The following is a 71,094-nucleotide window of genomic DNA, read 5'->3' as shown; positions in this document are numbered from 1 at the left end:
AGGTCCAGTGTGTAACATTTAGGAGGATCTATAGATATAATATGTATGTAAAGTATATTTTTTATTGTATAATCATCTCAATATAAGAATTGTTGTATTTTTGTTATCTGCAGACGCTGCAGGGTCGCCTTCCATGGAGTCGACCATGTTGAACCGCCATGTTTCTACAGTAGCCCAGAACGGACAAACAAAACACTGGCTCTTGACGCCGTTTCACGTTTGTTTTACGAGTTTCACTTCACTATAGTTTCTCCTGCACACTTGGAAGTTGAAGGTGAAGCGAGTGGGTTGCAATCTGCAAATTCACTGCTAGATGCAACTAAATCCTTCACACTGCACCTTTAATGAACATCTGGGTTCATGTATCGCATTATACCTTTGCTTTCCCACCGATACGGTACTATACTATGAAAAATGACCAATCAACTAATTGTTTTAAACGTTCTCACCCTTTGATCTGTTTCGTGCCTCTTCATGTTTCTCTGTACGATTCTTAAAATATGAGTCATGTGCTCCTGAATCAGATCTGAGATCCGCCAGCTGCTGTAGTTTCCCACCTGACTGCAGCCAGGTGTTGCATCATCCAACCGTCTAATGATTAATGCGTCCTCGCCAGGTGGTAACTTATTCCCACGTGTTCAGATAACACACGCTGTTATCTACGACCGTAAATGAAAACATACTGTAAACTGCACTGTGTCCCTCTCACTGGACTTATTAAAGGTGTGTGACACCAGTGTATTATGTTATTATGCATACTGTCAGTAGACTAATTCTTCACTTAAGCGATGTATCATAAAATATGTTAAAGATTTTCATCCATTTTTTAAAGCTGTTCTACGTATTTTCCCTTAAATTTTTATGCTTGTTAGAAGAGCACACTGACACACATGCTGCTGAGCAATTTTGCTTTGTTCTTCCATTTTATAGACAAATTCCCACAGGAATAACATGAGACTGCAATGTTTAACAGGTAGAGAGAGTAGAGAAGACTATCTAAAGTTCATGACAAACTATGCATTTAAACATGCAGCGGTACGTCTTCTGCTCGGTCTAAAATTAGGGTACGTGTGGCGAGAAAGACACTGGGTGATTTAAGACCTGAAACAGATGAGGCTCAGCGGGGAGCAAATGCATTTGTGGTGGTTTAATGTGGTTTCAGTCTGCTGTTGTCTCACGTATTTGCTGCTGTGAAGAGTAAAATGTTTCAATGGTCTGCTGGGAGAGAGGAGCTCCACAGCCGTACTGAACACCAGCAACTTCAACTCACATCAAAATGTTAATCTGTAAATAATTTTAAATAAGTGTATAATAAATGTGAGCACCTTGTAAACAGAGTTGGGATGGACATGAATTTATTGTAATATGTCAGAAGGTAAAATGAGGAGGTTCAGATGAGAAGGCACATTACACAGTAGAAAAAAAAAACAAAAGATTGCAGCAGCGTCTTCGGACTTTACTCCTTGATGATGGTGGGAGTGATCATCTTATTGAAGGAATAGTATTTGCAGTCGCTGGGTGGTGCAATGTCCATGGTGGTGGTGCTAATTTTCTCCTTCTTGAAGCCGGCTTGGAGCAGATGAGGCACCTGGGTCTCCTGGGAATCATTAACAGACAGAGCTGGTCAGTGTGAGGCGGCTCGCGGCTTTATCTGCCCCCACCCTTCAGCTCGTTTATCATTAACCTTGAAATTATACAAGCAATGACACGTATTTCAGGTTGCACTCAGCTCAACTCTGATGGAGGTGTGCACTCAGTGCTACATGGATACATATCAATCAAACCTTGAGGTCTAAACTGTGGAAATACACGTTCCATGTTAAAGAGTAGCAACAGTATTTAGTAACTGAGTGATCATACAGTCAGTATTCAGTAACTTCACCCTTCTTATGTTAAATAAACTGTATTTACTGCAACACATCATTAAAACTTAGGACATTTTTCTGTTAGGAGATCAGACACCTTAAATTCAGTCAGTTTTCATGTTGGTGGTCAACGCTGAGTTGCACAAAAATTAGTATCTTGTTCAGGGTTTTTTTTCTGCATGGCTTGTCGCTGTATATAGGTTAGATTATGATGTTTGCTTTTGTCCAAAATGTGTGCATCTAAAATAAAGCTCCAGATGGTCTTGTGCTGGGGTTAGCAACCTTTACTATTAAAATAAATATATAATAGATGTGCAGCCACATCACATATTCAAGCTTAACAATGCTTATTTCTTGCAGAAGATCAAACATACTGGTGGCGGTACTGGTGGTGAAATCAAACAAATCTCTCCACACATTAAATGCACTATTAAATTCTCCACTTTCCTCCAAGACTTTCCTTTTTTGGGGGGATTTGGAGTCCATAGCTCTTCTAGGGAGACTCAAGACTGGTTGTCACCAATATAAAGAAAATACTGAGGGAAAGCCGCCAGGTCAGGACATAACATATGAGAAGTATTTTAGTTTTTTTCCGACATTTTGATGAAATCTATATAATTTTTCATTAAAGTCACATGGAGCCACTGGAGGGGCTAAAGAGCTGCCCTCTCCAGTACCCCTGGTGCAGCAGCAGCTTTTACAGCTTTTGTAGCTTATATCTGAATTTCTGCTGTTTGGAGTTTGGTTCCTCTGTTTCTGTTCTTAGTTTCATCAACAACATTTTACATCACTGTTCATGACGCAGACTGAAATTTGCCTCCAGACTTCCAGGGCCACCTCTGGCTCAGCATATGCTTAAACTTACTTTCTTCAGCTGATGAAGAAACATTGTGGTTATATGTTATAATAATAGTGATTTATTAGTGATTTACTCTCCTGATTCTACACAACATATCATTTTAAGCAGGTTTTGTAGCGTTAAGTGACATTACTCAAAAAAGTCAGTATGTGTACTAAATAACACAAAATAACCCATAATGCATTGAACAAAATACATTACAGTAAATACTCTACACCATCTCTCGTCTCCCTGAAAACACCAACCATTCAGGGATTCCACAGAATAAAACGAGGTATGGACGGTAACTAAACGTACCTCAAACATCTTCTCAATGTTGTCGAATTTGGTCTTGAGCAGCTCGCCCCAGGAGGTCAGGTTGCAGTAGGTGAGGACGCCGCCGGTCTTCAGCATCCTGTGAGCGTGACCCTGCGGACAAACACAAACACCAAATATATCTATGATGACTGATTTCAACATCTTAACACTAAAGTCATAAATACTGTTTATTAATACATGTTTTGAACTATTATTCAGTATCTTTAATCCACTTTTCATTCAAACGATTCCAAGTATCCAATAATTATCCTCCTTTTAATTTTAATCTATTATTTACTGCAGAGTTTAGCTTCTCACCTTAATGAAGTCAAACTGGTGAGTGTGCCATGTTTCCTCTGACAGAGGGTACGTGTCATACAGGATACCTGAGAGAAGAGGGAACAACAACAAGTAGATCATTCAGTTGTTCCACGTGTTTTTAACGCTTCCTTAGGGACCAGTGTGTTAAAGGATTTAGTCGCATCTAGCTGTGAAGTTGCAGTTTGCAACTAACTGAACATCGCTCGCGTCTGTATTTGACAACCTGGGAATGTGAACAGCCATGTAGGAGAAACTACAGTGGCCATGAAACTCCAAGAACATTAACAGCCTTATCTGCAGCCAGTGTTTGGTTTGTTTGTTCTGGGCTACTGTAGAAACATGGTGGCTGAAAATGGCGGTCGCCAGGGAACGCGACGTCTCATTCTGAAGTAACAAAGACACAACGACTCTTATATTCAGGTGATTATACACTAATGAAAACATAACTATTAATATTATAGTCCATTTCTGCCAATACATCCTCCTAAATGTTACACACTGGACCTTTAATATGTTTTCATCCATCAAGAAGTGAAACAGGCTCAGATCTGAGTTCAAACATCAAACATGAGATCTCAGGCTTCAGTGTGAGGAAGTCCCTTGAATGTAAAACTGTAAACTCAGGATTGTGCATCAAAGTTTCTCCCCTGCCATGTCTGGTTTCACTTCTTACCATCAAAGTGGTTGTCTGGCAGGGTGGGAACAACATTCTCCCAAAGGCCCTTCAGGGGGACGACCTGCAGCAACATACGTGTAAACAAACACTTAAATCATCTGCAGCTATAACAGTTTTACACACAGGTTAACATGTTCCAGGCAAACTTATCTGCGATAAACCAAAAAAAACGAGCAGATGATATCGGCCTGCTGAGGTCTACTGACCTTATGGGGCTGAGACTTGGCCCAGTTCTCCAGTCTGGCGAAGACGCCGTCGTTGCACTCGATGATCCAGTGCTCCTCGATGGGGTAAGACTCGATTTTAGTGGCGGCGATGGCCATGCCGAAACCGATCTCCAGAACCCGACCACCTACCAGACAAAAAAAACAACAACAGAAACAGACATTGTGTTAGTCAGCGGTCTAATTCATTCATTCAATACAACAGTTCAGTTCCAGCTGGGCATATCTGCAATGTTTAATAACTAATAAAACAACAAAAGCAACATCTCTCTCTGTGTATCTCTGTGTGAACGGGGCTGTACAGCAAAGACTACACTCTTCTGGTGTTGGGCGTGGAGGGAGGGAAAGCCAGTTGGTTGTAACATGTGGTTGAACAGAAAGGCCAAAGGGTTTCATTTCCTTACAGAGAAGCATATAAATAGATGAGGGGGTAAAGGCTACTCGTTTTTGCTTGACCCCTTCGTGATGATTTACTGGGCTTTTAATCAGCAGCTCAGTCCAAAATTGAATTTAATTATTTTTTGCATTCAATCTGCAAACTGCATGAAGCTGAAATTAGTTCACATAAAGGCAACATTCACATTTTTACATCCTGTGCATGCAAAATAAAATGTTCACATTCAGAATTGTTGCATGAAAAAATAAATAAATCAAATTTTATATCTGATTTAAATTGTCACTTAAAATGTAAAAAAATGACCCCAAAATCCCAAAACTTGTGCTTCGAATTCACGTCTTTCAGTAAGTTGGTGTTCAGTTTGTGGTAGAGGTATCAGTAAATATTGACACAATCAATACAAACTTGGAATTTAGGAATTACTCCAAACATATTGTGACTTGGCCAGAATGTATCCTTGGATAAACTTGCAGAAATGAAGCAGATTAGTGAACAAAATGTAACCTTGTGATAAGAAAATGCATCTTCAGTGTCCAGAATTTCCCAATGAAAACTACATGTTTAAAGTGCAAGAGAGAAATGTGCATTTGCACAGTGTTGTGTAGACAGTTTCAGTGCACATGCTTGTCTCTTCCCACACGTCTGCGAGGGTGTGTGGATCAGTCTATTTTCACATAAAGCTCAGAGCAGATGAGCTGTTTCCCCCCTGCACACGTCTTGGCCGGTCCCCATGAGTAGAGTAACAGCTGCTGTAGTATTCACAGAGCACAGAGCACCATGCTGCTCACACTGTCACACGTGTCCTCTAGGATCATTTTACCAAAGATGAAGGAAAAGGCAAAAATTTGTGTTAAATAACACATTTTAAAACAGTACTGGAAAAAGCCTCACAAATAAAAACCTTCAGCATTCATATCTTAAACAAAATGATTGTGGGAATTTTTTCCAACTTCCAACTGTTTTTAATTTTTTTTATTGTTAAAGTATATTTGTATAATGCACCTTTTATTAAACACTTTTAACACCTCACTTTATATTTTAGAGAGTTGGGTGCAGTATGCTGATTGAATACAGGCCTTACTAACCTACTTAACAGCAACCAAAAATTAAAAAATGATATAGTAACATATAAATGGCATATTTACGATAATGTATAACACTCAGTGACATTAACTTCATGTTAAACTCCAACAACTGTTATGCGGCGGATTCCATTATCGGACGCAGCCTTTCAGATGAACGCCGTGTCCGAGAATGGATGCACGGCATTCAAACCGCCACCTTTACCTTTGGACGCTGCAACGGTCGAAAGAGAGTGCATGTACGGGGTCTCCCAGCGCTCCATCACGGGCTTGCCCATGATCTCCAGGTGTGTGTCGGTTTCATTGTAGCCGGCACTAGCGTCGTGCCAGGAGGCCTTGCAGTCCTCTCCCTTGGAGAATATGGGCTGAGCGGCGGAGGTCATTTTGTGTTGATGTGGAGGAGAAGGTGGTGGAGGAGGTGGTTGTTGTTTGGTTCTGGTGAAACGGTTTCTGGCAGACTGTGTCTCCGCACAGAAGAGGGTGAAAGGCGGGAGGCAGCGGCTTATATCGGGCCCAGAAGTGCTGACTCGGCTGGAGTTTCACTACAGGTCATCAGACATTCCCAGAGAAGGAGCTGTGGCGCCCAAGATCTTCTGGAGGGAAGATGATTCACTCTGGGGTAAATAACTGGATCACTTTTTTAGGACTGTTGCCCCCTGTGGAAACAAGTTCCACTCCTTTGGATTGGGATGATTTAGTCCCTCTTGTCTAGAAAGGGGACGATAAAGAGCCTGTCCTCACGAATACGCGGCCTCACCCAATACGATGTCGTTTCGGAAAAAATCTCAAATCCACTCTGGGACCCGTTTCCAAAAAATACCATTTTCACACCCCGAAAACGCCGTATCCGTCTGGGCCGATACGATAAAGTATTTATCCTGAATCGAGAAAACCGTATTCGTGAGGACAGGCCCAAAGTGACCTCTAGGGTGCCCGTCTAGTGGAGAAAACACTAAAAAACACCTTCCAGGCAGCTCTTCTAGTGGAGTAAACGTTATGAAGTGCCCTCTAGGGTCCCCTTGCAAACAAAGTGCTCTCGAGGGTGCCTTTAAAGTGGACAAAACATGAAAAAGTACCCGTCTAATAGAGAAAACACAATAAAAGGCCTTCCAGGTAGCTCTTCCAGTGGAGAAAATTTAATTAAGTGCCCTTTAAGGTGCCCTTCCATTGGAATAATACATTGCCCTCCAGGGGGTAAAATCAATCCTAACACTTACGAAGCTGTTTCACCATAAATCCATCACAATTTTCCAGAGTAGTTAATCAGTATAAAACACTACTAATGATAAGAATCAGTGATCTGGTAAACCAGTCTAGCTGTTTCCCCCTTTATTGTTTGTTTTGTTTGGAGCAGACTGCGGGTTGTTTGTTTGGTGCCCAGAAGTAGCAGCAGAGTGAGAGCTCTTTGTGTTTTTTTCTGCTCTGTGAGTCTTGGCACAGACAGCTGAAGTCAACCATTGCACTAGATCTGGTTCACACATGAACATTTGCTCCTATTGCATAACATTATTTAAGCAGCTTGATGAACTGAAAATGTAGGAACCTTTATTAGACGTATTAAAAGCCGCTTTGATTATAAACAACAGTATGTTTTTGTATCACTGCCCTAAAGGTTCTTTATCTTCAGTTTCTGTCTTGTAAATGCTCCTGTTCAAAGTCTGTTACATGCCACTGCTTCAATGTCTGTGCAGAAATATTTAAGAAACAACTGTTTACAAACACAACTGATGCATGTGCTTCTTCCTGAAAAGGAAAAAAGTATTCTTCCTATATTTGTTATTGGATGATGGATGTGCATTTATTATAAGTTCCTGCAGAGATTAAAGTCCCAGTGGCGTTCATTAGGTGTAGTTCTGGTCCAGTGTGCAACTTATACAAGTGTGATGTAGAAACTCGAAGCCACCAGTGCACAAACACTAAGAATGGACTAAATTAGCATATTCACAGTCTGGTCATTTTAATGAGGTAGAAGGAGAATTTGTCTTTTTAAGGATTTTAATGTGGAAATTATACTTTTTTATTTTCAATTCAGCTTTATTTGTATAGCGCCAATTCAGGCCAAAAGTTATCTCAGGACACTTTTCAGATAGAGCAGGTCTAGACTGTACTCCTTATAAATTATTTTCCCAACAGTTCCCACCATGAGCAAGCACTTGGCGACAGCGGCAAGGAAAAACGTCCTTTTAAGAGACAGAAACCTCGGACAGACCCCGGCTCTAAGTGGGTGGTCGTCTGCCACGACCAGTTGGGGTTATTTGTTGCTGAAAACACACATCACACACACATTATTGTTCCATGCAGATTATTTGAATATGTTGTAAAACGTGTCTGGAGAGGATCTTTAATGATTTTGGGGGTTTTAGACTGTTAGACTGGTCAAACAAAGAAAAAAAGACATTTTAAGACGTCACCTCACTGCGATGGACATTTTTTGCTATTTGCTGACGTTTCATAAACTAAACAATGAATCAGTTACTCTAGAAAACAACTGATGGATTAATTGGTAATACAGAGTTGCTCATGAATTCTCTGAGCCACTATAATTAGGAACAGTGTTAGAACCACATTTAAATTAATTTTTCATTAAGGAATATTAATATATTTCAAAATATTTAACTTAAAAATGATCAGAGACCTGAGAACAAGGTCCCCTCTGCCCTCAGACCCCCTAATAAACCACAATTTATCTACTATTCTTTTCTCTGTCATTTAGCCACATGTGTTGTATGACTCACTGCACAAAATGGATCATCTGATCATCTTCACAGCCCCTCTGCCCTGGTTACCCATCATCCTCTTCAGTCCCATTAGGTGAGGCTGAGTGGGACCTGCTCCTCAGTGAGGGTCCTCATCAGATCGCAGGTTTTTATCCATCTACCACTCTTACACGAGGCTCTTCTCTCTGCACTGCCTTTGAAAAATACTTACTTCCACAGAAGCTCACATTCATGCAGCTGCAGCAACCACAGCTCTCTGACACTGGAAACAATAAACCAATGCTCTTTTTTTTTCTTTCTTTCTACAGTTCTCAAACGCTGTCATGTCACAGACCCCAAAAAGCCCATCAGAAACCTTTTGATGAGATTTAACTGCAGGAAATGTCCCACTTTGGGAAATGTTGGTATTGAATTGCAGAGCTACTTGGGCAGACGAGAGCGAAACCTAACTGGGATCACTTCCAGTGATTTCAATTACAGTACTTTCAAGGTTATCAGGATATCAACGTATAATAGGACTTACAAAACATTGCACAGTTGATGACCCTAGACACTCACAGGGGTTATTTACTGGTCCAAGGTCTAAACTAAAACCTAAAGGTGAATTTGCCTTCGCTGTTGTTTCCTTCTCTACTTTGGATTAGCATTTCTCAAAGCCACATGACGACTAAGTGACTGCAAAATATTTTTAAAAGCATCATAAGACCCATATTTTCCATTGTTGTGCATGCATCTGTAGATATTGTCTTTATTCATTCACAAAAACATGGAAATTGCAGTGTTCACATCCCAATCAACCAATGCTGATAATCAAAACACCGAAAATAAATAAAACCACAGATGAAAACAACACAAAGCTACATTTCATATAAAACAAGGATTAAATAACAAATAAAATGCTCTTTCTGTTTCAAACATTGCTAGCTAATATTTATTTAATGATTTACACAGTGTTGGGGAAGCAAATTTACACGAAACTACCATACAGAGAAATATAGCTTGGTTACCTAAAGCTGCTTAGAAACAGTAGTTCAAACTACTTTGTAAAAAATTATGAAATCGACAATGTACATGTGAAACCAAATTATAACAAAATACATAAAAAATGCCATTAACTGAGTCCATGAAAGTGCCCAGTTGTTCTCAGGTCATATATAAACCAAAAAAAAGATTAAATACCCCACCATTCACAGGAAGGTGCAAGGAGTTCATCAGTCAGATACCTGCCCTCCAGAAAACAGGATTACTCGGTTTGCAACATAACTTCTGAAATAGCACGCAACAGCTTCTCTGAATATCTGTTAATAAATATCAATTATCAATACTTATGACTGACTGACGCTTTATATATTCAAGATTCAAAACATTTTACACTACACAAAGGTCACGTGTGTCAGGCTCACAGCAGTCAGGGTGGAAGAAACAGGACTCAATCACAGTAGAGAAGCAATAATAAAAAAAAAAAAAAAATAATAATAATAATAATAATACGGTCGCTTTTATGGCCTAAATGACTCATGATGCAAATGTGGATGCAGTTGACCTACCAGCAAGCTAATTTAAACAGCCTGTTGTGTGAAGAGGCTGCAGAAGCTTCTGCTGCTGTACGACCAGACGTACAGACAGCTTCCTCCCTCAGGCTGTTAAATTCTTCCTCAACAATTTATACATTTTTTTTTCTTCTTTTTTTTTTTTTACCATAAAGGGAACTCTATCTAAATTTCACTCTACTTGAACCTTTCTGTTCTCTACTGATACATTTATGTCATATCACACAGAGTTTTGTTACATTATCATTCTTCAGGAGTGCACTTTATCACAGATTAGTTACCTGACCTGTTTCATCAGGTTTAACTGTTTCCCTCCTCCCATATAACACGCTGCTGTCTTCCAGCATTCCTCTATCCGCCTCATACGAAAGGTAACGTCCAATAATCAGAGTCAAAGGGCAGAATAAGCTTTTTACAGGTCAGCCAGATAATCCCTGTTTTCATTATCAGTCAGTTCAGAGTTCCCTTGTGTTGTTCAATTCACAGTCCAACAGATTTCACCCTGCAGAAGCTGAGGCTAAAGAAACATGAATGTGAATCACATCTTCTAGAACGTAATATGACTTTGGGTCCTAAAATTAGATTGTTTGAAATTAAATGCTTAAAGGGAATAGCCTTAAAGTATAAAGTTACAGAAAACTGAAGGGTAAGTCTTGTATTGATTTATGCTGTTTTGTGTATTTCTGTATTTATTTACCTACTAAATGAAGTCTGATACACACTTACTTACAGAATTAAATGTGGGAATATATTCATAATAGTATTTATGTTTACCTGTTAGGTATTTTACACCATGGACCACAGCCCCCTACTCGTGGTTACTATAAGACGTGTGACACTGATATCTTCCATAAAGCAGTATCTGCATTGATGTGTTTATGGATGTCTTTCAATCCATTCAATTTCAAAACACAAATTATTTTGAATCTACATGTTTGAAGTTAAACATTGCAATTTAAAGTTGTAGCAATGAGATGTCGTAACAGTGTTTTCTTTCTGTAGTATAACAGGACTTGGACCACATCGAGTCTGGACTCTTGATACACAAATCCTCTGTTTAATTAGAGATACTAAAGTAGAGATCTCAAACAGGGTCCAGTTCCAGCCCTCAGCATGGTGTCATATATAAAATATAATATAATTGTTAAATACAATAATTGTTGCTTTGTATCAATTTAAAATATCTCTTCACATACAATTATAATACAAACACAATTCTCTTTTAAAAAGTGTATTTTGTTTGGTGCAAAATAACTGTAATGGTCAAAGGTGTCTACAAATGTGTGCAAACAGCTGATAAGAGAGCAGATTGTGGCCCTTAAAGATGATATAAAAATGTAGAGAAAAAGCTGTTTGCACGATGTAGTGATCGAAATATAATATAATATTTCATTGTAGTATTTGAGACCCCTGTACTGCCAGCTGTAGTATCTCAGTGGTTTACTGTAAAGAACAATGCAAACAAACAAACCTGAGTAAGTATACACAGTCAGCTGTTTGAACCCTTTGGTTTTTATTCCTTTTTACACCGAGGTAAAACCCTTCCTTTCTAAAACAAACACTCTATTTTTGTAAGTATGAGGTTTATCACTGCTCCTCTGCAGAGGGGAAATAGAGAGGGGCTCTCTGTTCTAGCTAATGAACAGTTTGAGGATGTTACACAACGTGCTGCCGTAGTGCAGAAGTAATAAGTCGATGCATCAGTAGTTGATCAGATATCACTTTATATCAATACGTAGTTCAAGATAGACTGGGAGCGAGATATAGGCCGTGCTTATTTACTCTGTAGCTCATGTACAGATTATTTTTAGTATATTTTGGGGGCTTTTTTCCTTTTATTGGATAGGACAGCTGAAGATAGACAGGAAAGGAGGCAGAGAGAGAGGATGAAGGGCCCCAGGTTGGATTCATACCTGTGGCCACTGCAGCAAGGACTCAGCCTTGGTACATGGTGAGCTATCACGGAGCCCAGAGAAGTAAAGATTTTAACCACATGTAATATTAAAGAGATTATAGTTTATATTGTTCTGTAAAATATATGTAGTAAGATATGGGGAGTGTTTGCTCTAGCATGTTAAAGTTAAATCAGCATTTTATAGTATTCACACAGCAAAACAACAAACAGTCTTTCACCTCCGATTTAACAGCTCATCAATATGTGTTATTTATTTCACAATATAACACATTAAGTCTTGTCAACCTATTCTAGATACACTAGGTTTACATTTAGTTTCAGTCTATAGATCATTTTGTCCCAGTAGGTATATTTTTACATCAGTGAATGAATGTGAATGTGAATTATCTCCAAGAATAACACAAATATTGTTCGTTGTTGATTTTTCTTTCAAGGCTGTAAAAACCACAAACAAAATGCTATTTACCTCCAGTGAGTTATGGTGGTGGCATAAATCTCAGAGATGGATATCTTAAAAAACCTGTTAACATAAAAACCTGTCCGCATGGCGAGATACCACCAGTGAGAAACTGCTTTGTTTGTGTGTGTGTGTGTGTTTTATGGTGGTTTCAAATCAAAGTTACCATAGTAACCCCATGGTGACTCAATGCAGTAATACCCATGTTCACCCTGTTTTCACCAGCAGATGTGAGGCAAACTGCTGTCTCGATGGAAACCTGCCGTGCAGCGCTGAACAGGAAGAGGGTGCTGTTGGCAGTGTGGCAGTCTGTGGCTTGATGGTTTCAACTATCTCAGACTGATAGTGCAGTCCACAACGACTGTAGTGCTGCCTGGAGGTTGTGAATGTCTTGTGACTTGAGTTGAACTGTAGCACTTATCAGATTGTAATTATAAACCCACTGATTAGAGCGCATTGTATTTGTGTCACATGTCAGGAAATATCTGAACTATCAGTGGGTTTAAAACCTAACTGAAGAGTCTGCTAACAGTGTCACCACCGACTGCATTTTATTGGTTTCTGCTTTACAGATATCTTTGTTTTAATTTAACACTATTGACAAGGTGTGTAATGTGCTGTTGTGTGTAACTTTTGTATTACGTGTCCTGTGTTTTATGTTTTTTTTATGCTGTCCTTTCATGTTACAGACATAGAAAAAGATCATCATATAGTTTAATGACATATATATACACACAGAGGAAATAATTCTGCAGTGCTGCATCTATAAATGGATACAATATATGAAATGGTCACATTTTATGTTTAAAAATAAAACAAATAAATAAATAATACATGTATCTGCAGATTGATGATTATAAACCAACAGTTATTCTAACATAACCAGTTACTGACAACCCAGAGGACATGAGATAATCACACCATCATCACCATCTCCTCCTCCTGCTCTACTTTGACTCTTTATTAACAATATAGGACCCTTTCCAGGCGAGCCAATCTCCTCTGAGAAACATGATCAAGCTGTTTCCCCGATTGTAATTTGAAAACCCCCTGTTTTGATGGACTCCGGTCCCCAGTGGAGAGTCTGTTATAAATCTTGACATACTGACGCGTGACCTCATTTTGTCCTTCAGAAATTACATTAAAGAGCTAAAGAGAAACAAGAACATCCTTCAGACACAAACATTACTCCGAGTGAGAAGGTGAATCTCATTCTGACATTTATAGCCCCCACTGGGAGCTCTGCGTTTGTTTGGGGAATTCTCCAAAATGTGTACTTCTATTTTTATTGTTAATTAGTTGGACAATTATTGCACGAAGTAAGCGACATGTTTGACTTTGCATATGCTTTAAATGACACACTAGATGGATAGATAGACAACATGTATGCAAATATGTTGGCTTAGTTTTAGATAGATAGATAGATAGATAGATAGACAGATAGATAGATAGATAGATAGACAGACAGATAGAGTTAGACAGACAGATAGATAGATAGATAGATAGATAGATAGATAGATAGATAGATAAACAGGATAAAATACTTCAAATTCACCACTAGTTAGTGAAGGAGCAGTGCAGAGAAGGAGGTATAAACAGAAGAAGATTTCACAATTACGTCTAATTTTTGCAGAAATCTTCTCAAAGACATTACAAGTAAAGGAAGTCAACTATGCCGTAGTTGTAGCTGATATCTACGTCTATAAGAAATGTCCTACTTCTTGGTACTAATAGAAGCTGATATGTTTTTTTTCCTCCATCTGGCAGAACATTTTTTCACTGAATCTGACACTTGAATGCAGGTATTGTTGAACCTTCAGGAAGTGTTGAGGCGTTCATTAAATAAAACAACTATGATAGGATGTTGCTGAAATGTGCAGCTCTCTGTTTTCTGCTGAAAATGAAAGCCTTCCTGTTTACGTGTACATTTTTATACTAAAATAATAATTCCTGTATTTATAGGCTACATTTTTGTAAGAGTAGGCCATTTTGTTTATTGGTGATAAAACTTTAATAACCTCAATGGAACAACTACTGTAAATAGGATTATTCACAACCACATTTCCAGTGGTGGAAGTATTTAAACTGGACCAAAAAAGGTGCCTAATTCAGTACAACCCTAACCCTAAACACAGTTTTTAACTCTGTTTTTTTAAATCTTTGTTAACAGGACATTTTCAGTGCTGTTGTCTTAGCATTAAGCTATCTCTGTGTTTATACAGAGACGCAGTTATACAGGTATTTAGGAGTAGGTCAACAGCCTTCCTGTACGCAGGTATTAGAACATACAGATAGGTCCAAAGAGCTGAACTTGCTGGTTGCATCAAAGCAAAGTTATTTCTAGACTATTACTTTAACAGCTTTCATTGTAAACCCCTCAGAAAATACACAGTGGTCTTAATCTCAGTGGCCTCAGTGACGGGTACGGCCAGAGGTAGAGGTACGCAGTAAGAAGTAAGGGTCCTCATGTGGACCAAAATCAGCAGCAAAAGTAAAAATAGTGATACCACACTATAAAAAATATACTACATTAAAGACCTGCATTAAAAACTTTAAGTAAAATACTAGTAAAATGTACCTAAAGTATCTTTCAGAACGGTTCCTGTTAGTATTATTTTACTGTTGGGTAATAATTATTGTACTTTGTCTCATTTATTTTACAACCGCAGATAATATAGAAATGTGACTGTGTTCAATTTACATATTTATTCACTTTTACTGTTTGTATTATAAGTCTTCAGCTCTGTTTTAATCCACCTGGGAACTAATATCAGTTCACTCATGGACACTAACTGTACATCTGTGGCTTGTTAACGTGAAGACAGTTTTAGACACTTTGTGTTGTGCAGAACGTTTAGACTTCAGTCGCTTATGTTGTTGTTGTTGTGGGATATTTTTAAAAGGGAGTTATTGTGCCTGAAAGGTGTTATTTAATCACACTACACTATGTGTCACCTCTGTCACTTACATTTGCATTTCATGATTTAAATGTCACTGTTTAATGTTTGTTACGTCCCTCCTGTGGTGATTTATTACCTTGTGTGATCGTCTCGGTTCTGTTTCCAGCAGCAGAAAAGTATTTTGAGGATTTGCATGAAATTTATTGAAGTTTATTTATTTAAAAGGGACAATGCACATTAATTACCACAAGGATTTAATTCCACTATGTAAATGTGCCAGATTTAGCCATACAGGCTAATTTTCAGCTGCAGTCCCTGTTGTGCACATTCATGCAAATAGGATCACATCCTTTTTATATTTATAGTTCTGGGATGATCATAAGAACATTTGTTCTACGCTACTGGCCAGACTTTTAATTTTGATGTATAATAAGAAAGCAATTCACTAATTCTCTTGGGAAATTTGGTAATTGGTGTATAATTTTTTAACTTTACCTCATGTTCAAACTGAGCTTTTTAAATACTCCCAATATGCAGAATGAGCTGCACAAGACAATGAAGTTAAAATCTCTCTTATTACATTTGACTCAAGTAGTAATGCCACTTGTTATTGTCGACTAATAATAACAAAATTACAACAATAATAATCGATTATTATTGTTGTAATTTTGTTAATTAAATTGTATTTGTTTATGATTTTATACTATATATGATCCTTGTTATACACAGGTTTCAAAAGAGATCATGTTTTCAATTAGTCTAAATGTTTAAATAAACGATTGTAACACAATCGGGGGCGGATCTAAAGAAATATTCATGGGGTGGCCAGAATATATGCTGATTTAATCAATAATATGTATCAATATTTGCTTGGAAAAGCTCCTAAATGAAGATATTTGAACTCAGAAACATCATTGTGGCACATTACTAAAACATTGAATAGATATATCTATAAATGTGGCATTAGAAATCATTCATCATCAATCAATTCTTCATTGAACTTAAGCCAATCAGTCTGAGATGTGGCCAAGAAGCACTCGTTAGCTCAACTGGTAGAACAAGTGCCTCATGTAGAGTTCTTACTGCAGCGGTCCGGGTTCAATTCCAACTGGCAGCCCTTTGCTGTCAATCTTCACCTGTCCTGTTGAATAAAGGCAGAAAAAGCCTTTAATAAATAAGTAGGCAAAAAAAAAAATCAATAAATTGTGGCCATAAAAGATGATTACATTAAATGTGCCAGGCTTTTATTTGCTTCAATCCCTGAACTCAACCGGCCTTCGTTTGGGACAGAGCTTTAATTCCTTTCGCACAAAACATTCTTACCCAATAAAGATGAGAAATACTATTAAATTGTTTATTCAGACCAGTATGAATATTAAAAATAAGGCTATCAAATTAACATATTAAATATAAATCATTAATTTGATCTACTGATACTCTGGTGCTCATGGTTTCCGTGGGATTGAATTGTGGCGACCAACTGATCTAACAATGTGTACAAGAGATGCCTGGATAGCTCACCTGGTACAGCCCGATGTACCAAGGCTGAGTCCTTGTGTTCAAATCAACCTGCAGCCCCCCCTCTCTTTCTCTCTGCCCCCCCAATCCTCAGCTGTCACTATCAATTAAAGGCAATAATACATTTAGTTTCGAGAGTGACCTGTCAATCAAAAGGAAGCCCCGCCCCAAAAGCATACGCGGCTTTATTGTCCATTTTAAATTAAATTAGACCATAATTTACGAAGTGAACATCACAATATATTGAAGAAGATGTGAAACAAGCAACTGAGACCATAAACTCATCAGAAAACCATTTACTGAGCTCATAAATTACGTGAGAAGTCGGCTCATTTATCCATTAAAGTGAAAGGGATCGCTGTGTTATTGCAGCCAGCGGAGCGCCCCCTGCTGGCCTTTACACAGAATACAACACACCTGGAAGCTCTTATATATACTGTAAATAACACCAACACTGGGATCTCCTTTATTAGGGGCCTCCCTATACCACCCCTCTATATCCGCCCCTGTAAAACACAACTATTGATTCTACTTTTTTTTTTTTTTTTTCCTAACAGGGACCAATTAATGAATGAAGTGTGATCCCCCACCTCCTCCCCACCTCCTCCTCCTCCTCCTCCTCCTGTGGGAGAAGATATAAATAGTAAAAGAGTGTAATGTTCCTTTAAAGGCCGCTGCCCCCTGCAGCGTCGTCACTGCGCAGAGCAGTTTGAACCAAAAAGCGGAGTGACCTTCCTCCGCTCTCAGTCTGAGGAGAGAGGGGCAGCACTGAAGCAATAAGCCGGTCACAGCTCCTACGGTCCCCCCCTGCTTTAGCCTCAGAAAATGAACAACAACTTAGTCGGAGATGAAGTCGGGTAAGATCCATTTAACGAACCTCTTCCGCCGTCGGACGTGTTGTTAGATGTCGCTCGTCTTGCTGGAGTCTGTCATTTGACAGCTAACGTTAGCTAGCGAGCTAAGCTAGCTTTTTTTTTTTTTTTTTCTCAGTAACTTAGCGAGCTCGCTAGCCCCCCCGGAGAAAGAGAAAAACACAAGAAAAAAAGAAGTGAAAGTAGTGATTAAAGTATCTGGACTGTTCGTGTTGGTGGTTACGGTGCAACAGACGGTGTGTGTCGGTGCTGCTGCCCCTCGGCTCCGTAAAGAGACCGACTCAAAGACTCAAAGTGCTCTCACTTTATTCACACTGCTGCTCTGTGCGGTTAGCTCGCAGCTAGCTCAAGCTAACGTTTGCCAGCGAAGCGAAAGTCTCCTCTTCTCGACTTCGCCTGTGTGAGGACATTTAGCGGGCACTGCCGGGGGGGAAAGAGATGGAGCATCCCCCTCCTCTCACTGGCTGCTACCATGCACACTTTGTCGGACATTAATTAACAGGCTGGTTTGATAGTAGTGCTGTTTAAAGTGAGGGGTAAACTTCCAGTTTTTTATTGCAGCCGGCACACAGAGTTCACCGGTGCTCTCCCTCCTCCTCCTCCTCCTCCTCCTCCCTCACAACCGCATGCAGGCAGCCCGAGGAGCAGCTCTCCTCTGGGCTGTAACATCCTCCGGGTCCTCGGCAGTGCCAGGCTGGAGCCGGTGGTTGTCAGTGTGTCAGCTGGGTGGTGTTTTTATTTATTTTTGTTGGTGTGTTAGCTCGCTGAACGCTGCGGTTGTGTTTCCCGGGGTAACTTACGTGGCAGGAGGTTCATTAAAAAAAAAAAAAAAAAAGAAGTAGAAGACTATTATTGTGGAGGCCATGGCGTTAGAAAGCGTTAGATACAACCTAAAAGTGACATCCACTGCAAGGACTGAGTCATATAAAGCAGTGTTATTTTAGCTCTGTGTGTGTGTGTGTGTGTGTGTGTGTGTGTGTGTGTGTGTGTGTGTGTGTGTGTGTCTAAGCTGCAGCTGCTTTGGTAGCAGCGTTGCCTCATGTTGTGTAATATCTGTGTACTTGGCTGTTTAGTCAGCTGTAGCGTTGTTGTGGCTCTGAAACTGCTTTCAGTCTCCTCCAGTCTGTGTTGTTGTTGTTGTTGTTTTTATTTTAGTATTTTAAGGCCTCTGTACAGACTAAATCTCTCCATGGTTGGTTATTATCTTTTGTGATGATGGCTTGTATAACAGTGTATCATTCACTTTGTGGTAACGTGTCTACTCTTTTCAGGAAACTTTTTGTGGGTGGATTGGACTGGAGTACGACACAAGGTAAGTTATACTGTTTAATAAACTTTTTTGTTGTTGTTGTTGTGATTAAGAGGGATTTTGTATAGGTGACACTGATGTGGCTGCATGGATTTGCTGTGGTAGCTTGTTGGGACTCTTGTTTGGAGTTTGAATCAAAGAATGTGAAACAGCTGGGCAATATTATTAAAATATAAATCTTAGTGTTTTTACATCTGCCTTCATATTGATATCAGTATATTTTGCATATAAGTGCATACAAACTACTAATATAGCTACGATGGTCTAACAGAGATTGTCTTGCTTATTTATTATTTGATGAAATGTTGCCTGATTTAAATTATTCTTGTTCACATTATGCAATGTTTCATTAAGATAAAGGGCTCATGTGGCTGTGTTAAGACACCATTAGACACTGATGCGTGTCAGATTGGTTAATTTAGTAAAACATAGAAACAAGCTTAGTGGAATAACATGTCTATATACACTAAGGTCAGTCGAGAGCATCGTTTTGGTATCATATAAAACAAGTAGGCATCATATAGGCACCAAAAGTAGATCAGTATGTAGCTCTAATGTCACACTGTTATAATAACTATATCAGTCCAGTAATTGAAATATTATTTAAATTGTAATATGGTCAAATGCATTATGCAAATCACAGAAGCTGCAGTTCTTTGATAAAGGTAGAACGTAATGAAACAGCTTTATATTGATGCAGAGAATCCCTCGCCTACAAATCCTGTTCTCCCCAATGTAAGAAAACACGTTTGTTTGGTACACACCCCAAAACGTGTCCCATCATCATGATTTAAACAGTGAAAATTAAATGTGCGGTGATCATTCACACACTTATCGTGAGTATATGTCAGAATAACCACAGTGTGATGTTTGTACCGTATCGTGAAGCTCTAGTACTGATATGTCGTGTAGTGAACAATATCACACCACTGGTAGATACTGATGTTTATTAAATATCAAATCACGATACTGATACTGTATGTTCACGCAAATAGTGTCGTCCACACAGTGTTGGTAGAGTCTACTTGTGGCTGCTGTTTCTCTTTATTAATACACTTTGTTACCTTCTCCCTGTTCACATTACTGATGACGAGTTACAAACCGGTAACACTGGTGGTAGAGTTCATGATATACCGTCCACACTGTCCTCTCATTCAGACTTGCCCAGAGATGGTCTAGTTTGTCTAAAGCACTTTACTGGCTCATGCTCGGTTGGTAATTGTGTAACTTTGCACAAGGGCTTGGCTGTGTTAACAGCACTGTTAACATTAATATCTGAACCACAGCGCTGTGTAACTCTCAGCTTGTTTCCCTGGCGATGCCCCAGGGCTTCCCAGCAATGAGAAAAGCAATTACGATAACTCTCTTCCAAAGTGAGTCCTCATTTGTTCAAACTTGCACGCCTTGCTTCTGTGGGCGTGTGCGGGCGTTACAGTCGTTGGGTGTACATTTAGTGCTACGTAACACGTCAGTGGGTCAGTGCTGTGTTTGCTCTGCGTGTCAGTATGTGACTTAAATGTCGACTGTGTTAGGTTTTTAAATAAAAATAAAAAAGAACATTGGTACAATTCCCAATATTCTGATAAGATAAACCAAGGTCACCGAATGACTTATAGTGTTCCCTGTGCAGTTTTATAGAGAGCTGCTTGTGAGGTTTTTTTCTCCCACACCTGTTTTGGTCCCAGTTACACTTTTAGTGCAGGTTGAAGTGCTGAAGATATTTTCTTAGCGTCATTTATCATAATGAAAGCATGAGTTCTATAAATCATGACTGCACTTCTTTGTGTTCAGGAGGAGAGCTGGGCTGATTATATTTTCACATTTGCAGTATGTTTTTGTTTTTTATGAAGCAGCCCTGTTTAATTTTAATTTCTTTCTTTTCTCAGAGACACTGAGAAACTACTTCTCACAGTATGGGGAAGTAGTAGATTGTGTCATCATGAAGGACAAAACTACAAATCAGTCGCGAGGCTTCGGCTTTGTCAAATTCAAAGACCCCAATTGTGTACGGACAGTGCTGGAGACAAAGCCACATAATCTTGATGGAAGAAATGTGAGTATATTTGAATCAAAGGAGCAGATAGTCAAATCAACTTGAGTAATCTGCCCGCGCTTTGTGTGAGCAATGTGCAAAACCTCAGCCCGTATTTCATCATCCAGAGTAGTCAGAAGTTGTTCAAGGAGAAGTGCAGTTTCGCTTTAGGTTGTTCCTGCTCGCAGACATTAGTACATAGGATGCTTTTTTTTGCAAAGACCTGACATTTGTTTGCTTAACAAGACTTACCTGTTTAAAGTCAAATTAGCTAAACTGGCGGTTTAACCCGGGGTTCTCTAAGATGGCTACAGTCAGCTCCCTATGAATGACATATTGCCTCCTTTGTTCTGTTAATGGAGGCGGAGAAGGGAATAACATTTCATTGGCTACATATGTAAATTATGTGTCAGTACATATGTTGCACTGTTGTGTGACGCGAGCCAATACACCGTAATGGATTCAGTGAAGAAGAACATTTGAAGGTGCCTTTTTTAATTGGTGCTAATGTCAAACGTGTTCTCTCTGTCTGCTGTCAGATTGACCCGAAGCCATGCACCCCCCGAGGAATGCAACCTGAAAAGTCTCGAACCAAGGAGGGCTGGGTAAGAGGACTCTGATTTCTGCTGGGGAGGCTAGGCTAGGTGTTTTTAGGCCGTCAGTCTCTCCATACCCTCCTCCTGAGGTTGGACTCTAGTTTCTTTTTCACGGGTTATGACGAGACCTTGAGCTTCATTTATAAAAACACTCTGACTTTGACCTAAATCTCTTTCTTTTCATCAAAGAAATGACCACAGTGTGCAGCCTTCATACATTTGAGAAGGCTAGAAATTACTTTGGGGTTTTGATAAATCACAGAAGCATTAAAGAATCTTAGGCTTGTGTTGACCTTTATTTGTGATCAAGGGGCTGCAGCAATATCAGCAGATATCTGGTGCAGTTTACTGGAATTGACTCATAATAAGGTCACATTTTCCCAAATGTAACAGAAATGACTCACAAAGAGGTCATAAGCCTGTATCACCATGCTAAATATTGTAATTATGATAACACTTTTATGATCCGTTTATGAACAGTTTTCTTTCTTTTTTTGATATTTAGAAATTTGTTGTTTTTAAAATGCTCTTGCTCACTGAATAAGGATGAGAAAACACAAGTAGGTTTAGAGACTAGTAGACTGGTGTGGTGCAGAAAATTGCTTCTTTTCTTTCTTTTTTTGAAAGGCAGGAAACTCTGCACCAACTTGGGTAATTTGTGGGCTGATCAACAATGCTATCTAGCCACTGCAGATCTATTATAGACATGTTGTCCCTTTGGGCAGCAAAGATTTTAGTTATTGCACCTTTGCTGTCAGTAAAACAATTTCATAAGTCACATATTTGGCTACAAGCTTAGGTTGTAAGTCAGAAGCTTTTATAAATGAGGCTCTTTCCCTGGCACTGGAACTCCTTTCACTGAATTTAAGTCTTGTAGCTGCAACTGAATGTTTTACTAACAAAGCAGAAGATGTAATTGTGTAAAATCATTATTGTCGTAAGCAGCCTCCAGCCTTTTACAGCATGAGTGCAGTGCACAGCAATGGTGAAATGCTTAGTGGTTGAGAGTGAGTGGAGGAAGCCGTGCTCTCTGATCTGTGGAGACTAGTGTTTGCATTGACATGACATGTTAAGAATTATACCCCAGGGCAAGAGGAGAACCTAATTTCTTCTGCACTGTCTGAATAGATGATGGCTAGCTGGCCCCATCCCAGAGTGATCCTTTAACAGACATTGAAATCCATACACTCCCTGTTTTCTTTCAGAAGGGCAGCAAAGCCGATAGCAATAAATCAAAGAAGATATTTGTAGGTGGAATCCCCCATAACTGCGGCGAGCCTGAACTCAGGGACTATTTCAATAGATTCGGAGTGGTGAGTATTACCATGTGCATAATGCAAGTCAGTTCATATCGTCATTAAGACTGCTTGAATGGATGTGACATTGAACAGGGTCAATACTACAATAAGAATTTAAATTTACAGGGATGGGATAGGACAATTAATTATTTGTCCAAATTGAGGCAGAATATTTAATTGGACTAAGAACGGACCCTGTCTGGTTTTCTAAATGGAGCCACTGTTTCCCTTTGTCCCATTCAAGGTCACAGAGGTGGTAATGATCTATGATGCGGAGAAGCAGAGGCCCCGAGGTAAAAGCTGATCCCGTTTTTTCTCTCCCCTCTCCATACCTTACCATCTTAAATCTCATGACAAACTATTCTGGCCCAAAGAGAAAAAAAAAAAAAGCCCATTCAGCCCCACATATTCAATTCAATTTAAACACTTGTCACCCAGAACCGGAATTTCGTGTATGATTAAAAACGCACAATAAAACACACAAAAGCACGTTAAATAAAAGCTTAGATACCGACTCACCACAGCGTGTATAACATGGAAAATGTAACTTGACATTTCTAGGGGTGGAATGAAAAGCTTAGTGTGATGTGAAATACACTGGTCTCCTGTGAAATCCATGAAATACTTTAAACACCTTCAGTTTGTGATGGTTATGAATTTGTGCAATGTTGCAAATAATTCTGTCACATAATACAACAGTAGATGGCACCTTTTTAAAACCACGTCTCAGCCTTTGTCACAGGCTAGAAACCTGAAAATTGTTAAATCGCAGGCTCTGATTTGGACTGATGCAGTGTCCTTAATGACCTTGTGCGACAACATGAGTCTGTTAAATACATTGTTTTCAGAAAAGAGCAAAGAGAGAAGCTACGTTAAAAGCCTTTAGTCAAGAATATTGGTTAAAACACGGATTAGTTTCGACCTTACAAGGTCTTCATCGGGGTGGAAATAGTAGAAATGGTCATCTTTAAGAGAACCCTGGACTTTATACATGGGTTATGTTATTGTTGGGGTGGTGTCCCAACTAGCGGTGCACAGAGGGTCCTCATAAATGTTATAAAGCCTCAGAGGAAGATTCAAACAGCTCAGTGAAACATTCAGGTTTTTTTGAGGATGTATGAATTTGTAGATTAAAGTCCACTGATATCTGATGTCTTTAAAACAATAGTCAGTAGTAGTGCCCATATGAACATTGGCGTAAATCATCCCTCCTGTTCATAAGACTTCCCTTCCTAACATGTGTCCAGTGTAAGTTATTTAAATCGGTGGTTCCCTACCCGCATTAGGGGTCACCAAAGCTTCACAGGGGGGGTTGTGAGGCTTTCTTGATTTTAAGGGGTGTAAGAAAACTTAAAGAAAATATATACAGAAGGTTTTTATCTCAGCAGTTCATTCTTTTCTGTGACACTAAAATGAAATGATTTTTAAATTTAAGATTGTTATTCAAGATCAAGGACTTTGAAGACCTGAGACAAGCTATAATTCATCAAGCTTTCACACTCTGCTAAACAGCCTCGTTCTGCATTAGAAAAGTAAGCGGTTAAAATAACCAAAGTGCTACTAGAACAATGGCCAAGTGTCAGGGAGAAGAAAACACTGAATTTGTCAAAAAAGAAGCATATTAATTATGTATGAAAAAACAAAAGAATTGTATAAAAAGGCCCTCTGAATATCAGGAAATTGTCTGCTCACAATGAATCCAAAAGGCTTATTTAACCCAAACTCACTTAAGTTGTTGTTCACTATTATATGTATTGAATATAATATGAAATAGCCATAAAATGTCACTTATTCAGGGATTGTCAGTTTACTACTTTAGGTGTGCTTTAAGGAAAAAGGTTGGGAACCACTGATTTACAACATCAGAGATAAAAAAGAAAAGAAGTAGGGATGCCCGTTTGTCCCCACAGTTGTAAAGTAAAGCAGAATGCAATACAACTACAAGATGTATCATGTTTATTATTTTATTTTTGAGTGTAACGCTTAAACCTTTTCTCTACTAGAAGGTATCTCCATAAAAACGTATTAGATACAAGAGGTTCATGCATCTGATTAGAAAGTTTGTGAAAAACGTGTCGTGGGAGACAAAGGAACTGAAGGAGAGAAGACGGATTGTAGGAAAGTAGGTGCTCCAAAAAGTACAGTGCTTTATCACAACATGCAACTGGCATATTGAGCACAGTTTGAGTGTCTAAGGGAGGATTTGTCCTTCAAAGAAGCTGCTTTCTGCCCAAACACTGAAGGTGAACATTACATTGTTATCACTAGAACAATGGGATCATTTAACAAGGTTTTTATATTTCCTTTTGCGATTTCAAAAAGTCTCTCTAACCTATTTCCTCACAGAAGAAATTGGTGGACCTTTTTAAAAATATAAGAAAGTCAGTTTAATCATGAATGTGTCACGAGTTTATGACATGCCCTGACACTTTTAGCATGGATGGCCTCACTGGGAATCAGACCCCACGCCACCGGCAGTGTTGGTGTCAGACTCTGCCTGCTGAGTTACAGTCACAGCTGTTTCATCTGCATTCGTCCTACATAGCAACGATGCAGCGGCCACTGACCCACAACATGTATTATAACTGCTCCTCCTTCAAAACCCCCATTCATTCTCTATTGGGAGAAACCCAGAATAGTTTGTCATTGGAATTTAACATGATGTATTGTACCAGTAACAACCATTACATAATCTTTAATAGTATAATCAGTTTCTTTTACTAAAACCGTTAGACTTTCAACGTTGGAATAAGTTTTCTTTACCTTGATTTAGACGTAACTGATACATGTATCTTAAATGGCATAGTATGTGTTTTCCCATATGTAGAAAGTTAAGTATTTTTGTAAGTAAGCCCTTTTCTATTTTTCTTTCTTCTGTCCCCCTTCTCCTTGTGAATGGTTTGAATGTGATTAACGGTGTCTCTTAAGATTTGTCTTTTCTCCTTTAGGTTACTGTGCATTGACTGGTAGCACAGAGGTACAGGCCAAATGTAAAAGCACCCAAATTTATTACTTGGTCAGAATGGGGTGTAGACAAAGTTACATTAAATTGTGAAATAGGCTGAAGGTTTACCTGTTCTCGGTTACTGAAGAGAGAGAGTTTGTTTGAGGATTTTATCTCCAGGTTACGCAGCAATTTTAATTTTAGTTCTTGTGTTTGATGGAAAATAGACACCTGATGAGATGATTGTTATTTTTTTTAAAGTAGGAAGTTTAGTTGGAGGATGATGTTGACAGACAATATCAGAATATATCAGACCTTTATCTCAAAAATAGACATCAGTCAGTGCTTGTTTAGTGTCTTACAAGAGTTAAATACTGTAATCAGATAATTTCCAAGAACATCCTTATAGAGAGAATAAATGATTAGAGGTGCAACAAACATTTTCATTATCGATTCAGTGACATTTATTTTATTATCAAAATTGTTGTAGATTAATTTTCCTGTTAATTGACTGATGGGTTATCAAATAGTTGTTGCAGATCTGTGAATGATCCCAGTTTTATGTCCAACATTTTTTAATAATTTGTTTCATCATCAGTTGATTTAAATAAAAAGTCTTTCAGATTTCAACTTGAGTGTAACCACGTCACCGTAACCAGGATATGTCAAACTATTTAATGTGTCAATTTTGGTTGTAAATTTAGATTAAGGACGGGTCATTGACAGATGTTATTATTAGCAATAGATCATGAGGCTTGGGGAACGGTTGGCATGGGTACTAGAGGTCTCTAAAATCTCAGTTGTCTCGTAGGACGTTTAATTGGATTCAGGTTAGGTCCCCAAGTAGAGTTGTGCACACAACCCAATTCTGCCACAGCGGAAAGTTAATCAAATTGAAAGTAGATCACTGCAACGCGGTACGGGCTGCTGACGCTCTCAAAAGTTCTGTTCCAGATAGTCTATAGATGAAAAGGTTTACTGAGCGGTCGGCGTGGCCAAAACGTCGGACCAAAAAGTTCTATAGAGAGTTTTTGCACTCTTGTTGATCAACTTTGTGTATCCCCCATGAAAACTCGATCAAAATCAGCAACTCGCCGCTTTGGGAAACCAGTTCTGGCCTATATCTTTGTGTTACCGTTGTGAGCAATATTTTAATTGTCCATTTTAGGCTTATCCTGGCTGACTCAAAAGTAAAATACTGAATTTGGGAAAGCTTGGAGAAAGCTTTAGGCATTCTACAGTTTGTGTTTCTCCATATTTTTGTGATGCATTAACAATGGCTGCTGCGAGTGTGTGCTCCACAGCAATATACCAAGGGACAGATCAAGGTGGGGTTTGGATGAAACGGCATGAAGTAACAAAATGTAGTATTTGTCCAATTGGCATTTATCAACATTAGTGGGGTTGAAAGATGGACTTAATTGACTTTTCTTCTGTGACATTTCACATTAAAATCAAATGCTGCACTCATCAGTCTTCATGTTTAGCAGTTAAGAAGTCATGTGTTGTTACATTCACAAAATATTTCACTGCACAGTAAAGAGAAAAGTTTCCTTCAATCCCCCAGGCTTTTAGTCTTGGATTTGTGTTGTTCTACGAGTCTGCGACATCATCCGAACCCCAGGAGCCTCTTGCTCAGTCTTGACGGATCCTCACTCTGCTGAAGCCCAATACTGTTCTTCATCTTGTGTTGTCACAACCCCCCTGCTACCTTGATTCACTCTTGGTCGTTGGCTAGGTTTTGGATTTATTACTTTCGAGGCCGAACAATCAGTGGACCAGGCTGTCAACATGCATTTTCACGACATCATGGGCAAAAAAGTGTGTAGTTGTAGTTTTATTTTACCCTTAAGATCAAACAGAGGCTTGGGCGACAGACAGTTAAACTATGATGCTGTGTTATTTCTCAGAGCTCATTTTCCAGTGGCTTCCCATTAGTGCCTGTAGCATCATATAGCACAAAGTTAGCCCTTAACATCTTAAAATGATTAGGCCACTAAATTAATTAACTCATCCTGTTATTATTTATTAATATTGATCCAAACAGAGACTACCCTTGCACTTAAAGCTATGTCTTATAGTTTCCAAAGGCACAATGAGCCTTCACAAACGCTGTTATATTACAGTTTCTATTGTCGCCCAAGGCTTTGTTTAAATTGACCACTCCTTTAGGATGTCTTAACAAATTAGATTGTACTTAAAATATTAAAAAAATACATTATTTTCTGTTTTTCTTGCAGAACCAAAAGAAACTCTAAAGTTAAGACTTCAAAGCTCAAAGAATTTCAGTGACTTTAAATCACCTAAAGGATTGGTCCAATCAGTTCTGTTTCTTTTGTTTTCTGATATTTTGTTGGCAGGTCACTTACACGTCAACATGTTTTCTTTTTTCTTTTTGAAAAGTTAAAGAAAAAGCTCAACTCAGTGACCTCAGTTGAAGAATCTCCATACTGTGTCTGTCAGTTCTCTAAATAACAAATGGCAGCTCTCTCTAAAATGCTGCTTAGGATGAGACACGAGTCTTAACAATAATATTTGCATGTCACTTTTTAGTGTTTGTTTTATCTCAGTGTGTGCACCAGATGGATGGGGTTTACTGCACAAAGACAATTCAGATAGTGTCAGGTAAGCTGTCCATCCGGGAAGAAACAATAAATTCACTGGTGTTTTGTATATTCAAGCACACCTCCTAACCTTCTGGCATTCCTTCTTTTATTCTGTTGCATGTGGCAAACACCACCCACCTGGCACCTCAGCTGAGTGAAACAAACCATTAGAAAATTTGGTAGTCCTGTAGTAAAATAAAGTGCTACTTGGTACTTCTGGTTAGGATTGGGCCTGACACTTGGGTTAAAATGCATTTTTTAAAGCTCTAATTCATTAACTACCTCCCCCCGTTTTCCCCCAAAAGACATTTTGTAATTAGCAGCTTTTAAACCAGAGGACAGACAGTCTCCTTTCTGCCCTCCGTGCTGACAGTAATGATTTGTGGGCATAAGAAAATGATCAAAGTCAAACACTCAGTCTTATCATATCATTACATGTGTCTTCTTTCTAGTCCTGATCTTTACATGGCATTATTTAATCTCTTATTGACATCAAAGCAGCATCCATTTTTACTGAAAAGTGCTAATAATTGTGGCGTTTCTGCACTTGCAAGAATAGTGAGAGCAGAACTTGAGTGTCTTTTGGGGATTTCCGTCTTGATGAAGCCTGAAAAAAGTAATTTTTTCGGGGTCCTTTGTTCCTTTTTATTTGGGAGTGATCTGTAGAGAGATGACAGAGAGAGATGGGGAATGACAAAGGTCCCTGGTTGGAGTTGAACCTGACACGTTGCAGTTCATCACCAGCTCAAACCACCTGACCCCCAGAGGGTTTGTTGTAAGCTATACTATAAACGAAAAGCATTACTTACATGTGTACCAATTAATATTTTTCCCAGAGGAAAGCTACCAGACTGTTGTTTTGTAAAAAGCTTTCCTGAACCAGACCGATTTTTATCACGCTAATCAATAATATTGAGTAACAACAGGAGACATTTTTATTGAAATGTCACCGATTATTGCATTAAAAAGATTATCCGAATCCCATTTCCTTGGTAAATGATTCAGCCCAACCTGTGTGCTCTCCAGAGGTACCCGCCCCCCTTGACTTTGCCCTGGTTTCCAGCAGGAATCAAGGCTCAACTTAATCCATTGTTCTTGACTTGACATTACCTTACGCTGGGACTTGAGGGAGGCTGGGAGATATGAGTTACAAAATTAGAAATTGGAGCACATCAAACTGTGGAACAAATCCCAGTTCTGCTGTTGGGGACTGTACAGAAGTCATGGTATCCATCACTCGTAGCTGTGATGCCCACGGGAGAAAGTGCTCAGGTAGCTGCCGGCGGCGGCGAGGCCACTGCCGGAAACATGTGCATGTAATTAGGTCGACAGAGAAGGAAGAGGGGAGGCTGGGGAAGGTGGCAACACCTTAAAGCTGGGAGGAATTTGTGATTCGTTTTCCTCCTGCAAGGTGACCCCAATAACTCAACCCCTCAGTCTATTTCTGGTTGGCTCCCCCTTAGTCTCAGCCTGTTTCCTTGCTCTGGTTAACTGCTGGTAGCTTTGCCTAGTTACAGGAAGGGAAGTTTTTGTTTTTGGGGCAATAAATGTATTTGACCCAAGGCATTAAACTGGATGATAACTATATGTAAAAGTCAAATTTAAGTAATGTAATGGTTGGATAAAGTTAAATTATTATATTTTAATTGAATCAGCAAAAATAAACTTGAGGTTACTTTGTGTATCAGTCACTTGTGCTCAATTGAAAAAAATCTTTTCTCACGTCTGACACAGTATGAAGATTCAATTTTAGATTGACTGAAAAGACTGTTTATTTGTACTATCTGCATGTTTACCGTTATATATTCTGTTAGAACCGAGATTTCTCTCTACATCCATTTATCCCCCTAAAACTTATTCCAAATAAATTAAAATGAGATTCTTTATAAGCGTTAGATGGAGAAAGGTAAGTCATGACCTTCCATTAGATGTCTTTATCATATATAGGGCAAAAAAAAAAAAAAAAATCTATGTTTCTCAGGTACATTTTTAAGAGGCTGTGATCTGGAGATGATGCGTTTCCAAAAACACTGTATCTATATTCTTTTCATTATGATTTTCTTTCTGCTTATATTTAGTACCTGAGACACATAGCTGTACGGCTCTCCTGTCTACACAGTAATATTAATTAACATAGTTGCCCCTCATTATTCTAATAAACATAAAGTGAAAGATTTTCAAACTGGCCCAAAATGTTGAGATTAAATTATCAGCGGTAGGACAGCTCTGCCTAGGTGAGGGACTTCATGGACCTTATACTGGTGTTGCCAAATGTGCCCTCCTTGTCCCTTTGTCCAGGTGGAAGTGAAGAAGGCTGAACCACGCGACAGCAAAGCTCCTGGCCAGCTTGGCCCTGGCCAGTGGGCACCCAGGGGCATCTTGAGTGCAGCTAATGGTTGGACAACACAGCCTGCCCAGGGCTGGCAACAGCCTTATGGGCCACAGGGTGAGTGGGAAAAGGTCCCGGAGCTGAAGCGAGTGAGGCTTGCTGCTTGGAGGACGGCATAGTAGTAACTGTTTAAATGTGTTAAACCCACTGCTTTAGCAATAACCTTGTGCATGTAGGTCAGCGCTCGCACTCTCAGTTGAACGTTAAACTAGATTCTGTGAACATTTTACATTTCTGGCAACAGTTTTGTCTCCAGTCTAAAGTTTTTTTTATTTTTTCCCTCTTCCTGAAGGAGTGTGGGTGTCGACTACCGGCCAACCCATAGGTAGGTGTTTGACCTCCACTTGACAACACACAGAAAATATCTTTTCTTTCCATTTTAGTGAATTAGTTGGGTTTTTATTTCTGCTTGTTGCATAACTGTGAATTGATAAAACTGCGGATAGATTTTGTGTCTTTGCCATGTGATCGTGTGCTTATCTTAAAGCGTTTGTGTCACAGAAATGGGTTTGCACTCTGTGTGGCCAATAGCCTGATGACAGTTAACAGCACGTGTTATCACTGATTCATAATGGCTGAGGCTGCTGATAATTTGCTGCTTGAGACAGATGGCAGCCTTGAATAGATTCCAGCCTCCCCCTGGTATTGGTCAGGCTCGGTTTCATATCACCACCTCCGGGTCAACCTGCAATGCTAACTGCAGCGTCGGCCCGGCTCACTCAGTTTCATTCAGCCTCAGACTGTGTTCTGCAAAACCATGTTTTTATCAACTTTATATGTGTTATTCTGCTATTCAATAAGAGCATAACAGATTCAAACTGATGCAATTCAGATACAGTACATCATTGTCGTCTTTTTATAATTCGAAATGTAAAACCTGATGAGTTAGTTCAACTTGTTTAATTGTTTGATTCTAGTACAAGTTACTCAAGTATTTATTTTCAAGGTGACTTGGGTAAATTAGGTTTTACCAATTACATTCAGTTAATTAAACTAGTAAGTATATTACACTCATATACAGCATTTTTCCAAACATGTTTCAATTTATTGTAATACAGTAAGACTACTTCTTTGTACAAATTTTAGCACTTATGGATTTACTCAGTTGTCTTTTACTAAAGTTTGAGTTGGGTTTAATTCAAGGAATTCATTTACGTTAACTTACTTCTACTTTTATTAAGATATGTTGTTAGTTTTTACACTGGCCTGTGAACTTAATTCAAGTTTTGTTTGTTTATATAAAAACATGCATATATTTATGTCACAACATTTCTATAAAATAGATCTATTCTGTGTTGGAGCAGGCGGGTATGGACCTCCGTTATCGGCAGGTCGTGGAACCCCCACACAACCTCCGTCACCTTTCAACGCATTCCTGGTCACGACCCCGGCGGGCGGCTTTGCTGCACCTCAGGGCTACCCTCAGCAGGGCTACAGCACAGCACCTCAGTTTGGTCAGTAATACTTAAACACTCACTCATTACACTTTGGTGTTTTGTTTACATCACTACAAAGTGCTTACAGGTAATGAAGCATATGTAAAAGAAGCACTGAATGTCTAATTGTATTTGTAGTTCACATTTTTATCTCTAGAAGTTCCCTTCTTCAGAGCGCCAAATCCTCACAAACTCATCAACACTGTAAACAATTTATAAGAAACATTATTTAAACTTGTGTAAAATGTATTAACTATGTCAGGTTTTCCAGGCAGCTTTGCTGTTACTGTGGTCAGGGAGGAACCTCCACCTTATCAGACATGGACAGCATGACTTATAGATACCCAGCATTTCATGATATGTTGCTAAAAAGCCTGTAGGGGAAATTATTATTACCTTCCACTTATTAAACCTCTTAGTAGATAGCAAAATATGGGGAGTGGGAAAGAAGCCTGAAACATTGGTTGTGTGTTGGCAGAATGGTCACAGTGTGATCTGGCAGCTGATATTTAAAAGACATGGCTCATACAACCTGTGTTTTTACAGCCTAAACCGAGGAAAGACTTGGTGAAGAAATTGATTAATACCTTTTAATAGTGGTGTTTATTTACATTCAAAATGCAACTGAAGACTGAAGTCAAACTTGTGGAAGATATTTTGTGTTTTACTCAGGAACACTAACACTGGCTCAGGCCTTTGTACTCATACACAGTAAACCATCTGTGATAAATCACCACTAGGAAATGATCTTTAGGGGAAAGTCATAGAAATTATCGTATTACTCTCCAACAGGTTACAGTTTCGGCACACCCCAAGCAGACCAGTATGCTCCACAGGTTCCTCCTCCGCCCACAACTCCAGGAACTGCACCTCTGGGCTTTGCCCCCGCCACCACACCAACTCAGGACTTGAGCAAAGCTCCTACTGGGCAGCCTGACTTCCCTTATAGCCAGTATGGTAAGAAAAACATTGTGCATTTAGCAATTTGCTGCCCTTGTCTCTCCCATTTACTTTTTTACTCACCCCTCGGCCCTGCCCATCTCCTTGGATATTTTACTGGATGCAAACTACAGCTCATTTAAGTGCATATCTACAACCCGTAGACAAGCAGGAGCTTGCTCTTGCTACCATTTAGCTTGAACAGCTACACATGCATACATGCTTCTTGCATACATGAACCCCCTCTGGCTCCACTATGAAGATGCTGCTGAAGTTTCACCATATCCAGGAGTCTTCAGCAGTAATTTCTGTCAAGTTTTTCCAGCTGAGCTGTGGATTGGTAAAAAGATTGGTAGGTCTTGGTGGGTTTGAATTAGATCATCCTGCCATGCAATGTTTTTTTTTTTTCTTTGTTTGTTTTGCATTTTATTTGTTTTGATTTTCGAGGGAGTGCAACCTTCTCCTGACAGACTGTACTAGACATTTGACTTCAAATATTCCTCCCTTCTAATTACTCCCTCCTACACCTCCTCCTCTTACTCCCTGTTGATGACTGTGCTGGCTTCTTTTCCTGGTCTTGGCAAGATCGCCATAGAAGAGCACCAGCATGACAATATTATGCCCATGAAAACCCTATTTCTGGAATTAGGCATGTCCAACCTGCCAAGCCACCTATCAGAAATTCTCAACATGTCCATCAGTGTCCAATCAATCTCACTCCGGAGCTTTGCATGCTTGTCCACAAAATGTGAACTTTGCCCCTCTGGCTTGTAAATACATGCAGATAGTAGTTAAGAGTTGTTTTGACTAATGTGTGTGTAGGTTTTACCTCCTGGTGGGTGTCTTTGTGGTCTTTGAGCTGGACTGTTAGTCTAGTCTAACATTACCTTTTGAACTGTGTTTGGCCAGGTTTCAGCCAGTGTGTAGGAACAGTAAGACATTTCATCAAGCCTGCCATGTTAGGGTGTAGCTTCTCCAGTGACGTACTGTATACTCATGCAGGATTACGGGTTTGAGATCATGCTTAGAGCACAAATGGAGGCAGGAGGTTTTTCAGCTCTGAACCAAAATGAAGACCGAGATACTGTGAAAACTAACCAGCATCCACGGAAAAGGAACCAGCTCAGTCTTCATTGAACACTCGCCCATTCAGTCACATAAGCACACAGTCGGATAAGAGTCAGATGTTCATTCAGAAGCTACATTCAGTTTTTGTTTTTTTTTGGCTGGCTGGTATTTTTCCTCTGACTTGGCTTACAGCTGCTTCACACTGCTGGATCTACATTTAAAGGACCAGTGTGTAGGATTTAGTGGCATCTAGCAGTGAAGTTACAGATTGCAACCATTTGAATACAGCTCTGCCTTCCTGGCGTGTAGGAGAAAAAACCGTGGCTGTGAAACTTTTGAAATACTCAAAAGGCCTTATCTGGAGCCCGTGTTTGGTTTGTCCTGTCTGGGTTTACCGTAGAAACATGGCGGCCTAAGAGAAAGAGGACCCACTTGGTCTGTAGATATAAACTAATCATTCTAAGGAAACAACAGTTCCTATATTCATAGATATATATAGATATATTCAGTTTCTGCCAGTAGATCCTCCTAAATGTTACACACTGGACCTTTAAATTCAGTCATGTGATTGCTGTCAGTCATGGCAGGTGTTCATCTTGTTCAGTGTTTCCTGCTTATGCTTATCTTCCATCCAGCTTTTTTGCATTTAGTGTCCGCTGCCTCTCCAGGCACTCAGTCCAGTAATCGAGGTCTTTGTGAAATGAGCAGATAAATCGGAGACGCTGATGATGATGATGGTGGTGGTGGTGGTGGTGGTATTGATGACACAAATCACACACCTCCCCTATGAAAGTGTATGTGACAGTAGCAGGAACTGGACTGTTTGACCCGTGTAAGGTTAGTAAATGGTTGAGGTTAGACAAATAAAGCAAGTTTGGTTTCAGTTAAGGTTAAGTTAAGGCTTATGTGGAGTTAGGGAGTTAAAATAATGTGGTGAGAGCGAAGGTCAAACTAGTAGTTTTGCATGTTTAATTAAATGCCAGTCATTTTTCTAATGCATCCCATATATTTTTATTGATTTGACCCCTCCAGGCAGCCACTGGCTTTACTTTTATTACAGTACACTGTGAAGCTTTATTCATCACAGTAAACGTTTTGTTTACTTTTTTTCTGTCAAAACTCTTTCTTGGTGCATTCAAGAACACTTTGACGTCTGAAATGTGAGAACTGACTGCTGAAGTTAAACTCATTACCTCCGCCAAGGATGTTTTCGGTGCCGTTTGTTTGTCAGCAGGATTACAGACATTTTGAATGAAACTTGGTGGAAGGGTGTGACATCCGGATCACGGCTGGATACACATACTATATATTTCACTTTCATTAACATTGCGTGATAGGTCGATATTAATCCAGACAGATAAAGTGTTGCTCTTAAAGATTTGTGTATCATAGAGGACTGGACTGTTGGCCTTGGCAGAGGTCCATGTAATGTTATGTCCATGTTGGATTTATGGATTCAGTTTTTTTTTAACAATAGACGTTAATATACGGCAAAATGTAGGATGTTAAAAATGTCCTTGAATGACCGAGCAAAGAGAGTTCTCTCAGCACAAGAACTGGGGCTGTGAACCTAAAGTTTCAAATAATCAGCACTTACATCTGGAGTACACGAAACAATAACCTGATGTGACGTGAAGATAATATCAAGTGGTTTTCAAGTTCAATGTCACATCATGCTGAAATTAATGGAGACCAAATAGCGACTTGGAAGACAGGAAATCAATGTAGAAACTACATTGAGAAGAGATGAGTAGAAACTGAATGGCCTTTTGGAAAATGTTTGGACGTATGTACGAGCCAAATTTATGAATGAAACATGCAAAACCACTGGTGTGGTTGTTCTAGTTCCTGTTTTTCGGTTGCTTCCTTCTCATAATATGTTCTTGGTAGGAAAACCTCTTCCTCACGTGACTTGCATCGTAGCATATCATGCACATTTCACAAAATATCACGAGACCAGGCTGGCATGATTTTTAAAAAAAAGTCAGGTGTGCTAGCGGATAGCTCACACACTCTCACTCCATTTTGTTTTGACTTCCAGATGAAGCTGAGCAGTGATGCCTCTCCGAGCATAGTGCAGACGCAGTAAATGAGTGTATATGTGCAGCTATATTAGCTCAGTAAGGGGGGAAACTATGTAAAGTAGTCGGCCAGCAGTATCTGGGTTCAGTCAACCTGGTCTCCTCATCTCCCTGATAGGCTTGGGTAACTACCCTCAGGACCCCTCTGCCTACGGACCAACGCGTCCTTCTCACAGTTATGGTCAGGATGAGCAGGGAGGATATAGTGCAGGTAGGTGCCAGCATTGTCTTCTCCAACCACAAAAAGTAGCATTTGTTCAGTACTGTAGTGTTTATAGAGCTGCAACCTGGTTCTTTTCCTCTTTTCTTTTTGCTTTGTGTTTCGTATTTTGCATGTACATTTTGCATGTACATACAAATTACTGTGTGTATCCTTATATGGTAAAAGACAGCCGTTGACTTTCACACAGCCGCGTGGATTTGAATGAAATTTACATTTAAATTTGACATCTGGAGCTTCTAAGCATGTCATCTCCCTCAGCGGCTGTAGCTTTACTATACCAAGGCTAACCATGTCCTCCTTTTTTTTTTCCCGTCCACTCTCTGTCCGCATTGCTTTGCTGATTATAAAAAGGATGATCTAATTGTCAGAAAATGTGTTCATGGTTCAGTTGTCTCTATGCATCAGCAGTCCATTCACCCGTTGTTTTTTTCCCCATGTATTGTCTCCACATTATAGCTAAAGGGGTGAGAAAGGAAAGAAGATTTAAAGAAGGACACGATGCCAGTAAATTCTCAATTTCTCTCAGATTCTTCTGCTGGGCGGTCCTGTTGGGGCCGCTCCCTGTTCTTCAGACTTATTTTTGTTCCGTTCATGGAGCACTTTGAGAACCCCAAAAGAAATGTGTTGTATTTTCTAACTTTTCACCCTTTTTTTTTCTTTCTTTCTGTCTTTCTATCTCTCGTCTTTCCATTTTATTTATATAACGTTCCCCACTCCAGTTATTTATTCGTGACATTTTCAAAAAATCAGTGCTAACTGGATGTTTACCAGCAAGATGCTGGGAAGATTTGGCTGCAACTGGTTTTCTTATTCTACCAGCTATTTGGTACCAAACCACTCAGTTCATGGTCAGTGGCTGCTGGATTTTGGGCAGCAGCAGCCATTTTTTCGGGCAGATATGTTTCCATCCCTGGGTGTCACTTTGGTTCCTGTGTCTGTTTGCAGGGAGATGGTGCCACCCAGTGGCTGAATAGAGGAACATTGTGCGTGTTGCACTGATCAAGAGAATCTAGAGATTGTTTTCCTCAATGAAGCCCATTTTAAATTATTATTAAATTCACCTGAAATTGTCGTTTTTGGTCTCGATACATTTTAACATTGTTACGCAATAATTTTCAACACTAAATGGCTCATTGAAGGAACACAGTGTTTGAATCTAGAGGAAAAATCCACCATGAACCTTTAAACTTTTAAAACACGCTATTAGGAAATGCACATTTCATTTCTTGGTTGATTTACTTTACTTTTACTTTACTTTTCTTTCCAGACAAACAAACAATAAAAAGATTATATATAAAACTATCTGTTTAATTACAGAAAGTAAAAACCTATAAGTCTGTTAAACGTATCAACTGGTTATCAGGAAGAAAATCATGGGCTGTTTATAAAGTAGATGCAGTGGACAAAATGGTAAAATTGGATAATAATAATACAATAATAATTTTGATGTGACGTACCAATACTTCCTGCAGTAGTTTAACAGAACAGTTGTTCACCAAAAAGGAAAATAACAAGACGAGTATAAAGTCTGTGTGAAGGGTAAAGGGTGGATTTTTCCTCAACATTAAAATTGTGGAAACACTTTTACTTTTAAAGCAGTAAGGTTTCTCCCTGAACACCGCCTGGGGACCCATTAAAGGCATTAAAATCCTCCTGTCTCTGTGCTGTCTGTCGTCCTCCTCAGGGTACGGGCAGGACCTGACAGCCTTCGGCCACAGCTTCGCAGACCCCAGCCAGCCGACGGCCTCGTACGGGGCCCCGACAGCACAGCCCACCGCCGCCCCCCAGCCTGCCGCCAGTGCATTCGGCAGAGGGCAGAACCACAACGTACAGGGCTTCCACCCGTATCGACGCTGACCGCCACCTCTGGGCAGGGCTGCTGTGTAAAGTTCAAAAAACAAAAAAACAAAAACAAACAAAAAAAAGAAGTCAGGGAAAATGTGTGTTCTCGCTAAAAAGCAAAACTGGAGTTCTGGATTGTTCTATGGGAATGTTGAATGCACACAGTTTGTGAAACAGAAACCTTTGTGAAAGCAGGGATTCCAGTAAATTCAAATGGGGTGTAAAGAAACCCAGGGTTTTTTTTTTTTTGTTGTTGTTTTTTATTTTGCATAACTTAAGGAACATTCAGCCGAAAGAAGCTTTTATCCCCCACCCCTCCACCCCATGTTTTATAGTAGAACTAAACTACTTTGCAATAATTTTGATTGTCTGGTCAAACACTAGCACAGAGACTATATGTAAAGAGACTTGGATATAAATATGTATATTTATGGTGGACACAAATGAAAACAGGGTCTCAAGTTTCCTCAGCTTTAAATTCTAGGGAAAAAAATGTTTTTATTTTTCATTTGGTGAATTTTGTTTACTTTCTGAGCCTTTAAAGTTTGTTTAAAATGGAGATTATGAATATATATTATACACAAACTGTGCAATTTTTTAAAAAGAGAATTTTGTACTATAAATGTACACTTTGCTTGTTTTTTTATTTAAAGATGTAGACTTCCCTCAGGTGGCTCTTTTGGGTGCATTTTTTGCACTTACGCAAAAAGAAAAAAAAAGGACAAATTATTACAAAAATAAATGTTTTAAGGATACAGTGCTTGTCCCAGATGTTTGTATTTGGTATTTGCTTTTGGTGTTTTGGCGGAAAAAGCCGCATAGTAGAGCTGCTTATGGATTAATAGAGCAATTAGTTGATTAATCCATGATTAGATTGATAGAAAGTTAATTGGCATATTCTTTTTGATGAATTGTTTCGGTAATTTTCTGAGCAAAAATGCCAAAAAAAAAAATCGATGGTTCCAGCATCTACAATGTGAAGATTTGCCTTTCTCTGTTTTAATATTGTAAATTAAATATCTTTGAGTTCTGGACTGTTGATCCGACAAAACGAGACCTTTGTAAACATCACAGTGGGCTCACAAAGACAGCGGTGGACACGTTTCCACTGTTTGTTTCATATCTCAAGACCAAACGATTGATTGATTGATCCATAGAGAAAATGATCGATAATGAAAGTAATCACCTGCTGCAGCCTTAAAGCAAAGAGAGGAGTCACTGGTGCTTTTTTTTTTTTTAAATCTGAGATTAAACTAAAGGTTTAAATAAAGTGAAATCCCACCAGTACGCAGATCAATAAATTAAAAAACAGATTTATGAATTTATTATTATTATTATTATTAATATTATTATTATTCCATAGAACAGCAGGGTCATTATTCCTGCTGTTAAAAAGCGACAAAAATAAAATAAAATAAATAAAATAAGTTCGGTTCACATCCGGGTTACAGGTTGTAATCTTCGATCCCTCCCGGCTACTTCCGCGTTGTTAGCATATTAGCATTAAGCTACCTGCTCTCTGGAAACTACCTGACTTCTGTCATTTAATTCCGACCCCGCACCGCCACGTTACTGCGGCACAAGGAAGAAACGCGTTCAGGGTCTTTGGACAGAAAGGTGTGAGCTAACAATCGACGAGTGTTGTTTTTATTTATTTAGTTTTAATGTGTTTTTGTGGGCAGAAACAAGTCGCTAGTTCCTGTCTGATGGGCGGCTAACGAGCTAGCTCCAAGAAACCTGCAGTGAACACAGAGAGAGGCTTTAAACTAATAACTCATTATAATGAGTTATTAGTTTATTATTGTTTATTATTATTGAGGCTTTAAACTAATAACTCATTATAATGAGTTATTGTTCAATATTATTGAGGCTTTAAACTAATAACTCATTATAATGAGTTATTGTTCAATATTGTTCATTATTGTTCATTATTATTGAGGCTTTAAACTAATAACTCATTATAATGAGTTATAATTCATTATTGTTTATTATTGTTTATTATTATTGGGGCTTTAAACTAATAATAATTCATTATTATGAGTTATAATTCATTATTGTTTATTATTATTGGGGCTTTAAACTACTAATAATTCATTATTATGAGTTATAATTCATTATTGTTTATTATTATTGGGGCTTTAAACTAATAATAATTCATTATTATTCATTATAATTAATTATTGTGGGGCTTTAAACTAATATTTCATTATTGTTGTTTGTGGACCTTTTTGTTTTTATTTTTAGCTTTATGAGCTGATGTGTAAAAAAGGAAACAAACTATTTGTTTTCTGTAACATTGGCAAAAAAAAAATTTAATAAATACAATATATACAAACAAAAAGGGCCCCCCCCCTTTTTGTTTGTATATATTGTATTTATTAAAATTTTTTTTGGTAGTGTAGAAAATGAGGTTTTCTCTTATTTATATGAGGTTTCATATTTGAGGCGTTCATGATTTAATATCCAAAAATCTGTTAAAAAATAACCAATTAAAACCAGCAAAGTTTATGTAAAGTGAACAGAACTGCAGCTGTGGGGCACAGACTGTTTCCAGTTGAGTTATTTATATATATATTTTTACACACAATGTATATAATATAATATAATATTTGAGAATAATTATTGCTGCATCTCACTTGGTGGTCGACCGATATTAGTTTATCGGTGCCTGATATTTAGAGAGCAGGGCTGTCGATGGTCGATATATAATGCCATCATTTAGTCTATTAAATGTAAAAAATAACTGTGAGCATCTAGATGGTCGTAACTACGTAGAGCCAGAGTAAATGTTCATTTTAAATCAAGACAGGCGTGTGTGGGTTTATGTATGTGAACATAATGTCAGTCCAAAGTGATTATAATACAGCTTTTAAACACATTAAATCATAATTTATAAGACTGTTTATATCGTAAAGAAAGTAAAAGAGACAAAACAGTAGAATAAAATAAAGGACATCAGGATGGACAGACCGAGGAATCGTGTTATTTCACTGCAGTTACAGTTTAGAAATATATAGATTTTATATTCAGTAAAAATCTGGGGCAAACAGATGTTTTAGCCATTTAAAACTCAAAACTCAAGTTCTCCTTTTTATAGATTTTTCTGGAGCTTTTAAAATCATCTCACAGCCTTCATCAGTGGACGGAGGTCACATGACCGAAGATCGAGGTCAAAGGTGGTTGTAAACGGGGAAGTTAACTTCCAGACTTGGACTCTTTTCTGTTTTCCTGCGTCATGATTCACTCTACTTGGAAATTTTACACGAAGGAAGCTGCCGCAGTGTTTTCTGGGAATTAACTTCTGTAGAATTTGCACTTCATTTAGGCCCCAAGAGACAGAACAGCCTCCAATAAAATGTGGAGTGACTGTGTAACATTTGCCACAGTTATGAGACAGACGTTGAAGCGTCAGCGCCGTGCGGCTGAGTCACTCTCAGTGAGACTCCATATCAGGAACACACAGCTGGAAGTGTGGCGGTTTGTCGGCCGAAGAGCTCCTCGATGAAGCAGCACAGAGATGTCTGCCCTGAATGGGGCCGTCACCTTAGTAACCGTTTCACTTTTGATACCATGTGAGCTTAGCTTAGGGCCTGATCTACACAGATCTGGTTTAAATGATTTGATTGTCAGTTAGATCAGGTGCTGCCATGTAAAACGATTTGGATCTTGACACAAACGTCTTCAGGTCTCATGTGTTTGCCTGGTTTTCCCCCGCAGGGTGTCAGGTCTGGTCCAGGGTCGTTGAACGGTTAATGCACAAAGTAAAGAGGCTGAAAATTGAAGATAAAACAGGAGACGGCCAGAAAAGGTATGGGATGGTGTCTTCACCCTCACAGCTGTCTGAACCATATTTGTTTGGTTTTTTTTTAAGAATTTGGGTCAAAGCAAAGTTTTTTTTTGTAGTTTTTGCTGCCAAAATATATTGTTTATGTTAGAAAATACATAAAAATTAGGAAATGTATTAAATAATGTAAATAAATAACCTAAAATCTGAGGCTTGAAGAATCAGTGTCACTTCTGAAAATCTGTACTTTTACGTTATTTGCTTTCAGTGGCCTGATTTTCTTTAAACTGTATTGTGTCGAATAGTTTTATCTTTTTCCATGTAAAGCACTTTGTGACAGGTTTGAAAAGTGCTTAATGAATATTAAATTGTTTTTATTTGTGGGCGGCTCAGTGGTAGAGCGAGTCGTCCACTAATCGGAAGGTTGTGTGGTTCGATCCCCGGCTCCTCCCTGCTGCATGTCGAAGTGTCCTTGAGCAAGATACTGAACCCCAAATTGCTCCCGATGCTGCGTCATCGGTGTGTGAATGTGAATGAACGAGTTACTTTCTGTTTGATGGGCTCTGCCGTCACTGTGTGAATGTGTGTGAAAGGGCGAACGTAGTATGTAATGTAAAAGCGCTTTGAGTGGTCAGAAGACTAGAAAGGCACTTTACAAAACAGTCCATTTACCATTTAGCTTTTATTATTGTAATGTAAGCACAGTGTTGCTTTGAGCTAAATGCTAAAGTTAACGCGTACATACTGATGAGTAGCAGCCCAGAAGGGAATTATTACAATGTTCACAACCCTGCTAATTAGCACAACATACAGCTGAGGCTGATGGAAATGAGTTAAGCAATTACCAAAGTCCATCCAGTAGTTGTTGAGATATTTTAGTCTGGACCACAATGGTTGACCGATCGACCGACAGACCGACACAGACCCTGTTTGACACAATAGCTACAGTAGTTCCCATCGTGTGTCTGAGCTGATCTTTCAGTGTCTGTCCTCAGCGTCACAGAGGCACTGGCAGGCATGATGGGGGTGGACGAGCTCTCGGACAGCACTGAGGTGGTGGAGATGGAGGATGTGAATCCCACCCAGTTCCACGTGGAGAAGCACACATGGGACGGCCTGCGGAAGATCATCCACAACAGCCGCAAGAACACAGGCATGGTTATCAGCAAGGCGCCACACGACTTCCAGTTCATCCAGAAGGACGAGGCCAGTCCGCACTCCCACCGCATCTACTACCTTGGTGAGCTGAGAGCTGGGTCTCGACAGGGTTGTTCAGTAGTTTGTTCATTTTCAGGCAGTCCAGCTTCAGTAGGGGGCTTTTAACAGTCACTGTTGGCCTGCAGATTCCTTTCGGTCACTTTGAAAGGTAACATGCTTCTGTGAGTAATCTGTGTATAAGACTGGTGAGGTACCAGCCTGCAACTGTTTTCAGGCTCACTAGATCTCCAAAGTCTGCTGCAGGAAACATGAAACTCAACTAGGAACAGGTTTTTTTTTTTGCCCCGCTTTCGTTTTTTTTTGTTCAGTAGCAGCTGCAGTGCAGAGAATTTCTGCCGTTCTTTGTTGCCATTTCTCACTTTGGCTGCTGAGAAATGTTTCATAGTCGTAGTTTTCTTCCTGTGGACTGCACAGTTAGAGTACTGTGGTATTTGATAAATGTTTCCTGCATACTAAAACATCTGTGTTAAGATTTGTTGTCAGGATCAAAAGGTAGTTTTTGTTCTAAAGCTGCCGTTTTGCACCAGCGTTCAACCATCATACAGGAAGAAGAGAAGCAGAACCAGTTTTAAATGCACTGTAGCAGTAATCAGGTTTCTCAGGAAATCTCAGGACCGGGTTGCTTGACTTGATCTGTGCTCTCTGTTGTTACAGGAATGCCTTACGCCAGCAGGGACAATGCATTACTCTACTCAGACATTCCCAAGAAGGTCCGCAAAGATGCTCTGTTGGTTTTGTCATGGAAACAGCTGCTGGATCACTTTAAGGTGAGGAGGATCTTTAGTCCTCTTCCTTCACTCTCTGGAATTTTAATGTCATTGATCCTTTTTAATTTAATCAGGGAATCACCTGGAAATTCAGAGACTACTTTTCCAGTCATGAAAACACCTAGAATTTGACTAAAATGACCAAAAATCCTGGAAATATTTTATGTTGTCATGGAAAATATTCATAGTACGGTATTTTAGCTCCTCGCCTAGATCACCTATATAAACCTGGGTGCATAATTAGTTTGAAACTCAACTGTTGGTAGGATAAACTGCACAGTTCCCTTTCCATTTTGGCTCACATGTCCATCGTTTTTTTTTTTTTTTTAACTGTTCACACAAGATGAGAAGTTAAACTGACGTACAGCGATCTTTTAAGTGCCTGGTTTATTTTTGTCTCGAGCAGAATTCACAGAGAAGCCCATTGGAGATGTTGTATATGAAACACCTACATGCATCCAACTTAATGATCGAATGTTGTTGTGGTTGTTAAATACATCCACAGCTATGTTAATTGTATATTTAGCAAACACTCTTGCGATGGTGAGAACAGCCAAATACGCCCATAAACACTGATCACCTACCTGCAATGAACCTGAGACACTTCATCATGAACCCTGCATCATTAAGAAAGGAGTCAGTAAAAGGCCTGCTGGTGAATTATAAGACTGTTTAGGAGCCAGTGCTGTCCAGTAATGTCAAGAAAAAACCCTGGAAAATAATTTCTTAAATAGTGGAACCCTGTTAATTTTTTATAGGATGATTGTGACGCATTCTTTTCATCAAACTACTGTTGTAAACCTCCTCAAGGCAAAATAATCTGGACCACTTGGGCTACAATAAAATAAAACAGCCCATGGGGTAGATGTTCAGTGTGGTTGTATTGATTTCATAAACAAAAGAATTTGAAGATCTTCTGTTTATTTCAGTGGTTTTCAAACTGGGTTTATCGGTTCATGGCGATTCTCTCACTTTAATTAAGTATGGTCATGTCTTCTTACCGTTTGTTTTTTTTCCCTCCATGCCCTGAACAAACTCTCTTTGACTATGACTTCACTCGGCCAGCATTATCACGTTGTGTGTCCTCCTGTCACCCCTGACCTCAGGCCAGCCCTCGCCACGGGGGCTTCTCGCGGGAGGAGGAACTGCTGCGAGAGAGGAAACGTTTGGGGGTGTCTGGCATAACCTCCTATGATTACCACCGTCCCAGTGGTCTCATTCTGTTCCAGGCCAACAGCACTCTGTACTACTGCCGTGATGGTGGAAACAACAGCTTCATTGTGAGTTAAAGTTCAGTTAAGTAAGACTGTCAGTGATATGGTTGCCAGTGCCTTAAGTACGTGGTCAGAGGGGAAGATTTCTGGCTTTTTAAACCCACTTTTCAGCCTCTATTGAGTTCTCCAGTAAAAATATGATTAGATACATTTGAACTTGGCTGCTCTCTGTTTCTTGGCCAGTGTATCATGAACTTATGTCCAGACCGCCTCGACTCTGCAGAGGATAGCAGCTACAGAAGAGAGCAATGCTGATTGAATTATCGGACAATATTAACTTATCACAGGTAGTATTGTCGTAGACGATAAGAAAGAAATACCAAAGATACTATTTTAAAAATAATTGCACAGTTTGTCCATCAGAAATTTTTACTTTTTAACTGTAAAATCAGAACATATCTTGTTTAATGTTCACAATTATTTTAATTTATTAAAAATATGATGATTATTTTCTTGATTGATTGATTGATTGATTAATTGTTTCTTTCCATGAAATGTCAGAAAAAGTCAAAATACATTAACATCATTTTCCAGATCCAGAGAAACATCTTCAGATGTTTCTTTTTCTGTCCAACCAACCGTCATAGAAGACATTATTTAAGCTGGAACCAGTACATTTTAAGATTTGTTTGCTTTAAAATGTACTTATACATTTGATAAATAGATTAAAATTGTTGCTGCAAAATTTTCTGTTTTCTAATTGACTCGGTGTTTTCAGCTCCAGTCACAATTCTTTAATAACCAAAAATAAAAGATCTTCATTGACATTGTAAGAGATTGTTGCTATCCTGTGAAAATGTATATCCAACTTTTTTTTCCCAAGAAAGATTGTCCTGTTTCCAGCTTTGTTTTAAAGCATTTTTCATATATTTTAAAATTTTTATTTAGTGTAAGAAGTAGAAGAATTTCCTCAACTCACAGAGCTAAACTTGATCCTTTTTAGTTTATTTGAAAAATTCTAAATCCTCACATTCAGAGATGGACAGCTGCAGTGTATTAAACACCAAATACCAGTCTTCACTTATTGTTTATGACCGTATGCAGCAGCTGTGACCTCGGATGTCCTCCGTCCTCTCTTCTGTGTGTTTGTGCAGACTTCTCCTATGCAGCCTGTTGAGATTAAGAGCCAGAGTTCAGGCACACGCATGGACCCCAAGATCTGCTCCGGGGACCCCAACTTCATCGGTTTCATCAACAACAATGACATTTGGGTGACCAGCATTGAGACGGGTGAAGAGAGGAGGCTGACATTCTGCCATAAAGGTCAGGATGGAGATGGTCAGATGTTCTTACCTGGTGCCTGGAGAATGTTTTTCCACAGTGTTTTTTATTTTTCTCCTCAATAATTTTAGGTATTAATAACCCAAAGGAGGACACCAAATCTGCCGGTATCGCCACTTTTGTCACACAGGAAGAGTTTGACCGCTTCACCGGATACTGGTGGTCACCTGCTGCTCGTGAAGGTGAGTAAGAGAGATATTTAGCTTATAGTTGTCATCATAATCATAATATTAATAGTTTTAAAATGAAGATTCATTATTTTTAGATGCATAAATAGCAAAAATGTATTTAGACATTACTTAAAGACAATACGTGTAGTTTGTTCCTGAGAGAAGTTTTTCTCCTGTAAACAAAACCAGCTTTAATAGTTTTATCTGCTCTCGCTCTCTCTTTAGAATCAGATGGCGGTAAAACTCTTCAGATTCTGTACGAGGAGGTAGACGAGTCCGAGGTCGAGATCATCCACGTTCCATCTCCGGCTTTAGAGGAGCGTAAGACCGATGTCTACAGATACCCACGCGCAGGTACAAACACACACACACACACACACACACACACACACACACACACACTAAAAAAGCTTTTGATTTACACTATTGAAGTGATGCCTTTTTTGTTTTCTATCTTTTATTTTGTTTATGTGATAAAAATTATTTTTTAACAGGCACGTTTATTTAAAGCTGCCCTGTGGAGTTTCCTGTAACCAAACAAAAGTTTATTTACATTCAGTGTTCCTCACACCCCTCTGTGTGTATATTTTAAGGCCTAACAAAAGGTGTTGAATGCATTTCCTTTCCTTTTACATCTGCATTGTTGCAAACAAACAAGATAAAATAAAACTGCTCCAAAGTTCTACAAGAGGTCAAAAACTCCACAGGGATCCTTTTTGAATAGTTAAATGTTTGTTGGGTAGCTTAGTCAGTAGACCATAACTCTTATAATGGCTCACAGTGCTTATCCAGACAGAAAGAGTTCATGTTTGTTTATATTTTGGTACGTAACTCAGTTTTTTTTGTATCCAGGCAGCAAGAATCCTGATATCACTCTCAAAATAGCAGAAATCAGGACGGACAATCTCGGCAAAGTGAGTGCTTGTTCAGTGCCGTAAAACTTGATACCAGAAAGTCCTTCAGAGAGTTGTTCAAACGTTGACTTGGTGTTTCTCCCTCAGATCGTCAGCACACAGGAAAAGGTGTTGCCGGTTCCCTTCACCAGTCTGTTTCCTGGTGCCGAATATATCACCAGAGCCGGATGGACAAAAGACGGCAGATAGTAAGTTTCCCCTCTAGAAGGTAGATTTTAAAAGCACCTTTTTAAAACATTGGCGAGCTCCAGAATTAAGTAACATGGAGTCGGTATACTGCACATGCTCACGCCCGTCACTCTCTGTGTGTGTCAGTGCGTGGGCGGTCATGATGGACCGACGGCAGCAGCACCTCCAGTTGGTCCTACTGCCTCCGGCGCTCTTCATCCCTGCAAACCAGGACGAGGCAGGCAGGCAGGAGAGCCTGGAGGCCCTCGGAGAGGCCGTCCAGCCCTTCATCATCTACCAGGAGACCTGCGACATCTGGATCAATGTGAGGAACAAACACCACATCTTTCTGTTTTCAGCTTTATGATTTACGCTGATGAGATGAGTTGATGTTTAAAATCTTGATCATTTATTTCCCTCTCAGGTCCATGACATCTTCCATCCATTCATCCAAACCAGTGATGATGAGATCACCTTCATAACTGTAAATGAATCAAAAACAGGTTTCTGCCACCTGTATAAGATTACCTCAGAGTTACAGCGGGGCAGCTACAACTGGGCCAAAGGCTACACGCACTCTGAAGGTAACACGATCAGCAAGCACAGGCATCATGTACCCAAAAATATCCTCAGAGAAGGTGTTACTATACATACGTATACAGATATAAGACTCTTTTGGGGGGAGGAAAGGGGAAAATGTTGGTTCCCTGCATTGTCAACAAGTCAGTAGATCTTTGAGTTAATTCACTCCTCTCCTCTCTCACCAGACGATTTTAAGTGTCCAGTCAAAGAGGAGGTGACAATAACCAGTGGGGAGTGGGAGGTGCTGGCCAATCACGGAGCAAAGGTAAAGCTTTCTGTGTCCAGAACACTGAGTTGTAAAAACGTGTTATACCATATAAGAAAAATAAGTGTAAAATATACTCAACAATAAATTTAAATAACATTTGAATTTTAAATGTTATGTATGATATGTATAATCCAGGCTTTATAATAATAATAATAATAATAATAATAATAATAATAATAATAATTTAATATTTTTATTAAAATTAAACATTTTTAAAAAGCTTAAAAAATAAAAGCACCAGAAAACAAACAGTAAGAATAAATTAAAGGAATAAGACGGTTATGTATTTTAACTGAAGCAGATTCTTTTTATAATTTGTATTTTTAACAAAACCTACATTTTTCTTGCTCTGTGGTGTTTGCACAGCGTTCGTCCAGTCCTCAGATTTGGGTGGACGAGGCAGCAAAGCTGGTTTACTTCCAGGGAACCAAAGACTCTCCTCTGGAGCATCACCTCTACGTCGTGAGCTACGAGTCACCGGGTGAAATCGTTCGACTCACAAAACCCGGTTTCTCCCACAGCTGCTCTGTGAGCCAGGTATTCTACCGCTCTCTCTCACACACACCAAAGCTATTGTAGTTTATTGGGAAGTTTTCCTCAACTTTTCATCAACTTGATGTAATTTGTGGTTGTGGTTGATAAATACAATGTACAGTGATGTTAATTGTACGTCACTTTCTAGAAGATGAATTTTCTTTAAAATAAAGTTAATTGTACTTGATTTGAACTAGAGGATTTAGATAAACTAATTATGCAGCTTAAACTTGTAATTGACGTACGTTTTTAAAGATTGAACAGATTATCAGGACAACATTTGTCTTTTATTTGGGTCAGTGTCACTCTCCTCTGGTACGATGGACGCTTCTGTTTGAGCTATAAAACAGTCTGAAAAACCTGAAACACACATAAAATAAAGTGTGTTGTGAGTCTTCCTATGGTGTTTCTTCAGCTTCTGACACAATTATATGATATTCATTACCACCGCCTGCATCAGCTTTCAAAACCCCATGAATGTAACTTTAATTAAAAAACAGAACGAGGCGGTTTGTGTTCCAGCATTAGGAGGTTAAGATGTCTTTGTTTTGTCTCCACAGATTTCAGCAGAAATGTGAATAGTCGGGGACACTGTTTAACTCTGCCTTTTATGTTTTCTATATAGACCTTTGACATGTTTATCAGCCACTACAGCAGCTTGACTGCGGCACCGTGTGTACACATCTACAAGCTGATTGGCTCAGACAGCGACCCGCTGCACAAAGAGCCTCAGTTCTGGGCGAGCATGATGGAGTCTTCTGGTAAAACAAACTTTTAACTGTTTATAACAGATTGTATTGTTTTATCACCTGTTTTAAGATGAAACTCGTATCTTAAAAAGGGGCATAAATTACATATCATCATTTTATATCTGTTGTTTATTTCCCAGGTTTCCCATCTGACTGCACTCCTCCAGAGATCTTTAGTTTCACAGGGAAGTCGGGCTTCGAGCTGTACGGCATGTTGTACAAACCACACAACCTGGTCCCCGGCAGGAAGCATCCCACCGTTATCTTTGTCTACGGCGGTCCGCAGGTTGGATCTCTTCAACTGTTACATTAGATTCATGTCATGTAAACTGTAAAAGCCAAAACAACAACGAATTTGTCTTGTCAGCTGAATAACCTGAAAACGTCGGATGGGTACAAAGAACCACAGGTGAATTTCAACCAGTCAGATCAATGAGCCATATAACGTAGTCGCAGAAGTCGGGAGAAGAGAAAAGCCTTGAGTTCTGTTCTTTACTGTCCAGGTCTGATATAACTGATGCCACATCATCTACGCTAACCTCCTTAGCAGCCGGCATGGTCACTTCTCATGCACACCTAGTGTTACCACGCCCGTAGCTCACGCTATAGCTGCCAGTAGTTCCTCAAAGAACGCTGATTGGTCCAAACCACTGTGGTTGGACACCAGCTCATAGCTTGAAGCCCGGCAAGATTCTCGCTTGATCGCTGTGATGTCATGAGTCAAGCTGTTGAGCAAAGGTTATCAACTGAATGATGAGTAGAAAATATGGATTTGGTATTGAGACGAGGACATTTTGGTGATCTGAACTTTTGAATGTTGTAGCGTAAGAAAAACTAGGACATGGATTTTGCTTGTGGACAGTTCGAAAGGATTCAAACTTGTGACTGAGTTGATGTCAAAGTGAAATAGTTCAAACTTACTAGTTAAAGTATCTTTTGGCCAAATTACATTTCTTGTAAACACATTTTTCTTCCTTCCAGGTCCAGTTAGTGAATAACTCTTATAAAGGAGTGAAGTACCTGCGGCTGAGCACGCTGGCGTCTCTGGGCTACGTTGTATTGGTGATCGATGGGCGGGGCTCCTGTCAGCGGGGACTCAAGTTTGAAGGAGCTGTGAAGGACAAAATGGTAAATTATAACGTAGATAATCTGTCAGCTTCAGGAACTGATGATGAAATATACAAACAGACTCCTGTAGAGTGTTTGTTGACACTGAAATGTGGTGTTTTATGGTTTTGTTACTGTATGTATTTCACTTCGGCAGCCTTTTGTTATAGTGGATAATTAACTGTATGTAAATTGGTAGTGAACGAGTGTTGATGCCAGCTGAGTTTACCTCTCTGTTCTCCTCCGATCAGGGTCAGGTGGAGATTGAAGACCAGGTGGAGGGTTTGCACTACATAGCTGACAAGTACAAGTTTGTGGACCTGAGTCGCGTCGCCATCCACGGCTGGTCATACGGAGGCTTCCTGTCTCTCATGGGACTCATCCACAAACCCGACATCTTCAAGGTCAAAACCACTAACGTTTACTCTCTTATTGTGCTGAACTGGAGCTGGAATAGTTACTTTAGTTACCGTTTCTACCTCATTTCAACTTAAGTGATCTCTGCTGTTTTACTGTTATTCTAAAACGGCTTCATTGATCTCGTGATATTTCCGAATAGAATAGAAAATTCAAAATGCTTCTGTTTTATTGGCTGGCAGGTTGGCATAGCAGGAGCTCCAGTGACGTTGTGGATGGCCTATGACACCGGATACACAGAGCGATATTTGGACACACCTGACAAAAACCAGAAAGGATACGAGGCTTGTTCTGTCGCCCTGCATGTCGACAAACTCCCCAATGAGTGAGAGCGCTTGTTTTTGTTTGTGTAGTATTTATGCTCACAATGTGTTACCATTCTGTTGCTATGTGCATCAGACAACTGTGAGACAAAAGGCCGCTAATTACTTCATATTTACCTCATTATACTGTACTTTACCTTGTGTTATCTACCTCTCTAGTGTACAATTTTGATTCTGGTCAGTTTTTTCCTGTTAGTATCGGTTACATTTAAATACGTGTATCATTCATTCGTTTCATATTGAATATGGAATCCAAAATCTGAGTTATTTTGTTATTCATTTATGAATCCAACACAATTTTCGATCTTATCGAATCGATTTTATGCTTAAATAAGGAATAAAAATAGGAAATGAAAGCAAATATAAGCTTGGGTGATTGTTCAACCTAATTTTAATGTAATGAATATAAACTAAAACATCAGTATAAGGTTGTTTTTTGTTTGTATTTTGAAAAAATTCTCGTTAAAAGTCCTCACTTGTGTGAACAGATAAACAACAAACAGGGAGGTATAATGTTGCCATGGATACAGTGAATTAAACATGAAAATTTAGAAAATGAAGTTTTCTGTATTAACAATTAAGTTATTTTTTTGTTGTGTACTGACAACTATCACTGAATGACTTTAATACTGAAGAAATCTTAAAAACTGGACTCTCTGAAGTTAGACTGTGAGCTTTTATTTTCTAAACATATTGATACTTTTTAATACAGCAATCTTCTGATCTCACAAATCAGACACATTTAAATATCAAAATAAGCTTCAGTCACTGGCTGTTTTTTTTATTTCATCGAAAAGTCAGAAAAACAGAAGTGTGTGTTTGATTCATGAATTAATAATTAAATAACAAATTGTGTTTTAATTTACACATCTTAGATTCTATATTAAATATGAGAAGAACGAATGATACCCATTAATTTACTACTGCTAAGAGATTCTGTCTTTCTGTTAAATTCAGGCCCAACAGGTTGCTGATCCTTCACGGGTTTCTAGATGAAAATGTGCACTTTTTCCACACTAACTTCCTGGTGTCTCAACTCATCCGGGCAGGGAAGCCGTACAGCCTGCAGGTAGGAGGATTTCCTCACATACACAGAGTTTAATGTGTGATAAAGACGTGAAACAGAGGATGGATGGGTGAAGTTAGAAGAGGTCAAACCTCCAGTAACAGTAGTATAAAGAAGGACATCACCGTGCATCCATCAGTGTTTATTATAGAGCACATTTTTAATAAAATAAGTATAAAATAAAAGAAAACTGTCTATTTTGTTAGTTAATGAACTATACCAAGACAGTTTGTCCAATATTTTGATCAAGAAAAGTAAATCTACAAACTTAATTGAGAGAATAATTGTCTTTACCAACCACAAATGCAAATAGTAACATTTGACTTAAAGGTTTAAGGGGATGTAAAATGTGAAATGATGAATAAACATGTTTTTTGGGGGCTTTTTTTCCCCAGGTTTATCCCAACGAGCGACACAGCATTCGATGTCCAGAGTCTGGAGAACATTATGAGATTACGCTGCTGCATTTCCTCCAGCAGAACCTCTGATAAGCCTTTTCTACACACTTATCTTCCCTTCCTCGCTTCCTTCCCCTCTTTTCCTCGTCTCCTCCTCCTCCTCTTTCCTCCTTCCTCCATTTATTTAAACCTCCATCCCTTTCTCTCTCGCTTGATTTCACGATATGTTAAATTCAAGCTATGCCAAACCTGAAACCACCTCAAGAGTCTTAAAGGTGCGGAAGCGTTTTAGCATCAGTGAACAACTACAAGGTTGATACTCAGATTTTAGTATAAACACCATAAACGAGACTGAGCGAAGTCTAGTAGTCTTTACATTGTATTTTACATTAGAGGGAAATCTGCTGGATTGCTTTAAGCCCCGAAACAAGCAGATTTCGCTGTTCGTCCAGCACAAACAGGGCTGAAAACAAATCACAGTGTGACAATGATGTTTTAAAATGCTGCTCGCTGCACCATCGCTGGCACAATGCAAAAAAGAACATAAGTGGACCTGCTGCCCAGGAGATTTCTCTCTCTTCTCTCCCTCTTTTTTTGCCATTTCCTGTTTTTTTTTTTATTGAACACTTGGTTTTTTGGGACCCAACGGATAAAAGTTATCGTTTATGTGTCTGTGAATAAACACTGGAGTGAAATTAGTGAACGTAAAGCTCTTTAAGAGCATTCAAGCAAGCACTTAACCCCCCTTCGTTGTGTACTCTGTAGTTTTTTTGTTTTGTCATGTGCTGTCATAGATTACTTTTTATGTGGTGTGCCACACTTCTATCTACAGGAAACAAAAAAAAATTACATGCCACATTTTTATCGTGTATTAAAAAAAAATATTTTTATGGATTCTTATGCATTCATAAATGGTGGAAATATGTAGCGACCTGTTGCTGTTTCACTCGCTTGCTTTAATTTTCTGGGGTGCTTCTTTTTCTTCTGCTGCTGAGGACTTTTGCACATATTACATATTTGCCTTGGTGCCAACAAACTGATCTATAAGATGATGTATGACAACTGTTGGCAGTCTGAGGTGCCTTGCAAGAGTTTAAGAGCGCCTGCTCGTATAGTAAATATCAGGGAATCCGTCTGAGGACCTACAACAGTTAAATGCCTTGTTACATGTGTGTCTGATGACCATCTGTAAGATGAGCTCTCATGACCTGTACGTGGTTAAATGTACTCTCAGATATTGAAGAAATAAACAGAAGTGAACAATCTTTTTCAAAGTCTTAAAAATTAAATGTATTATTTTTTTGTTTTTTTTTTTTTTTTTTGTGAAATAAAAGTTCAGGCATTTGGTAGATAAACAGTTTTGGGCCTTTTTATGTTTGAGTTTAGGGGAAAGGAGGAGATGAAACAGATTTAAACCTTGATTCAGTTGCATCTAGCGGGGAAGTCTGTCCCTTCTCGGCTGCTGTAGAAACATTGCAGCTCGACATGGCGTCCTCCACAGAAGGCGAACCACGACGTCTTTAGATATAAACGTCTCATTCTAAGGTAACAAAAACACAATAATACCTATATTCAGGTGATTATTGACGAATGGAAACAAAACCATGCGTATTATATTTCTCTTTCTGACAATATGGTCTCCTGAATGTTACACTAATCAATCATATCACAACAGATTCAGAAGTAAAATGCAAATATATCTCCTCAGTCACCTAACAATCACCATTGAATGACCTCAATAAAGCTGTAAGTGAAACTTTTTTTTTGTTATTTATTTACTAACTGATAATAAATATCACAAAATATTTTAAGAATTCATTAAAAATTAGTTAATGGAAACAATGTGTGTATAAAGTGTTAATATAGTAAATTAAAAATGAATTCATAACTTCACAGCACACTGTTTGGGAACCACTGGTCAAAAGCAGCAGAAAGAAGAAGAAATAATTTGTAAGTGAGACTAAATACCCTCTTCTGTAATGTTATAATCCAACCTGCCACATAAGTAAATAAATAAAAGAACCATTTGTTTGTGAGAGAGACTGAGTTGTTTCACAGCTGCAGTGTGTTTCATTTCCCCAGCAGGGGGCAGTAGTGCCAAACAAACAAACTCTGGAGACCTTAAAACAGAATCAAAGTATGTGAGACGAAAAAGTGTCCACAGAGAGCCAATAACTTAAAATCTGTCCCATTGCATCCATATGAACACGCCATCCAACAGTTCTGGTTTATGTTCATTTACTTAACAGCAGCGATGAAGACTGCGACATTATTTCACATGCTAATGGGGTTAATAACATTTTAGGAATAGCAATTTGACTGCCGCATGTTTGAGGCAAAGACTGGACTTGAAAGTAAATAAATTCCTCACAGGGGGCTGCGAGGCCTTATTGATTTTAAGGAGTCAGGGAGAAGAAAACACTTAATTTGTTAGGTAAGTATGTATGATTGTTAAATTAAAAGCAGAATTGTATAAAAAAGTTCCTAAATATATCAGGAAAACTAATAATCTGTGTTTTACACAAACTTATGTTAGTTATTGTGTTCGGTATTTGTGTTCATTGTACAGTTTATCAGTTGTTCTGTGTTGTTATTGTTATGCACTGAATATAATATGAAATATCCATAAAATATGTCACTTATTCAGGAGTCGTCAGATTACTCAATGATAGAAAAGGTGTAGAAACGTTGGGAACCACTGAATTAAACCAGCTCCGTGTAAATCTACTGCGCTTTAAGCCCTTTACAGGAGCCCTCATTATAAGCTGCCATCCAGGAAACAGTTATTTTATGATCTTAACGTGTAAAATGTTTCTTTTTATGGTTTTATTTATGTGTGTAGCTAATTGACCGTATGGGTGTAGTTACACTGTTCGTTCTCAAGCATCAACAAAGAGCCAGAATTTATCAAACATTTTTTAAAAACTTTATTTTCATACAAATGAAATATTTTTAAAAAAGTGTATAAATGTTGAAAATAATACATTATTAAAGTAGACGTGTTCAAAACACAATTTTTACAAAATAAGATTAAGAATTAAAACCCTTATAAAGGGAATAAAGTTAATAAACTGTCAATATGACTGAAATAGTCCACTGAGACAATGAGTATTCGTATGGCGTAGCATAGAGACATCTGAGGATGCAGTGATTGATCAGGAGAGATCAATAATCTTCTTTTAACATTTTAAGTTAATAATGTTTTCTTTGCTCCTCTGCTGTTTGTCCTTGTTGAGGCTGCTTATTGCTTTATTGTGGCGGGTGCGATCTTCAGCAGAGTCGTCTTCACCGAGCTGTTTGGTCCCTTTGTGGATGTCCAGAACATCCCTTGTCTTCTGTTCTGCTGTCGTCTGAGCGCGCTCGGCCTTCTGGGATATCTGCCGTTGAGGTTAGACTCACCACAACCACTGAACCACCAACCACCTGCAACAAAAGAGCATTTTTCTTTAAATAAAAGCCACAAATTTAAAGTTTAATTCTCATCTTTCCTGGTATGAAGCCACGCAGAGAGTTCTCTGTTCACATACCTGAGAGCAGCTCAGCACAGTTGACGTCTGCAGCGAGGTCGTTGTCTCTGTCAGCCGTGGAAAAAGGAAGACCAGAGGCTCCGGTCGTCATTATTTTCTCCTGAACCTCAGATGAAGACTCCTCCTCCAGGTGGAGAGTAAACTTCTGCTCCTCTCCCTCAAGTTGGAATCGATAACGAGCCGCAGCCGGCTGCTGCTGCTGCTGCTCTTCTGCCCAATCAGAGAGCTCCACCTGCAGGACGTACTGGCCTTGTTTGGAGAGAGAGTGGATGTTCTCCAAGCCCAACCAGAACTCTCCTGAAGGATGAGAAATGTTTAGATTAGTTTTCGCTGCTGTGGTTTGAGGTGATGAAGATATTTAATGTTTATTACGTTTTCCAGCTTTCTGTTTTTTGCTGTACTCACCGTTCAGGCTGCCGAAGCCTCTCTTATAGCTTTCCCACAACTGATTGAAGTTCTGGGATCCGTCGAGACGTTTCTGGATGACGGTCCATCCACCTTCTGCAGAGAGAGCAGAGAGAGAGAAACAGTTGAGCTAAGAGGCTAAAACACTTTGAGGTTTCACTGTATTGATGCTGTATTGGAAGAGCTGTTTAGATTTGCACATTTCTGCTCTTAGTGTTTGTTTCCTACTGGTGTTTATTGACACCCAACACCAGTGCTGAGACTCTTTCCTTGCTCAGCTTTGCAGCAGTGTAACAGTTGTTTTATAATTCAAACCTGACTCACCTGAAGTCATTTCACAGAGGACGTTGAAGGGCTGGGAGCTCTCTGGTTGGATCGTGTAGATCCCGCTGTCTCGCTGCCCTTGCACAAACAGATCGTGACAGTCTCTGGCCAAACCTGGAAAACACACATAAAAAAAACTCATCAGACGATTGAGGTCTTTGTTCGGACAGTCGGGGGTCAGGTTTGATTTACTACCTTTGCTTCAGTTCAGATTGTGCAAAGAGCAAAGCTTAGTGTGTCCTCTGAACATACAGTACAGTAGGTGTGTTTTAAAACCTGCTTTACCCCTAAACTTTGGACCGTATGTGAGCTGCTCTGCCAGTGAGTCGACTATTATAAACTCAGGTGCAAAGGTGAAGTGTGTGCTCTTATGTCATTCACCTCAAAATACTTCTGTATGTGCGATCTGTGCTGGTTTCTTTCTATACCTGAGTACTTAAGCAGCAACGCCCAGAATAAGAGTGAGAAATTAGGTAACTTGCTGCTGAGTGATGGTTGAAAATCTGCAGCAAGTGGAAGGTGAGCCTTTAACTCAACAGTTAATTTTTTTCTTTTTCAGCCCCTCGAGAGGTCGAACCTCTCACAGCAGCTGCTGGTCAAAGTCTTTTCAAAACCATCGTTCACTTAATCTTTGCCCTTCTTCATCACTTATAAACTTTCTTGGGGACAGTTTGTTTTCTTACCTGATGTGATTTTGCTGTGCTCGGCCTCTCCCCTCAGTGCCGTCTCCTCGTCCCTCCGTCTGTGTGATTTTACTCTCTTATGTCCAACCTGGTGGGAAAAGCAGCGTTAGGAAACTAAAATCTATCACTTACACTTACTTAACCTTAACAAGAGACCATCCTGTCTCAGAAATACTGCGTATAGCTCACCTTGCTCTGCAGTGCTTGCAGGTGCAGACTCTGCTTCTCCAGTTTGTCTTGTTGCTGCTTGATTTTCTCCACCAGCTGGTCGATGCGTCTGTTCTGAGCCAGCACCAGCCTCTGGAAACAGAAAGAAAACATAACACGTCAGTTTCACAGCATCGTTGTTTTCCACAGGTACAAACTTCTCCCTCTAGGATGGAGGTATTAAGGTGTTTCAATAATATACTGTAAGATCAGCTGTTGAAGTCGATTTAAAGGTTTAAATGATGGATGAATAGTGTCTTTCTCTCACCTGGATAAAAGGGACTCCTGTGTGATCACTGTTGTTGCTGTCCACCACTTGCACCTCATCCACCTTTTCCTCTAGTCTGTCCATCCTGGAGTGGAGGTCCTCGCTCTGCTTCTTTGCCTCCTCCACATTTACCTTCACCTCCTCGGCCAGCTTTGCCGCGAGCCTCTCCCACTCCTCCACCTCTTTGCTTCTCGCCTTCAGAGCCTCGTCTTGCTCCTGCTGCTTCTTCTCCAGGTCGGCCACTGTGCCATTGAAGGCTTTCAGTTTGGCATTGACGTCTCTCATCTGGGCTTTGGTCTTGTCCACGTGCTCCTTCAGACCCTGGCCCAGCTGCAGGAGGCCGTGAGCCACCACGTTCACGTCATCCCAGGAGGCATGTTTGTCCCTGCTTGGCAGAGCTCTTCTGTCGGTGGGGAAACCGGCTGCAGCGTGCATCAAAATGGTCACCAGGAGGATGAGAAGCTGTGGCATCTTCATCTTCGTGTCTTGTTGAGAGTCTGTGGTCTGTAATCTGAATCTGAAATCTGGTTCTGATGTCTCTGTCTCTGTTGTTCGCTGCTGAATGGCATTGTGGGGCTTTTTTATAGCTCAGTGCTGCAGCAGAAGTTTCCTGTGATTGGCTGCTGGAGCTTGGAGGCGGGGAGGAAGAGGAGTTGGGGGGTGTGGAAAGTCTTTCATAGTGGTCATCCTTTTGAGAACTTGGACCATGATGCAATCAATGGTCTGAATTACTGATTAAATACTGACATGAAATGGATTCTGTTTCCTTTTAAAAGCTGAAACTGAGCTTTTCTAGGAAGCACTTTGAGGAACTTTACAAGTCTGCATCTGATTTTATTCAGTGAAACACAGTTTGGAGGGGTTTTTGTTGGTGAAAATATAAAATCTTTAATAGAAATAAAGTATTTTTTTTCCAGCTCTGCTCCTTGTAGTATCCATTCAAGTACTCAAATATTCAGTTTAGGACCGCAAATAACAATTATTTTCATTATTAATTAATCTGCTGATTCTTTTCTCCATTAAAAGATTAATATTTTCATCAAACAATGAAAATAACCCATAACAATATCAAGAGCCCAACCTGACTTTATTAAATACATTTTTTTTAGTCTGACCAACTTTTCAAAACCCCAAAATACTGAATTTACTAAAGTGAACTTTTCCATTTTGAGAACTTGGAACCATTAAATGTTCAAATGATTAAGAAAATTCTAGTTCTTTGAATCAATACAAACTATAATTAAATATACATCAACCTTATCCCTAAAGAATCCCAATTTTGCATCACAACACTGTAAATAGACAGATGTTTTATTATAGTCAGTGTTTCCCATATTCTTTATTTTATTCTGGCAGTTGATCCAAGAAGATTGGAGAGTGATAATGACCCTTCTGAGTTTATGTTTGTCCTCAAATAAAACCCTCAGAGTTGAATATTGTCTCTCTCGGTGTGTGTGAAGCCTCCAGTTACCGTCTGTCTTCAGCCGGAATCAGGAATGCTGGAGAACATTCAAAGATGGAGGAGTCAGTGTGAGAAGTAGGGGAAAGTTCACCCCTCGGGCCGTTACATACTCACCACACACACACACACACACACACACACACACACACACACACACTCATTCCCGACAACAAAATATAACAATTACTCATGCACACACACACACACACACACACACACACCCAGACAGCAGGCACGTGATGTACTGATGAGGTACAGATGCCAAACGCTGAAACACACATGCTGTACATTTTGACAAACCACAGCTGTGTGACATTAGAGCAGCATGTTAAAGAAAGATTTTACACATTGTGGCAGTAAGATTAAAACTTGTGAAGTTTAAAAAATAACCGATTAATCAATATTTGTTAAGGCAAAAATGCCAAACGTTTCTCATTTCCAGCTCTGAAATTGTGACGATTTGCTGCTTTTCTTTGTTTGGTGTGACAGTGAACTGAATATCTTTGTGTTCTGAACTGGTCAGACAAAACAGGCAATTTGATTTGTTACACAGAACCATTTGGGAAGTCATTGTTGGAAGCTGTTATCAGTTTCAATTTCGTCTAGACTCTGCTCTATTTAAAAAAAGTGTCCTAAGATAACTTTTGTTTTATTATTTGGCACTATACAAATAAAACTGAACTGAATTGAAGCTGAATAAACCAAAGTATTGGAGAAACACTGACGACTAGCGAAACTAAGAACCACAAAATGGTTAATGTTTGACCATGGTCACTGAGTAATGCACTGTTGTTATGATTATAAACAAAATTATAATGGCTCCATTTTGTTTTAAAACTAAAACTGAAAGAAAAGTTGAATCCCTCTTCACAGTCATTTATTATCAACCTCTGACTCAGCACACAGACCAAAAATAACCCACTGAAGCCGGCAGGAGGCTACATTTCTACATTTCTTTGAATTTGTAGTAAAAAGTGTTATAGCTCAAAATGAAAGCAGACAGACGAAGAGGAACTGTGTGTTTGCGTAGCATTTGGCACAGTTACAAAGTGCAGTAGGATAAAACTTAAACAAACATTGACACTTGTCTGAAATATGAACTTAGAAACGTGGTTTCATCGGTTTGTATTTGCTAATTCAGCTTCAGGACGTGTACCTGCTTTCACGTCATTACTGTACAAGTCTGTGCTGCCCCTCAGACATGAGCCTGTACTGGGAACCTGCCAGTTCCTGTTTGCTGGTGAGCCAGTGCACGTATCAGTGCTGCAGGCTGCTGCTCTGCACGTATCCTCGAACTAGTCGACGTGAGGCAGAGCATTGTGTCAGACTGCAGCTCTGTGCGGGCTTGGCTTGGGACGAGGCGGTTTTCCCATCCTTACTCGGCTGCATCAGAACACAATGTTCGACTTGTAGATGAGGTTGCGCTCGGACGTGGCAGCTTTCATGTCCATGCTCACGACCGAGTTACAATAACATGTTTTCCTGTAAAGTTCAGTAAATGTTCAGGGGACACTGGAGGATCTGAGGGTTTGTGTTAACGCTCATTTTAAATCTGTGGTTCATCACTAGATCCTGTAACTAAATCTTCAGAATCAAGATGTTAAACCAGTGAAAACATTATGATTTCTGTTGATTTATGTGGCTCCATTTAAGTGATAATCAGTTGAGGTTGAGGTTTTTAACCAATACATGTCACCCCAAAAGAACTAACTTTGCATTGTTTGTTATCAGCCCTTCTTCCTGGTTTCACTCTAATTTTGGTGCAAAAACTCTTGTTTTCCTCTATTTTAGTGATATTGGCTCAGATCATCTAGAGGTTTCACCTTCATGGCTGCCACTGCTTTTACTAACATGAAATATATATATTCGAGATTACATTTGTAGCAACAAAGCTTCATGTTCCAACTATTTCTTATAGCTGAAACTTCACCAACTGAGATTTATGTTCATATGTAAGATTCTGAAGCGTTTTACGTATTATTTTTTATTTATTAATCACTATTTATTGCCAATGAGTGAACAAGTCGTAACTTAAAAGATGAGAGAGATTAGACGGAGCCAGTGGAGGTGACGTACTACCAGTCGAGCTGCACAGTTTCGATGAAACAATGGCAGCTCACCTGGTCACACACAATCTCATATTACTTTACTACTTGTTTATGGAAAGATTTTAGGTGTAGTCAACACAGTAACAGAATATTGATCATACTGGATCAGCACTGCCTAGTTTGACAGTTTGATCTTTGGTGCTTTGAGCTGGACGGACTTACTGAGAATGACCTAAACGCCCTAAAGTATACCCTGATTTATGGTCTATTTTACTTAAATTGGACCATAATTTACTAAATGAACATCATAATATATGGAAGAAGACCTGAAACTAACAATTGAGACCATAAACTCATTAGAAAACTGTTTACTGAGCTCATAAATTAAGTGAGAAGTCGGCTCATTTATCCATTAAAGTGAATGGGATCGCTGTGTTATTGCAGCCAGTGGCGCTCCCCCTGCTGGCCTTTATATAGAATACAGGTTTTAAGACACCTGTGTCAACTTTACTGCAAAGCCTTTTAAATATATTGTGATTTTTCGCTGGCTAACATTAGCTTCATTCAGACTCCCGGGGCTGATCTGGTTGGCTTTCCGTTAGCGTAGATAACTTTATTCAGTGAACATTGACTAAAGTTAATGCTAGAAAAATACTATCAAATTCGCTTTATTAAATGAATCTATCAATGAAAACAGTTTTAAAGCCAGACTTAATAAGTGAACTCCTTTTTAGTGACAAGAAATTTATGCTGTTAAGATTTGTTACACTTGGTTTAAAAACGTCCCTTTACATACTAAAACTTTATTCCAGGTCAAATTAGTTTTACATTTATGGCAAAGTTCAAATGCAGAAGCTTATTTCAGAGATTTTCTATTTTTGGATTTAAAATGATAATAGTAACATAAAGACTTGCATTGATGTATCTGTGATCTGAGGGAGGTTGATGACGCTGACCGGCAGATAAAATTGTCCTTAAACACCAGATTAAGTGTCTTTATCTGTAGATTACACATCTCAACACATCACACTCCTTCACATAAGTAGTAGGTTGAGACAGTTCTTACTTCCAGAAACATTCCTGTGTTGTTCAAGAAGCCCGAAGGCTCTGAAACTCTGCAGATTACGACAAAACAACTTGTCCCGTCGGATCTGCACATGTACAGTACATGAGCTTCCACAGAGGGGCGGAGGGTTGTGGTGTTGGTGGTGGTGGGGGTAGACAGTGCTTTCTGGGCTCCAGTGGGTTAGTGTGTGAAAGGTGAGGGCGTTGTCACGTGTCTGGTATGTTGCATCAGCCTCTCAGGCTCAGAAAATACCCCCGACTCTGTTTAAGATCAGACGAGCACAGCTGGAGGGCGACAGCAACTAAACCCAGAGCGGCAAAAACATCCAGAAGTGCTGCAGCTGGGTCCGAACTTTATTTTTAGCTTTTTTTGTCGTGACCTTCAACCCCTTGAGTGTCTGTGTAGTCGTTATCTGAAAGTAGTGATCTGAAATAACAACAAAGTCAGTTCAATGAAACACAGAACGAGGAAAATAAAATCAATCAACAAAAAAAACTAAACTTTAAATAAAATGTGAGTTCAGTCTAATGCGAAACTGGATTTGCGATTAACTTTAAATTCTTTGGGAGTCGATACAAATACAACATGATTATTGATTTATTTATATAATATTTAAAATTCATTTTTAAGTTTTTCTGGGTAAATTGAACATTAGGACGGACCAGCTTTGGGCAGCTCATTCACCGTCTTACCGCGAGTTAAATACAATGATTGATAACAACCTTGTTTTCTGCTGTCAATATGATATAACTTAGCATAAGGACTGGAAGCGGAAAATCCTGGCTCTGTCCGAGGGTACCAGCACCTCTAAAGCTCATTAATTAACACTGTATATCTTATTTGTTTATTCCGCCTTAAAAAAACAACAAGTTGTGGTTTCACAGGGAGTTACAGCTGATGCTAAGCTAAGCTAACTGCTAGTGGTAGCTTCCTTACACACACACACGAGTGTATCAGTGTCCTCATTTATTAGTTTATAATCACCTGAATAAAGGAATCGTTGTGTTTTCGTTACCTTCGAATGACACATTTTCTCCATTTTTGGCTTCCATGGAGTTTATTGTTGAATTGCTATGTTTCTATAGTAGCCCAGAAAGGACAAACCAAACACTGGCTGAAGATTGGGGCATTTGTGTTGTCGCGTTTGTTTTTCGGCTTCTGTTTCTACAGTAGCTAACGTTGAACTATTTCTTTTATCAGATTTAGCTTTGTACTGTTTCTCACAATTTAGACATTTCCCCTCTTTTGATTCAGTTTCGAAACTATAAAAACAACATTTTACATTTTTATTTATTTAAATGTGATCACATTTAAGTGTAATTCTAAGTCTGTGAGATTTTCTATTCATTCAATTTCAAACAAACGAATCACCAGCGATTCTGTAACACAAACCATAAATTTACTTTACTGTCTTGTACTTTTCTTTATTTATTTGTTTCCATGAATTTATTTCAAACTGTAAGTTTTGGAAAGCTCAAAAGAAAAGTGTGTGAAAGGTGACGTTCCTTCTTGGGCTTCACATGTTGATGTCATGGGGGACTCATCAAAAGCAGCTGTTATTTACAATTCAAAGGTTGATTCTCTGTTCATTCACTTGCATCACACTGACCTTTTACCCAGATTCCACACTGCATCTGAAGCCGTGTGTTACAGCTCGCTTTAGGACCTGTTGACTTTTTTTTTTGTTTTACAATCCGCTCCTCCTGCTTGCACTTTAACCTAGAAAGCAGTGTTTTGTTTCCCCGAGGCATCCACTCCTCCCTGATCAAAGAGTGTGGCAGAGGTGTAGGCATGCAGTCAGAGACGGGCTGTGTGCTTTACACACACAGAAACACTTTAAAACACTGTATGTATAGTTTCAGGTGATTGAATCAACACCTGAAGCACAGACCCAATACTTCAGGTTCATCAGACTTTTATCTTAAAGCATGATTGTGTTCATTTGTAGCAGCTGAATTATCTACAATATAATAATATAATATTGAACTTGTTGTTATTTTTGTAGCAAATTTTGCTTTTTTTCCCCAATGAAACTTTTACTGTTGTTTATTTATTTATTAATTAATGTATTTATATTTGTTTTCTCTGTAGAGACGGTGATGTGAAGTCGGTCCAGTACTTTCATCTGAAAATACACTGAAATATCTCAACAACTATTAAATTAACTTCAGTGAAATCTCATTCAAACATTCAGAAGATCATTCTTTAAAAAAGAAAAAAGTAATCTAATCTGAAAACTTTTGGATCTATTTGAAATCGATTGATTGAGAGTGAAATATTTCAGTAACTACTGGATTACGTTCATTCATTATCTAATCTGAATACTTTTGGATCTCTTCAAAATTAAACACTGACACTTTATACTAAAAGATGGAGCTCTTCTCCTGGAAAACAGATGTGAATGTAAAAAGTTTAGCGAGAGAAAGAAATTCAAACCCTGATAACTTTCTCAGCTCTGCACATCTGGACAGTCAATGTCAACGTAACTAAAACACAATTAACAACTAAAAAACTAGATGTATTTATTGATACTGTGAAGTGTTCTGAATCTCTTAAATCTTGCCCTTTTTTTGGGGGGGGATTACGTAAATAAAGTCGTAATAATACAAGAATAAAGTCGTAATAATACAAGAAAAAAAGTTGTTTTAATGAGAAAAAAGCTTCGATAGAGTTATCAAGATCTGATGTGAGCAGCTCAACCAAACAGGAGCCTCAGTCTGAGCCCAGCAGCCGCTGTTTGTCTCAGTCGTACCATACAGTCAACAGGTAAACTAACACATTGATAATTTTGTTGTTAAACAGTTTTGCTGGCTGAGCCAACAGGCTGACAGTTCTCATAAAATTACTACTATATTCTCGTAATTTCCCCCCAAAAATATATTTTTTTTCTCTTAGTATGGCCCTAATACTCCATCGTACCTGACAAACCCCTATAATATAATAATAATAATAATAATAATAATAATAATAATAATAATAATAAAAAAGACTAAAACTGATGAAAACTAAAGTAAAACTTAACATTTTAAACAGGAAACCCACAAACCAACTCTGGAAACTACCTGAAACTGAATTGAAAACAAAACTTTAAAAATGAAATAGAAGTACAGAACTATAATAACTTCAAGCTTCTTTACACTGAACACAATCAAATGAACTGAATCTGTTTTTAGACCAGAGGAAAATCAATCAGTGTCTCCTAACAGGAAGTACATCATTGATCCAGCTTATAGATCCATGTGAAGAGATTCAGGTTCACCTAAACTTTACGGGACTCTGACCTTTGTCCACAATGTCAGTAAATCAAATAAGAGTTCATCTTTAAACTCACTCCTCAGTCTTATTACATAAAATATAAATAACCTCCTGAAAGTAAAACCCCAGTTGACCCTTTTTGTCCCGGTATTAACCAGGTATTAACCTCTGTCTCAGTCCAGGTATTAACCTCTGTCTCAGTCCAGGTATTAACTCACATGGGAGACCCACCATCACGTTACTTAACGCTCTGCTTGGCCGTGACCTTCGCCGTGAGGCAGGTCAAACCTCGCTTTCATGCACAGTTCTCAGTTCACCTTTTACCCAGAAACCAGAGGAACGTGTGAGGATGAAGAGATGAGGAATGTTTACATGTGCTTCACCTCAAATGACTGGATCTGTTAACCACATGAGAGATTTCTGATGGACGATTGTGTCGTTAATCGTCTTGGTTTTTATTGTCTTTGAGTTTAGAGAAAATAATCCATATTCTTGTTGTTTCTTCTGTTGTTTGTTTTTCCGTCAGTAGTCCAAGAATTCATCAGGAGATTATAAAATGTTCGTTCTTCCTTTTTAAACATTTTGTTCATTCTCTTCGTTCTTTAATCACACAAATTAACTTTTAATGGTGTTTTTATACGGAAGTTGCTGATTTGTTGCTGCTTTCCACTGATATTTAGTCACAGAACAGCTGGTATGATGGAGCTCTTTAAACTGTATGAATATAATGAATATTGATTATAAACCAGATCAATTGATAACTTTAGTTTTAATGCAATGTACAATAAAAATCTAATTTCAAACCTGGATCTCTATAATGTAATTAAAAAACAGATATATGCTGATACAATGTGTGAAAAACCTACTATTAATACATTAATTAATAATAACAACATGCAATTATTTTACAGTAAAGCAATAAAATAACATAATAGATTTAAAAGTGCACATTATCCTCTTTATTTCACGTAGTGCTGAAACAATTATTTCATTAATCGATAAGTCAATTAGCGAGAAGTCATTTATTTAACCCAATATTTAGATTTATTAATCAGTTTCATGTCATTTTATATTTTTTATTTTAACATTAAATCCTTCCATTTATAAAATGAAAGAACTTGCAGCTGATTGTAAATTAAAACCTTTTGGTCGTCACCTTACGCTCTCGTATCTACACTACAGTAAATGATTAATAGATTAATGGAAAGATCAATTGATAATGGAAATAATCTTTGGTTGCATTTAATGGTTGCTGAAACTTGTTTTTCTGGAGCCGAACCAGGAGCTTGTTTCCCTCCTCAGAGGCCTTGAAACTGATTCAAAAGTGTTTATGACTTCTTCCTGTTTGGCCCCTCCTGGACTCTCCTCGAGGCCCCGCAGTAAAGAAAGAAAACATGTTTTTCTGGCAGCGTCTCTGGACTTTGATTCGTGCTCAGAGTCGTCAAACAGGTATCCTCCTATCTCCATCCTGTCAGTACCACTCGCCGCTCGTCAGGGAAATTACTTTACAGGGTTTTTTTTGTTGTGATAAACAGCTGCTGGTGTTTGTGATCCGGTCGGTCACTGTGTACAAAGGTTTTAAAGTCGAGGCCGATGCTCTTCTTCGTTGTGAGAGCGACAGAAGAAACTTAATATCCAGAAATCACAGCAGAGTGGAAGATGATTGATGATGGAGGTGAAAGGTCAAAGAGACATAAACAGAGTGAAATGTGTGAGCAGATCTGTTAGTAGTAGAAAGTAACGCACTTTGTCTTTTGCACCGACTTCACAAAGATAAACAACAACTGTTTGTTTTGGTCTAAAGATCAAGTTGCTTCCTACTGTGTCTGTAAGAAATATAGAACTTTAAATTATTGAGCAATGGTCTTTAATTACATAAGAGATGTTTCTGCTTTAAATTATTACTTTACTAATCTGTATATACATATGTTTTACACTTGCTTTGACAATGAAAACGTCTGTTTAAAGTCAATAAAGCCCCTTTGAATTGAACTGAATTGAATAAACAAACACAGAACTGCTCTTATCCATCCTGCCATTGTGATGATAGGAGGTGATTTATTGATTACTTCAACTCTCTGAGAGGTGATAATATTGATTGGAGCTATTTGTGCTTTTTTGTGTGTTTTTGAGATAAAAAACCCCAAAAGTGAATCGTTTTCACATTAAATGCATGCTCTTCCCTCCTCAACCTCTTCACTTGTAACATCATCAAATAAATAAAATAAAAGATTGCATATCTAAGTATGGAAGGATGTACATTAACAATAAGACATATTTTATAGAATATGTTGAGCAAAATGAAACAGAATTTAACAAAAAACAAGATAAATACAACAGATCCAAAGGTATTTCTGACGAGCTCAAACAAACATGTCATAAATCATCTCAGAGGTCTCGTTGTATCAGGACACTCCTCAGGTCACCACGTTTCACAACATTTAACAAAGATAAACATGTCTTTTCTTTCATCACATTGAGCCGTATTCTTTATTCTTTATATCTTTTTTACTGTCTGAGAATATTTGTTGTTGAGTCTTACTGCAAATATGGATGTTGGATGTGTTGTATAATGGTCACTTCAGTATTTAAATATGGGCCTGTTTTTGTTTTGTTTTGGCTTTTTTGTATCATTGGGAAAAATTCCTTAATAACTTATCAGTGCAAAGAGCACTGGATCGGACTCAGACACAGGGTCACAGACACAGCTACAGTTACAGGGTTACAGTTCAATACATTGTGATATATTGCAAATATATATTGAAAATCTAACCACCATATGCATAACATCTGAGTAATGGGGCCGCTCTGCTATCTCACCTGTTAGAGCCTGCACACCACATACTAATGCGGAAGTCTTTACCCCATTTGATTGCAACCTGTGGCTCTTATCTGCATGTTGCCCCCCCCCTCTCTCTCTCTCTCTCTCACTATCTCTATCTTATCCCTCCCTTTCTATCAAGCTGTGGCAGTCAAACAAAGCCTAAAAAACTTTTTCAAGCAACCAGAGCAGTTGGATCTGCATTTGTATTGATCACAATCACTACCACACTGTTATTGGAGGTTTTAAACACAAATATCGATACACTGTTTTTGAGAGTAGATACAATATCACAAAACAAAACATTGGGATACGATATTTATCAATATTTTCTCACATCCCGACCACTTGGAGACCACCGCCTCCACAAAGGGGGTTTTAATATAATTTAAAAAGTTTAAGAAGTACAAGAATTTTCTGAAAGTATGTGTAAGTAAGAATAAAACTGCAAGAGTTGGAGAGACTCAAGTCATGAACTTCTACTTAAGTAAATGTAGTTATATTCCACTTATACACTCATACGTGTGGAGTAAGCACGGAGGGGCCAGAACGAGTGCTTCCTGGCTTTGTCAGTTTCAGTCTTGAACAAAAACCGTCTCATTCATGGAAGAAATGACTCACTCTGAGAGCTACAGTGCCAGATCTCCACCAGGGCAGACGCCCACTTTTTATTCCTCTCTGGCGAGATGAGCTGGATGTTCAGCTCCTTCTGGTGCATTTAAAGGAGAAATTATGTTTCTTGCCAACAAAGTTTATAGTGTGATAAGAGAAGAACACTTGAATTAGTGAGTACAGGGCGTGGTGTCTGATCTGTGGTGTAACTTTACAGCCTCAACATATGCAAAGAGTCTGTAAAAGTTACTTTATAAAAGAGGCGATAAGTATAAAAGCTAAAAAAGTCGCTTAGCATATTCAAATATTGAAATTAGAATAGAATAACACATTAAAATAGACAATAAAATAGAATAAAGTATATAAAGTTAGCACTAGAAGGACATAATGAAAAGAAAAACTAAATTATATTTACATTAGAGATGTACAGTTGCATATATATGTTCACACACACACAAACAATATGAACAATATGTGTTATTAGAGGAAAACTTCACTTTCTTCAACAATAATGTCAATTTCTAAAGTTTCCCCGGGTTTCAGTGTCGGTGCAGGTTTAGCTTACAGCAGTGAAACAAGGTTTAAAGGGTGTGTTTGTGTCTCCTGGGTCTGATCTTATTCACTGTGCGTGTGAACAGAGGTCAGGCTAACATGGAGGAAAGAGAAGCTATAAAAAATCTCAGTGCTTCCAAGTGACTGCGACTTCCTCCATCTGCACGGTCCATCAGAAAACTCTCCTCATGCAAGCGGCTGCACGTTCGTCAGTGCAAGTTCAGTGGGAGGCAAACAGCTGGACATTAAAGACGTTAAAGCCTTCAGTAATTATAAACCAATGATAAACGTTATTCTACTAAATGAGTTCTGTAAGTGAAAGTGAATGTTGAAGCCCCAAATCTCTTAAATAACTTCCACTTTGACTGGAAATCAATGGAACAAAAGTTGTATTAGTGTGGAAATGTCTCCATCTATAGGTCCGCTCTAAC

General features: G+C 38.9%; 4 protein-coding genes across 13 annotated transcripts; 2 read left to right on the top strand and 2 right to left on the bottom strand.

Annotated features, from left to right (window-relative positions):
- Positions 1-1,338: 1,338 nt before the first annotated feature.
- Positions 1,339-6,243, bottom strand: gamt (guanidinoacetate N-methyltransferase). Its single transcript, XM_051377039.1, has 6 exons — positions 5,927-6,243; positions 4,225-4,370; positions 4,016-4,079; positions 3,340-3,407; positions 3,022-3,132; positions 1,339-1,597 (listed from the first exon to the last, which is right to left on the bottom strand). The coding sequence occupies exons 1-6, from the start codon at positions 6,102-6,104 to the stop codon at positions 1,457-1,459; spliced, it is 708 nt and encodes a 235-aa protein (XP_051232999.1). The 5' UTR covers positions 6,105-6,243; the 3' UTR covers positions 1,339-1,456.
- An 11,223-nt stretch (positions 6,244-17,466) lies between these two features.
- On the top strand, positions 17,467-39,168 carry dazap1 (DAZ associated protein 1). Of its 9 annotated transcripts, XM_051376414.1 has the most exons (14): positions 17,467-17,635; positions 18,922-18,962; positions 20,846-21,012; positions 21,531-21,596; positions 22,793-22,900; positions 23,130-23,178; positions 27,568-27,650; positions 30,734-30,881; positions 31,117-31,149; positions 32,129-32,278; positions 33,053-33,217; positions 36,467-36,559; positions 37,028-37,075; positions 38,256-39,168. In XM_051376414.1, exons 1-14 carry the CDS (start codon positions 17,604-17,606, stop codon positions 38,426-38,428), a joined length of 1,356 nt encoding a protein of 451 aa, XP_051232374.1. In that variant the 5' UTR covers positions 17,467-17,603; the 3' UTR covers positions 38,429-39,168. The 9 variants fall into 9 exon arrangements, with proteins under 9 accessions (XP_051232374.1, XP_051232366.1, XP_051232367.1 ...); XM_051376406.1 differs by lacking the exon at positions 37,028-37,075 and having other exon boundaries at positions 22,796-22,900; positions 32,108-32,278; XM_051376407.1 differs by lacking the exon at positions 37,028-37,075.
- A 714-nt stretch (positions 39,169-39,882) lies between these two features.
- On the top strand, positions 39,883-54,698 carry LOC127350221 (dipeptidyl peptidase 9). 2 transcript variants are annotated; one of them, XM_051376626.1, is made up of 21 exons: positions 39,883-40,030; positions 42,131-42,221; positions 43,193-43,437; positions 44,070-44,182; positions 45,289-45,462; positions 46,551-46,719; positions 46,809-46,919; positions 47,133-47,261; positions 47,760-47,821; positions 47,909-48,009; positions 48,137-48,314; positions 48,414-48,573; positions 48,757-48,836; positions 49,206-49,376; positions 49,999-50,134; positions 50,263-50,408; positions 51,104-51,250; positions 51,481-51,633; positions 51,829-51,971; positions 52,927-53,038; positions 53,431-54,698. In XM_051376626.1, exons 2-21 carry the CDS (start codon positions 42,166-42,168, stop codon positions 53,521-53,523), a joined length of 2,679 nt encoding a protein of 892 aa, XP_051232586.1. In that variant the 5' UTR covers positions 39,883-40,030; positions 42,131-42,165; the 3' UTR covers positions 53,524-54,698. The 2 variants fall into 2 exon arrangements, with proteins under 2 accessions (XP_051232586.1, XP_051232585.1); XM_051376625.1 differs by lacking the exon at positions 39,883-40,030 and adding an exon at positions 41,503-41,960.
- A 1,638-nt stretch (positions 54,699-56,336) lies between these two features.
- On the bottom strand, positions 56,337-59,419 carry LOC127350222 (angiopoietin-related protein 4). The gene is made up of 7 exons (XM_051376627.1): positions 58,848-59,419; positions 58,562-58,672; positions 58,373-58,460; positions 57,690-57,803; positions 57,366-57,461; positions 56,961-57,257; positions 56,337-56,856 (listed from the first exon to the last, which is right to left on the bottom strand). The coding sequence occupies exons 1-7, from the start codon at positions 59,322-59,324 to the stop codon at positions 56,675-56,677; spliced, it is 1,365 nt and encodes a 454-aa protein (XP_051232587.1). The 5' UTR covers positions 59,325-59,419; the 3' UTR covers positions 56,337-56,674.
- Positions 59,420-71,094: the final 11,675 nt, after the last annotated feature.

The sequence above is a fragment of the Dicentrarchus labrax genome, unplaced genomic scaffold (assembly GCF_905237075.1).
Source record: "Dicentrarchus labrax unplaced genomic scaffold, dlabrax2021, whole genome shotgun sequence".
In the NCBI taxonomy this organism is placed as follows: Eukaryota; Metazoa; Chordata; class Actinopteri; family Moronidae; genus Dicentrarchus; species Dicentrarchus labrax.
Note: the sequence above shows the minus strand (reverse complement) of the source record. Positions and strands in the feature narration are given on the sequence as shown.

What these genes read in the sequence shown, in the direction of transcription:
- gamt (XM_051377039.1), bottom strand. Translation starts at nt 6,104, where the DNA reads ATGACCTCCGCCGCTCAGCCCATATTCTCCAAGGGAGAGGACTGCAAG. An exon ending in GACCGTTGCAGCGTCCAAAG is followed by an intron (nt 4,371 to 5,926) that starts GTAAAGGTGGCG and finishes TTTGTCTGGTAG; the next exon opens with GTGGTCGGGTTCTGGAGATC. An exon ending in GCCAGACAACCACTTTGATG is followed by an intron (nt 3,408 to 4,015) that starts GTAAGAAGTGAA and finishes CTCTTCTCTCAG; the next exon opens with GTATCCTGTATGACACGTAC.
- dazap1 (XM_051376414.1), top strand. Translation starts at nt 17,604, where the DNA reads ATGAACAACAACTTAGTCGGAGATGAAGTCGG. An exon ending in ATAATCTTGATGGAAGAAAT is followed by an intron (nt 21,013 to 21,530) that starts GTGAGTATATTT and finishes GTCTGCTGTCAG; the next exon opens with ATTGACCCGAAGCCATGCAC. An exon ending in GCAGGGAGGATATAGTGCAG is followed by an intron (nt 36,560 to 37,027) that starts GTAGGTGCCAGC and finishes TCCACATTATAG; the next exon opens with CTAAAGGGGTGAGAAAGGAA.
- LOC127350221 (XM_051376625.1), top strand. Translation starts at nt 41,915, where the DNA reads ATGAAGCAGCACAGAGATGTCTGCCCTGAATGGGGCCGTCACCTTA. An exon ending in TGGACAAAAGACGGCAGATA is followed by an intron (nt 48,010 to 48,136) that starts GTAAGTTTCCCC and finishes TGTGTGTGTCAG; the next exon opens with TGCGTGGGCGGTCATGATGG. An exon ending in TGGCCAATCACGGAGCAAAG is followed by an intron (nt 48,837 to 49,205) that starts GTAAAGCTTTCT and finishes GTGTTTGCACAG; the next exon opens with CGTTCGTCCAGTCCTCAGAT.
- LOC127350222 (XM_051376627.1), bottom strand. Translation starts at nt 59,324, where the DNA reads ATGAAGATGCCACAGCTTCTCATCCTCCTGGTGACCATTTTGATGCAC. An exon ending in GCACAGCAAAATCACATCAG is followed by an intron (nt 57,804 to 58,372) that starts GTAAGAAAACAA and finishes TGTGTTTTCCAG; the next exon opens with GTTTGGCCAGAGACTGTCAC. An exon ending in CCTCTGTGAAATGACTTCAG is followed by an intron (nt 57,462 to 57,689) that starts GTGAGTCAGGTT and finishes CTCTCTCTGCAG; the next exon opens with AAGGTGGATGGACCGTCATC.